This window comes from Emydura macquarii, unplaced genomic scaffold (assembly GCF_026122565.2).
Source record: "Emydura macquarii macquarii isolate MOO-44397 ecotype Brisbane River unplaced genomic scaffold, CSIRO-AGI_Emac_v2 contig_1313, whole genome shotgun sequence".
In the NCBI taxonomy this organism is placed as follows: domain Eukaryota; kingdom Metazoa; phylum Chordata; order Testudines; family Chelidae; genus Emydura; species Emydura macquarii.
The window spans coordinates 28,048-99,024 of NW_027131450.1; the positions used below are offsets into that span (position 1 = coordinate 28,048).

At 48.3% G+C, this 70,977-nt stretch overlaps 2 protein-coding genes and 1 long non-coding RNA gene across 3 annotated transcripts in view; 1 reads left to right on the plus strand and 2 right to left on the minus strand.

The window, feature by feature from the left end:
* The window catches only part of LOC137154913 (uncharacterized), a 22,407-nt gene extending 14,536 nt beyond the window's left edge, over positions 1 to 7,871 (minus strand). The window contains exon 1 of the long non-coding RNA XR_010920302.1: positions 7,697 to 7,871. This is a non-coding gene — a long non-coding RNA (uncharacterized lncRNA). The remainder of the gene's footprint in view (positions 1 to 7,696) is intronic.
* A 1,414-nt stretch (positions 7,872 to 9,285) lies between these two features.
* Positions 9,286 to 18,438, minus strand: EIF4EBP1 (eukaryotic translation initiation factor 4E binding protein 1). Its single transcript, XM_067550762.1, has 3 exons — positions 18,206 to 18,438; positions 12,125 to 12,295; positions 9,286 to 10,462 (listed from the first exon to the last, which is right to left on the minus strand). The coding sequence occupies exons 1-3, from the start codon at positions 18,345 to 18,347 to the stop codon at positions 10,431 to 10,433; spliced, it is 345 nt and encodes a 114-aa protein (XP_067406863.1). The 5' UTR covers positions 18,348 to 18,438; the 3' UTR covers positions 9,286 to 10,430.
* A 28,772-nt stretch (positions 18,439 to 47,210) lies between these two features.
* LOC137154914 (neuropeptide FF receptor 1-like) lies at positions 47,211 to 51,513 on the plus strand. Its single transcript, XM_067550766.1, has 3 exons — positions 47,211 to 47,520; positions 48,289 to 48,388; positions 50,628 to 51,513. The coding sequence occupies exons 1-3, from the start codon at positions 47,211 to 47,213 to the stop codon at positions 51,511 to 51,513; spliced, it is 1,296 nt and encodes a 431-aa protein (XP_067406867.1).
* The last annotated feature ends 19,464 nt before the right edge of the window (positions 51,514 to 70,977 follow it).

The window sequence follows — 70,977 nt, forward strand, 5'->3', positions numbered from 1 at the left end:
ATGGGACCCAGGTCTTGCCTGGGACCTCGTGGTGCTACAGTGACACAACTAAGCATCTGAGCGAAGGATCAGGGCCTGACAGGAATGAACAAACCAACCAACATGTGCTGAGGTTGAGGGGATGGGGAACGACTCCTTTAAAGGATCTTCGCCAGCGCGATGAAATCTGCCTTAAGCCACCACCTAGGGGCCTGCAGAAAGTGCCAGTGGGTCTTTAGCCCGAGGAGGAACAAAACTGCACTGGAAACCACTTGGTTGCTGCAGACGGGGGTTTGAGCCGTGGGGATGTGCGTAGCACAGCTTGCCCGGCGTTCGATTCCACAAGGTGGAGCAAGCCCCTGCTCGGCGCTATACCCCACTGTGCGTGGGCGGCTCTGGCTCAGGCTGGATCGCACCCGTGTGGAAGTCTGACCCTTCGCTCTTCACCGGCAGTTCTCCATCCTGACCACGACGCAGGTGCCGCAGAGGCTCAGGCTGCTGGCCTTGGGTGCGCGTGGTCAGTGCTCATGAAAGATTCTGCTATTAAATCACACAAGCAGAGGGACATGGAACTTGCTTTCCACCTAACCCATTCCTAATCCAGCTCTGGTGCCAGCACAACAGGGCATCTCTAATTTACCTCTGTGAGGTCGCCTGTGCTTGCAGAATGTGAGTGGGGAGAGGGACGGGGGAACCTCAGTGTTTTCCCATTTAAAAAGAAAGAACCATAACCCCGGCAGGCGGTACCAGTTTATATTAAGTTGGCTGGAATCAGGAAGCAAGTCTCGTGGAGAAACACATTCTTACCATATTTGCAAAGGAGAGAAGTAGCCAATACTTTGGTTGCTAATCTACACTAGTTGATAAACTGGAGAGGGTTCAGAGAAGAGCCCTGAGAATAATTAAAGGATTGGAAAAGGATTGGAAAACCTGCCTTATAATGAGAGAGTCAAGGAGCTCCATCTAGTTAGCTTAACAAAGAGAAGGTGAAGGGGTGACTTGATCCCAGTCTGATCGCGATGATAATGGCCTCTTCCATGTAGCAGACAAAGAGAGAACATGATCCAGTGGCTGGAAGTGGAAGCTAGACAAACCCAGCCTAGAAATAAGATGCCCATTTTTAGCAGTGAGTGTCATTAAGCACTGGAACAATTTACCAAGGTTTGCGGTGGAGGTCTCCATTACTGACAACTTTTACAACGATTGGATTTTTTTTTTAAAGCCATGTTCTAGTGGACCAGGAATTATTCCAGGGGAGTTCTCTGGCCTGTGCTATACAGGAGGTCAGACTAGATGATCACAGTGATCCCTTCTGGCCTGGAATCTATAAACACTGAACCTCCGAATCTTTTTAGCTTCCTCTCTCAGGGCATGTAACTAGATTCCTGAGACACAGTCTGAGTCATTGCTCCCGTCTGCTGTACTTGACCTGACAGTTTGCAGAAAGGATTAGCCTAATCATTCTGCAGTTCATCTTCCAAGGAAGGGCCTGCAAGGGACTCTGCCCGCAATGGAAACCTGTTGGGCTGACCACCTGCCTGTCTGCTTAACAATATCCAGCACTCAGGAAGGAGAGCCTAAGTTCAAGGAGGGGAAGATAAGGGGAGTTTGCTCTGGATCCATATGAAAAGGAGAGAGAGAGTAAACAGTCTGAAGGGCTGTTTATGGGGAAATTGCTTATCAAAGGCACAAGAGTTACGCTAAAGCAAACTGTTGATTACTGCCCTGGCTGGCTGCCCAAAGAGCAGCACCTGGGCCAGAGAACATCGGTTTTACCCGCCCTGCCTGATAGTTTCACTCGCTAGCTGTGCTGTAGATGGCCCCTTTGAACACTCAGAGCGAACCAGTTTGGATAAAGAACTGGTTCAAAGGAAGGGTGGCCCAGCAGGCAGGGCACTGACTAACTGCCTAAGTCTCAGCAAAGTCCTTGGAACGTAGGCTCGTGTGTGCCTACAGGACTCGGGTCCCGACTCATTTAGGAGCTTTTGAAAATTTTGCCCTCGGTTCCCCATCTGTGAAATGGGGCTAACAGCCCTGCCATACCTCCCCGGGGTGGTGAGAATAAATATGTTAAAAAATAGTGTCTGAGCAGCTCACAAATACCTAAGATAAAGAGATCAAGTAAGATCCTCCCTGAACCTTCATGCCAAATTCCAGCCACGTTTACACTTAAATCGCTGCAACCGCACCTCTGTAGTCTGTCAGCATAGACGCTCACTACAGCAACAGGAGGGGTTGTCCCATCATTACAGGGAATCCACCTGGCCCAGAGGTAAGGGTCCCCCTACAGAAGTAGGACTGCAGGATTGAGGGGAGGGGACAGATTCTGCTCTCAGCTTCGTGGGGGGGCAAGAGAAGTAACAGAGAGTTCAGTGGAGTTCCAGGCTGGCGTAATAGAGAGTAAATCTGGCCTTGAGCCATGGGACTTCTGTCTGCTCAGGTGCTCAGCTCAGCGCTGTGAAGAGCTCTGCCCTGTTATGGTTATTACTGGTATTGCAGTAGCCCCGGGAACCCCAATCAGGGACGAGGGCCCACTGTGCTAGGTACTGTACAAACACGGAACAAAACCTGAACCCCTGAGGGGCCAGGCCTCTAGCCATGAGATGGCATCCCGGGCCTGTTCACTCCCCAACAGCTCAGAGACGGCCAGGGCAAGCGACAGAGATGACTGTGGATTCCTGTGCAATAGGAAATGGACCCAGGCCTCCAGAAAGCCCACAAGTGGTAAGGACCGCCAGTCACTGGTTTGGAACCAGAGAATAAAGGTTCTCACCCACCCTACCCCAAGCCAGCCCGGCACCACCACGCAATCTAGAGTAACACCAAAGCTCTCTTTCTTGTCTGGTTTCCAAGACACTGGGGTAGCTAGAGGCACAGTTTAAAAACCAGTTGGTTAAACCACAGCTGCAAACCTCTGTGTGGAGAGCCTGATTTTGGTTTAAACCAGGCTTATTTCAGGGTAGCATCAGTCAGGAACAAGTTGAAGCTAAACCAGATTAAGCCACTATTACCCAGGGGGCTGCGGCAGGTTTGTGTGCAGACAAAACCCAAGAGGCAGGCTCTGCTGACAGGTTTATTACGTTTGCTGGGTGAGCAAAGGGAAGTGAACAGGGAGGAGATTTGCCCTTTGCTTGACATGTCACCCCAACACAAGCAGCTAGAAGACTTCCAAAACTGCAGCATGCGTTTAGTGACATATTTCAGGGAGCTTTGCATTCCAATGCCTGCACTGCGATGGCTCTCGCTGTGATTAAAGATGTGCTAAGGAGAAGGCTGCTAATCATGTGAGGAAGAAGCAAACAGCTGCTGTCAAATGCATTCCTACTTGTTAAACCCCCAGGAGAAGAGCTAATAATATCTGGAAAACTTGGAGACACTGGTGCATTTTCTGCAGTGCAACTTCTCACACAATCCACAGCTTAGCACACCCTTTCTGATTTCACCTTAAAGGCTCCTGAGGAGCTGGTACACACAGCCCTCATTGCCCCCTTCGGGAACATACCTCTAGGGGAGTGACCCCTCTCAGTGAGTTTGAGGCTATCCAGAGGCAAGCTGTTCGAGTTTACATAGCAAATCTAGGATTGCTGGAACTGAACCTACGGCTTGCTTTGGGACAGAGCTACGTTGGTTTCCCTTGAACACAGTAGAACTACGTTTCCTTGTCTTACTGCAGAACTGGAATGGATAAAACTATATGCACTGTCTAGCCATCATGTATTCCCACCAGCCTAGCTCAGGACTGCATGAAAACAAGTGGAGTCATCCTGTCGCTTCAGGGAGTCTCCATTTCTTGATAGTGAAGTGTCATTCACTGACTCTTTGGCCCTGCGCTAGCCATCTCAGCAAAGAGGCCAAGGATTATTCAGGCACTGGACTACCTTCCCAGCCCCAGAGGTGGCCCCTGCAGGCCCTTCGCTGTTAGGAGGTTGGTTCTGCCCCGGCCTGTACTTTACCAAGAAACAGGCTTTCATTTTTTCTTCTTTTTTTGACCACACAAAAAACGAAAACTGCAGCAGCCACCCAGCACTGCTGAGCAACTCGACAACACAAACTAGCTCAGCCAGTGACCTTTCAATAACAAAGCCATGCACACAGAGCCCAGCTCACATGTGATCCCATAACAACAAACCAGTGGGCAAAGCCCAGCACTGAGCAGCAAATCAGTGCATACAGCCCAGTACTAAAGAGTGACCGACCGTACAATAAGAAACCAACATACGCAGCCCAGCATGTATCAGCAAACCTGTGTGCGCTCATGTTATACAATTGCTTGTCCAAGGAATCAATGTATGCATGCAACAAAGAAAATAAAATCTGGGCAAGAAAAGGGGCTTGATTTCTAGGCTTAGAGGAAGTGAGCAGGAAAACAGCCAGCAAGGAAAGAAAGATATTTTTAAATGATGCAAAATACGTGGCAAGTGGGCTTCCAAGTAAAGACGAGGCAAAATGACAAGAGACAGGAAATCTAATGCTAATACTGCCACTCAGACTATTACGTTAAAAAAGCCCAGCTGTGCTATTTCAACCCAATCAACAATCCCACTAATCACCTGCCATTAAATCGGTGGCACGTCTATGAATCCTAATGATGGGGGCAACACTTGCACTATGCTGGCAGCTCAGCCCGTCTTTTAGCACATGGTTTACAGACAAGTAATGAACCCCAGAAAACAGAGATATGTATTGGAAGGGCTGAGCGTCTCGTTGCACATCTTATGCAGAAGAGGGGGAAATTAAGGTTCCTCAATGATGCAGTGTTATCTAGTTAGAGAAAAGAGTGGGAGGCAGAACTCCTACTCCTGTTCCTTGGGAAGGAGTGTTACATAGTGGTCAGAGCAGAGCACTGCAAGGCAGTGGGTTAACCTCCATAGCTCTTTCAGAAACTCTCTGTGTAATCTTTGGACAAGATCCGTGCCACTGTCACTCCATGTGTAAATTACTTACAAACCCATAGGATTGGGGTAAGGATTAATTAATGCAATGGAGAATCATTGTCAGGGGACGAGCCAGTGGAATACACAAAAAATATCAAATTGTATTTTTAAACAACAGGCAGTTCAAATAAATTATTCATGAATATACAGTAGGACCCCTATTAACGAACTAATTGGGGGTTAATAAAATTGAACATCTCAAAGCCATTCAGTGATAATGTACATAACGAATGGTGACAGATGCATATAGGGGTGCCTGATTTTTCTTGGTTCAAGAGAACCGCATCTCTTCTTTGGTTCATATAACAAGTCATTCATAAGATAAATGTATTTGTTAAATTATACACAGTAGTACCCTGATTTTATCAGCCCACTTTTATAGCTGGATGGGGGAGAATAATAAAAATCAAATAGCTTATTTGAAAGATATTGTGGAATTTACCAAAAAATCATTCAGTGATTTATTTGATCACTTGTAGTTTTCTGTGCAAGTTCTGGATGCGACCAAGACACAAAGTATTAACTACATTTGAAAGTATTTGCTATATATTCAGTTTTGCTATTTTAGATGCTGTGGAAAAAAATATCAATGAAAATTAATTTACAGTGATTCTTTCTAGCAAGAGGTAGTACTCATCTGAAAAGCCCAACTGGGAGCACACAAAGATTTTAATGGGAATAAATGTACAGTCACTTTTGCATCAAAAGAAACACCTGCAGTATCAAACTTCCCTTCATATTTGAGCTTTGTTAAAAAAAACCCACAAAAAATGAGATTGTATCTTTCTAGAGGCAAATCAGACAGGCATGCCTTTTTATTTTTGTAGCAGTATATTGCAGGGTGTCCTATAAATTGTGCAACTCATCTCTTACAAGACATCTATTGTCACCCTTTGGAAAGGGACATCATGTGTGACTGCTGTAACCAGTTTTCTTAAAACAAAGCTGCCTTTGACCATTCAGGTCAGATACATTAAGACTGCATGAGATCCTTAATAACCATGCTCCTTATTGTAACCTGATGCAGTATAAACATCACAGCATGCTCCCTAATAGAGAAAAATCTGCTTTGAATGGGCTTACCCAGCAGTCTATGCAAAACTCTAAAGTGTCAAAGATGTAACAGAGTTTTTTTGTAAATGGCTCACCTTATCATTTGTCTGCCAGTGTCCCTCAACTGCTTGAAAAACCCCGTTTTTAAAATGTGATCTCATGTTATCCAGTTCTCTGCAGAGACAACTTGACTGGCCTCCCAAGCACAGTACGGGCTTGTCTACAAACGGAAGTTGTATTGCTTTAACTATACCAGTAGTTAAAACAGTACAAGCTCCCCTCCCATGGATGCAGTTATACCGTTATAAAGGTGGTTTAGACCAGTATAGTTTTGGGAAGGGGAAAAAGCTATACCGCTCTAAGATACCTTTGTACAGATATAACTGTGTCCATTCTGGTTGTGCCAGTATAACTATTTCAGTTTAAAAAATAAGTCACCCCACCCTTACCAAAATAGTTACAAATTGCATGGAGAAGGCCTGAAAGATAAACGACAACAGTGACTAACGACAGGGTGATATTTAGAGCAAATAGTCCATGTCATGAGTTAAACCCTCTATGTTCTCATTCTACAACATCCACAGGTTTGATAGGCTAGTTTAAATGTTAAGTTCTGCTCTGGTGGCTCAGATATTTGTGCTAGTATCTTTAATGCCCAGTCTGGATAGTGCTCCAGAAAAACCATCTCAGCACAGACACAGAGAGCCTAAACTGTCACTCCCAGTCCTCTGCTGGTTGTATCAGTGGTCAGATTGCACTCCTTTTGGAAAATGCGAATACGATCAACTCTCTTGTACATAGCTACCAACACTTTAACAAAGGAAAGCAAGCTCACCCAAGTGCTAGGCATATGGATTTACCAATTAAGAAGGAAAGGCAGTAAGTTCTAGTCATAACTGGCTCTATCGTACACATTCTGCTAATGGTAGGAAAAGTGCCCTAGACACAGATCACAGTAAAACCCTAGGGATGGAATGGCTGCTGAAAACAACAGCTCCAAATACCTGTTCCTGTCAGATTTTGATCTTCGATGCAGTTTTAGCTGTGTCATTTCTTTTGTCTTAGCTTCCTTTGTATTTCTTGGAGTAACAGAGTAATTTAATGTGATGTGTCCTTTGTACTTCATTAGCAGACTTTTCAATAGTAAAAAGCGGAGAGAGACACATGAACTGCCCTCTCCCCCACATACTGTCTTGGTGAAAGGCCCACTTCCAATCCACATCCCAATGCTTTAGTCTGTGTTCACTGCCTCGTGGAGCATCTCATCAGACATCAGCAGCTCATTGTGCCTTCAGTAGCATTGAAAACTAAACCTCAGGTCAAAGCTAGTATTTATCATCAGGCTGTAAACAATCCCTAACCACTTATAAAGGAAAGCCAGAATTTAACAACAGTATCTAGCTAGCAAAACACTACGGAGCCTTCTGCAACCTACCACCAGGTACTGCACCACTTCCGTAGTCTTGATTCTAGCAAAACTATTGATTTCAATTAGCAGCTTTGCCAGAACGGAAAGGCAGGACTGGGCCTGGTGCCCTGAACCAATGTGATCTAGTGCAAGACGAGCTGTAAGCACGAATGTTAACATAGGTCAGAGAGAAGAGACACGCAAGAGGCAACTGGGGCTAAGCAGTAATTTATATGCTAAAAGGATTTAGTGGTTTGGCTGAACAGGGATTGCAGGGAGTCCCTAATCAATACACTTGTACCAGAGGCTCAGAGTTTCTTACCTGGAAGATAGATGCTAAGTGTAGTGGGGAACAAGGGTGGGGAGTCCTCTCTAGTGCATGTGGGAGACTTGCTGCATGGTTCAGTTTGAGAGCAGAGTGCAGCTGAATTCCTCCTTGGAGGCAGGCATAGCTGCAGGTAACTCCTTTCAAGACTAATTGGGTTAGACGGAGCTTCCACCTGTGGCTTGCTGAGGCTTGCCCTGCAACAGAAGGAAGCTATTAAACCCCTCTTTTGAGGGAGGCAATTGTATGGGAGAGGGGTTTTGGGGTGCTTGCAAAAGGATGAACTAGCAGAGGAGCTGGCTATAGAGCCTCTATTGACACAGGGCTTGAGAACTAATTCTAGAAGCCTGCTAGGAAGACTTATTTCACCCTCTTGGAAATGACTAGACACTGTGTTGTGGTGGATTTCTAGGAGTCCTGGGAGGTATGAAAAGTGACCCCACTCTTCAAAGGCTATCTGGACTTTGGGGTATTCTAGTTTTGTAATGCAGATTATCCACGTGTGCTATTTGCAGGAGTGGGGCAGGCGGCTCTAGGCCTGCCCCCTCAGCCAAGGGGGAGGAACCACTAAGGCCAGGGCACCGCTGTATACATGGCACAAGGAAGGAGAAACCAGGAACAGGAATGAGGGATCCAGAGGAGGGCACTGGGCAGAGACCCCCAGCAGCACCCATCGCTCCTGATAGTGTATGCTGCCCACAGGCACGCTGCCCAGCGATGTGATTGGACAAGGGACTGGAAATAAGTCCCCCAGCTGCAGAACACCCTCCCATCCAGCTGCCTCCTCCCAGTGTGGTAGACGGCTATCTTGGCCAGTGCCAGGAGAAGGTTGGCAAGGTGGGTCTGCAACACTGGGGCACCCGTCCGGGGTTCTCTGCTCAGTGGCCCCTTCAGGTTCCCTCGGTTTAGCCCTTTGACCTTCACGCCTGTTCCTCTTTTTTCATTTGTTGTCCCCTGTAACCAGTTGAGGCCCAGGCTCAGTTGCTCCTGCCTTTAGGCTGGGGGAGTTTAGCGCCAGGTGGGGGCCCACCCACTAACACTAGGGGCACTGGATGGGGTGTGCATAAGTCAGGAGGTCTGAGAGGCAGGCAGAGGTTCTGGAGGAGCTGGAAAAGGGGCTGCAAGCTGACATGGATGTAGAGCAGGGTCTCCCTCTCACCACAGAAGGGACAGGTGTCAGATAAATTTGTGAACCACACCACATATATGAGGAGCTGCCAGTATCACCAGCAGGCCATGGAACCACAGCAGAGTAGTTCCTTGCCCTGTGCATGCGGCAGCAGGTCCTTCCACAGCGTGTCGGCCTGGGATGAGGGCAAGGAAGTGGATGCCATGGGCCATGAGCGTGGACAGGTGTGCTCTGGACCTAGTTTGGGGCCAGACCAGCTGGACAGCATTCATTTGGCTGAGGTGGCATTAGGGGTAGCTGGGCAGGGTCCCACGGCAGAGACCCAATGATGCATTACAGAAGGGGGGGGGGGGGGAGAGCACCCTCCCCCACGACCAGCTCAAAGAAAGCAAGAGGAACAGCAGACAAGGCTTCCCTCACCTCCTGGAGCACACAACAGGGGATATGCAGGGTGGGCAGCCCCATACGCTGCCCAGGTGCTGCAGAGTCCACCCAGCCCCTCTGATCATAGCCCAGCTGGTCTCTGATTCTGAGGGCACCAGCCACCATCCTCTAGCATGCCCCAGGGGGACTCCCCCACCTCCACATTAAGATAGATCAGTGCGTGCGGCCCTGTGAGACTTTTTGGAGCACTTCCGCCCAGGCCTTTGTATGGAAGACTCTGGTCTCAATCTAGTTTGTGGGATGGCCCTAGTACAGCAGTTCTCAAACTAGGGGGTGGGCCTCCCCAGGGAGGCATGAGCTGTGTGCTTTTCTTGTTGTGTTTTGAAGAGCTCTGGCTGTCAGCCCTGCATGCATAGGGCTCCTGAAGAAGGGCTGTGCACATCTGGGTGGTGGGGATAAAGGGGAGAGACAGAGTCCACCACCATCTCTCCTTTCTCTCTCCCCCCACTTCCACCCTAAAAGGCAGCCCAGCCTCAGGCTCTCTTCCCCCTCTCCCCACATCACTCACCTGGAGGCAGCAGGGCTTCAGGTGGCAGCAGCAGCGCAGAAGCAATGGGGCACTAAGTCTGCTGTGAAAAGTGATATTGACTTTTCACAGTCACCCTTATTTCTGGGCTGCTACTGCACTCTGTGTGGGGGGGGGGGAGAGCGGGGGGGGGGCCCCCGATCAAGTAAGTTTGAAAACCACTGCCCCAGTATATCTTTCTGGCAAAGTAATAGGCGGCCCTTTGCTTGTTATAATCAGTAAAGACCAAATACCCACATTATTGCATTAATCCCCAAACCTGGAAACCCCAAATGATTTTATTTCTCCCCTCATATTACATGTCTGTCACCTTTACAGTACTGATATACACCAATTAACAAAGGCATAGAAACTTGAAACAAAACAAAAAATCTTTGAGTGCTTTCTTTCTCTCACTCTGTTGCCCATTGCCAGCAGGGGCCATGTTCATAGATTTACATCAATTGAATCAGTTGATACTTTCAGTCCTCATGTAACAGGATGGTTCTGTTCTCGGTCAAAGTGAACGGACTGCCCTTCATAAGAAAGAGCAAGTCACTCAGAAAATCATGGCTATTCTAAAAGCCTCGCTGGTGGGTGGCCTCATACTGAGGTCCCAGTCTTCACCGACAAACACTCTCAGGAAACGTACGTTAGATGTCCATGTCAAACTGAGCTTCCTCGCCTGTTGAAAAGAAATGACGAAAATGTAGGTGAGTACTTGAAGTCCTATGTCAAATATTAAACACTACATGGATGCGACACGGAGATGGGCAGCCTCACAAGCACAGACGTTTGGACGTGACAGTGAAGAGTGGGGAAATTCTCAGCCTGCTGTGTTCAGAGATTGAATCTTGAAGGAGAACACGTGTCTGAGAAGGTGGCTTGCTCTGTTCTTAGGGGAAAACAATTCCTCGTTGGTCTGATGTTCCTCTCTCCTTGAATACACAGAATGTTTACTCGGCCAACAGGCACTCTGCCAGCGTAGAGTGTGCAGAACCTCAGAGATGTGATGCATCCCGGGGATCTGACAACAGAATTCCACCCTTCATCTGATACTACTCAAAAAATCCACAAAAACAGCAGTATTTATATTTTTCATTTTTTCTGTGACACGTTTGACCACAAATATGGATTTCTGTTTGCAACAAGAGGCAAATGTAATTTTTAGTCAGCATGGCGTGATGCAATTACTGTTGCATATATGATTGCTATTGATAGGAAGCCACTGTAAGCAATGACAATTACTCAGCTGACCTATCCATGAGGTCAGGGGCTCTTTTTGGGAAAAAACGAGAAAGAAAAAAAAGGGTCAAAACCCAGCTGGTAGCCACCATGCAATCCACATTTCAGCCTGGCACACTGAGAATCAAGTGAGCTGTTAAGCCCTAACCCCAAGGTTCAATCAACGTGCAGTAAAAACATGAAGCAAGGTTGTTTCTGAAAAGATCTTTTCCTTGGTCCGAAGAAGAGCTCAGTGTAAACTCAAAAGCCGTCTCTCTCACCAACAGAAGTTGGTCCATAAAAGATATGGTCTCACCCACCCTCTCCCTCTAGCGTCTTTGAACCAACACCGCCACAACACCACCGCAAGCTGCATATTTGTCAGCTCTGTTACACTCCTTATAGTCAGTGATGCAGAAGGAATTTTCCAGGTACTGAACGGAGCCAGAAGAGGAACACATCTCATTCTGACGTGCTGGCTGATCAACTTTGATATGAGAAGCCATGGAGCGCGAGAATGACCAAAAGTTACCAGTCAAATGTTGCTCAGTGTTTGCTATGAGCTAAGTTGAGAAACTCAAACTAGTTTTCAATGGACACATGCCCACATCACAATACTGACAGTGCAATTTACAGTAATTGGCCCTTGAGACTAGACATCTCAGCAGAGGACTGTATGGACACAAACTCAATTCTCCTTTCATCCCCTATATCCTTCTGCTGCAAGGAAGAAGAACATTAGCAAAGGATGTAACATGCAGAGCTGGGCTGCCCCTGCTGTATAGACAAAGAATTCAGTCTCCAGGGCCATTAATTCAGCAGCATGTTTCACTAGTGCTAAATTAATATGAATGAGACAGAGGGAGAGAAAGAATGAACCACACATGACAGATGTTAATCACATCACTTAATACATTACTGGAAGGTACTCATACTATGGTGATGAGATCAGTATAAGAACAATATCTAACCCCAGAGATATCTTGATTTAGCCAGTATCCACACACAGCATCAATTCCTCCCTCGCTGTTACAACAATATTCTGGCTCTTGTGTATTTTCCAAGGAAAAAAAAAGTGAAGCATGTAAATTATTTTCAGGATTCGCCAGGAAGTGCCACTCACCTACGCCCACCTTCTCCTCGTAATTGTGGACATGATTGTTTTCAATCTTCAGCTCCTCCACATTTGGACTGGTAACACCTGGAATGTCTGGAAGGTCACAAGGTGAGGTTTTGGCAACGGGGGAATTGCGGCATTCCATCAAAAACTTCCGGTCATAAATAATTCTTGTACCTAGAGAAAAAAATAGTGAAATACTGTCAGCTTTTAGAATTACCATGTGTGGAAAGATGCTTACGTCCACTGTATATCTAGCATTGTATGTATTGATGATAGTAGCTACAGAAATTTAAATTACTGGCAGGTCTTGCATAGCATTTTTCATCCAGACATCTCAAAGTACTTTACAAGGAAAGCAAGTATCATTGGTCTTAATTTACATAAAACTGAGGCACAGAGAGGTCATTTGCCCAAGATTACTCTGCAGGCCAGGGGCAGAGCTGGGAACAGACGGCAGGACCCAGTCTAGTGCTCTACCCGGGGGGGGGGGGGGGGGGGGGGGGGAAACACACTGCTTCCCACTGAACACACAGTTATAAAAATCTACATGAAAATAATTCCAGCTCCAGAAAAACCAAGAAAAATTAGTCAAATTAGGATCTAAACTGCTTCGGTTAGTTTCATCCCATCTCCCCTGTGGCTGCAGCATATACATTTCACATGCTTTTCTGAGATTACCAACAATTCTGAAACCCCACAAGTTTAAGCAGATAGGGGTCAGGAAATTTGAAGTGGAAATTGCCTCTCTTTTTAAGTCAGATTTTGAATGTTATTAGAGCAGAGTTTTCTGCATAGAGATACTGCCTTTGTGTGGCCTGGGCTGGTTGTCCAGTTTAGAAAACTGAGTTTACATTTGTCAGGATTATATAACAATCAATTAAAGTCAGCTGACTCCAATTTTATTTGCTGCCTATTTTAGTGATGAATTGTTCTCCACCCTATTGTTGCTAGTTTGTTAGAGCGGAATAAATGTACATCTTTAGTAATGGGCAGCAAGCAAACCTTGAGGTGACGGCAGACGTACGGCTCCCTATGAGATTTAAAAGGAATATTGTGTAGGCTGAGCAGCCCATTCCCTACAAAGGCATCCGATGTTGGAAAAATATCAAATCATAGTGAAAAGATCCCTCCAAAGATACAACACTCATAACATAACATAACATAGAAAAACCAAAACATCATTCCAAGAAGAGGGCTGCAACATCTCATTTCAGGATTGGACATTTAATACACTATCCCATCCAACCAAATAGGATAAAGGACTCCCGCCCACCCCCTCAACCCCCATGTTCTCAGCTGGTGGTATGAATGCATACAAGGAAGAAATCCGAGTTAACTTCTCTCCTGGAATGCTAGGCACACTTGTTTATTCCATAGCACGGCTGTACAGTCATGTAACTAGATATTAAGTTTTGAGGAAATTATGCTAATGGTTTTCCAAGACACTGGAACCTTTTCAAAATTGAAGATAATTGTGACTAGTTTCTACAAATCAAGGAAGTAGAATTACACTATCAATGTCTCCTGTTCAGATCTATGCTCCAGTACAAGCGCAGTTAATCAGGATTTGGGTAAAGAAATAATCCTAGCCTGCAGTTATAGCCTTTGATAGCTGGAAGACTTACAAAATAAGGACTGCAGTTCTAGGAACTCTGTTAGCATACTAGGTATTAGGAGTACATTTCTAAGAGGCTTGCAAGAACTGCACATTCCTGGTTTACATTCATTCGTGCACAGTCACATGCCCTGAGCATTGCTCATGAAACTAAATAACCTATATACTCTGCTTTGACTTGTTACAACAGTTGTCAACACAAAAAGATGGATGGATGTTCAAGGTTCATAAATAGGGCCCCTTCCACCAAGAGAAACATGTAAAGCTGATCTGTTTAAAACAATCAGTTTCAATTCTCCCTATTGTAAGAATTATTTGGTAAAACAACCTGCATCAGCTTCTGCTGAGCAAGCTTTACTCCCTGCTCCAGGAGAGCTGATTCGTGGCTTTGCCCCTCATTTCCAACAGAGCTCCAGCCACGCACTGGGGTTCTGAATAGCACAAGCTGCTCTTTTTTAAGCTTCTGGTTGGCATTCCTCTCTATTAAGGTCTGGTACTGGCATCCTAGAGTGCAGTATCCTAGCACATCAATGCATTGTGTAATTGGAAAGGGGGGGCATCTGGCCCTTGTTGTTCATGTTCCCATCAAAACTAAGTTAATTCGAAGTATGAAGTGTACCAGTAATAGTTGTGAGCCAAGATCTTTGATCGAAGTGACAGGAGGAACAAAGAAACCTCCTAGAAACCCTAAGAAACAGACTAATGCACTTCAGACTTCTAACAAACACAATCTGGCATCCTGACATTTTTTTGCTAGGTTCCTTCTTAAGGACACTTATAATTCTTGGAAGCGATGCACAAGTTAGCACTTTCTAGGATTTAGTAACAAGGTTCTGGCTCAGCAATTATTGTCTTCAAAATGTTAATTGCTCTTCTAACCTGCTAACTGTATGGTCCCTGGGCCCAATCTCATATTCCGTGTGCGCTCAGGCTCCCAATGATTCCAGCGGGTGAATAAGAAATGCAGGCTCAGGCCCTTATAGTGATAACCTGCTGTGGCTACCCAGCTGTTGAACTCATTAAAAAGCCATTCGTGATTTCAGCTGCTGCCTTTGGTTTGTTTTAGGGGCCATTAAAGTATGCTTTGGCATGCAGTGAGAAGCTTAGTCTCTCAACTGCCTCCTGGTCAAGATGGACAAGGTAACCAGCTTCCCTCCAGCCACAAAAACTGTATATGTGCTGTGGGCATATTGAGTTGGAAGCATACACTGCAAAGACAGGCCTTCCTAACCCAGCGCACTACACACTCCCCATAAAGCAATGGAACATTCACTGGCATATCTTGCTGCCAGCAATCACAGTGTTTTAATTTATTTAGTCTCCTGAATGCTGCAAATGCAAACAGCTTTTCACCTCCTGTGCTGCGACAGGGTAATGGGTCCTTTTCCCTGCCCTGTGACACCCTTCTGCTGGGGCTCTTGGATCACAGGAGGCTCATGTAACAATTCCAAGAAGGTGCATTTGAATCCAGAGCTCTTTTTGGTGGCACCAAGCCTGAGCCTGGACCCACAGTGAACCGCAATTCAGGGTTTTTAAAATCTACTTCAGCAGCTGAGTTGGGAATTACTCCAGCCCAACGTGAACATCTCTGCCCACATGCTCCTGCGAATGGAGGATCCAGGCTTTCCAGAGGTCTAAAGAAGTGATCAGATGTTCTCCCAGAGGGAACACTTACCTGCACTAAGTACATTCGGGGGACTCACTAACTCCTTTGGATGTCGGGAGAGTGTGTTCCTGATGCCATCCAGGACAGCAAGTTAGATAAAGGAAACTCCACCTCCAACAATGTACGGAGGGACACCAGAGGTGCATCTCAGGGTTACAGCTTTCCCAGGTCACCTCAGGATAAATTAGTCATCTTTCTGCATGCAGTGCAGACATCCTATAGCTAGAACTAGGCTTCAGGTAAGAAATGAGCTAACTCCCAAGCATCCAGTGACTGAAACAGCAAATGATTCCTCTTTCTTGCTGCAGAATGAAATTTAGCCTATTGCCACAGAGCCTGCAGAAGCTGGTAGCTGTGAAGTGTTTCCTAACCAATGGCATTAAATAAATAATTCAAAAGCTAAAAGCTCACTCATTCTGTAATAGTATTGACATGAGACTAAAGTGACGGGGTATTTCAGGAACACAAAATATCAGAAATGGAGACCATAAATAATCAAACCAATTTTAAATCTCAGGGTAATACTCCACAAAAGTCACAGGGAACATACATGCCCTTCCAAACTTCCTGTTAAGCGTATGTCTATCCTACAAGCACTATAGCACAACTGTGGCGTTGCAGCTATGTCGCTCCAGTGTGGACACTTGCTAAAGAGACGCAAGGGGTTTTTGTCTCTGTAGTAAATCCACCCCCTCATTCCTTCAACCTAGCAGTGTGCTTATACCTGTGCTTAGGTCAGCTTAACTATGTCTCTCAATCTGAGTGACACTGCTAGGGCAACCTAAGTTTTAGGTGTAGACTGGGCCTCTAACATACCAACAAACAGAACAGAACTGTAATAATTTTCACCCCTGACCAGGAGGACTACCAGGGATTTCTGATTTTGGCACTAAAAAATCCTGTTTGCTTCACTTAGGCACACAATTCCATTGAAACCAATGGGAGATCAATGGGCATAACATTTCACTTTGTAAAATTAATCATGGGTGTTGAATGACAAACTTAGTTTGCTCCTTTATTCTGAATAGTGCAACTTGATGTATTTTTTGCAATACTTCACAGTACACCTGTAAATGGATTGTAACATTTTGTTAAAGGTTTTCAACTGAACCTTCCAAGGGAACAGGTGTTTATGTAACACTGGACTGCACTTGAGAACTGTCTCTGCTACTGAAAGCTTACTGAACAGTGAAGTAAAATGGTCTTTTCTTAATAATTATTGGATTTATAGATCAGCACCCATTAAGATCAGTGAGGCTCTTCTCTACTAAAAACTATTAATATTCTGTTAATTCAAGATGGTCTACAGATTGGTATATTTAAAGTGAGGCTTGGAGGAATTTTATTGTAGACTCTGTTGACAGTAGTTTTGGAAAAGAGAGATAAAACTCCATTGTTAATGATTACAGGGGAGCAGGCATGAGAACATAACCATATGGCAACTACCAGCAGCAATAAAATGCAAGTTAGCAGATAACAAGCAGAACCAAAGTGCATTATTACATGGAGCTTTTTAACTCAACCTATATTTTTCAATCCAAAAGAGAGGCACACATTAAAATATGAATTCTCTGAATTATCCAAATCATTGAGAAATTAAACAGAATTCTCGAAAACAAAGGGTACCACTAATGACTAGAAGTTTCAAAAAACTTCCCCATTTCTTGGCTGTGTTGGAAGCATGCCCTATTAATTCTGTACTGATTAGCTTTCAGTCTTTCCTGGGTATTTAGCTTCTTCTTCTAGTCCAGGGGTTCTCAAACTTGTTTTGCCAGGACCCCCTCTGGAAATATTTCAGGCTGTGACAAGCCCCCCCCCCCAAAGTGATGACTCCCCCCTCCCCATGCCACCCTTATCAGCATACACAGGGGCGGACAGCTTGCAAACCCCCCCATAATAACCTCACGACCCCCAGTTTGAGAACCCCCGTTCTAGTCAAACCTGTAGTTTCATCTAAGAATTCATTCCATGTTTCGTGCCTCCACTACACACTTTACGCCTCATTCATGATCCCCCATCAGTGGAGTGAAACCTGTGTGACGGTGACACCTTTACCTCATCCCAACATATACTGAGAAGCACTTAGCTGCTCCTAATGCCCAGTCGTTGCAGCAGACACCTACGGTTTCAGAATCCCTACTGCTTGCGCTTTCAGAGAACAGAACGGATACCCTGGACAAGCCACAGCAAGGCCGTCGGTTTCTGTGTCCACACTGCCTCAGACTAGCCCAGACCTTTTTTTTTTTTTCCCTTTGAGAGACACCAGTTTAAGCTTCACACTTGTCTCCGTGTTTTTAAACCACTCCTGTCACCGGCAACTCCTCTAGAGATGTAAGAAGAGGGGGGAAAAACACTCCCTCCCTCCCACCCACCCGCGTATTACTCCGTGCATGTGAGCGCACCGGGAACACCGCCAGTGTCACCTCCCCCGTGTGTGCTCCTCGCCTACAGCAGCGGGGACGGGGGGAAGCGGTTTTAAAGCACGGGAAAGGGACGGCAAAGCCGCTCGCGGGCAGCGGTGCAGCCACACTCCGGCGCCAGCCTCCCCCGAGACACAGGGTCTGGCGCCAGACCCACGTCAGCGGTGTGTGGACATGACCTGCCTGCACCGGACTGGGCGGCAAAGGGCCGGGCCGTGAGCAGCCCGACAGCTGCACGGGGGGGGGAACGACAGCTGTACACAGCCGCGGGCCAGGCCGCAGCGCACGCCGCTCGCAGGGCCCGTCTTGTCACACCCACGGACCCACGGACACGACCCACCGCCCGCCCCCCAGGGAGCGCTCCCGGGGCGCCGGCCGCTCACCGCCCGGCGTGGTGCCGAACACCGTGCCCCCCGGCGTGGTGCTGTAGTCGCCGGGCGGCAGCGGCGCCCCGTCGGGCAGGCTGAGCCGCTTGGCGGGGATGGCCCGGCTCGCCGTGGGGCCCTGGCGGCAGCGGCCGGACATGGCGAGCGACTGGGGCGGCCTCGGCCTGGCGCCTGCCTGCCCGTCCGCCCGCCCAGCCGGAAGCAAGCGGCCCGCGGACCACGCCCCTTCCGCCCCGCGCACGGCACGACGGGAAGGGGGCTCGCTCCACCAGGCCCCTCTCTATGCACTGGCCCCGCCCACTGCCCCGCCCCTCCTCCATCAGGCCCCTCCCACTGCACTGACCCCCGCCCCTTCTCCATCAGGCCCCTCCCGCTTCACTGACCCCGCCCCTTCTCCATCAGGCCCCGCCCCCTTCTCCATCAGGCCCCTCCCCATGCACTGGCCCCCTCCTCATGCCCTGACCTCTCCCCGGCCCTCCCACTTTACCCAGCATCCCCCTCCCCGCACCCAGTTCCCCCTTCACTCACCCCACTGCTCCCACAACCCCTGGCCCTGTGCGAGAGGGCTGGACCGCAGCAGCCCTTTCCCACCCTGTGCACACGCAGGCCCCGCCTCCAGGAGCCTCCTCACCCCGCGGGACAAAGCGGACACACGGGGGGAAGGAAAGAAGTACCTTTACACAATAGCCTCGGAGAGCAACTGACAGCAGCTCAGTCATTCCCATGGCCAGTGGCTGGCTTGGTGGCAGGGGGGTTAATAAAGTATTTCTAAGGGCCGGGGTTCTCCTCCGGTCCCCTATCCTGCTCTCCTGCAACAAAGGACATGTGTTTTGGGGCAACCGTCCCATCTAGCCCTAAGGAAAGGGAGGCAGTTGTGCCCCTCACCCCGTATTCAGCCTCTTGCTACCCAGATTCTCCCAGCCTCTTTGTGCAGCTAGACTCTTCAGGTCCTACTCCGCACCCGAGAAGGCAGCCAGTGCCAGGGTGGCCCTGCTGGGTGGTCTTCAGCGGCACTTGTGAAACTTGTGCAGTGACACATTTCACAGCCTGCTCTTCCTCCGGGCGCCTGGCTAGTAATGAGGGTCACCACCGAGCGACCCAGCCTTCATGCTGAATGCTCACCTGTAGAGGTGACAGGGGAGAGAGAGGCTGAAACAAAGCATCACAAATGGCCCTTTCTGGAGTCCCTGGTTCAATATCAGGATCATATGGAGCCAAGCAAATGCCCCAACAAACAGAAGACAGCCCCAGGGTGGCACACAAGAGATCTAATCTCTCTGTCTGCCTAGACATTTTACACAGCACTCACCCCCTCGGTGTATGACTGCTCAGCTTCCAAGTCTAAACATCTTTGATTCTAGAGATGGGCTTGTATCGAGTAAGAGCAGAGAGGTTATTTTACCTCTGTATTTGGCACGGGTGCAATGGCTGCTGGAATACTGTGTCTAGTTCTGGTACCCCCAGTTCAACAAGGATGTTGATAAACTGAAGAGGGGTCAGAGAATAGCCATGAGAACGATTAAAGGATTAGAAAGCATGCCTTATAGTTACAGACTCAAGGAGCTCCATCTATTTGCTTTTAACAAAGAGAAGGTTAAGGGATAACTTTACTATGGTCTATAAGTACCTACATGAGGAACAAAGATTTCAGAGAAGATATAATACGATCCAATGGCTGGAAGTTGAAGCTAGACACATGCAGACTGGAAATAAGGCATACATTTTTAATAGTGAGAGTAATTAATCATTGGAACAATCTGCCAAGGGTTGTGGTGGATTCTTCATCACTGACAATATTTAAATCAAGACTGGATGGTTTTCTAAGTGACATGCTCTAGGAGTTAATTTGGGGAGGATCTCGGGCCTGTGCTATACAGGAGCTCAATCACGATGGTCCCTTCTAGCCTTAGCATCCAGGAATCAAAAGCAGGGATCCAGACACTCCTGAACATTCCCTTTAGATTGGACCTGGATCAGAATCACATTACGTCCCACGAGTTAGATGCCCGACAGGCCTGTTATTGATCTGATGGTTGCTTGTTTTAAAATAAATGCTGACTGTGGCTTAAAGCTTTCTTGGAGCCACCCCTGTGACTAAGATGAGCAGCGTTTGTCCTTTGGAGCAAAGTCACCCATCGTTGTGGCAAGTTATTTGGCAACACGCAGTCTGCAAGACCACCCTGTCTCTTCAATTCCAGTGCAGTCCATTCTCACCAAGCAGTGTCACCATCTGCATGCCCCTGCTGGGCTGCTGGCACGTTAGCAGGCTGATTAAAGGTTGGCCACATGTTTGCATTCATGCAAATGAGGTAATTTGTTAAATCTATGAGACACAGCTGGCCTGGCACCCCATTATGACTCTTCCTGCTGGCTTTGTGGAAGACAGCTGTAGGGGTACAAATGCCATTAAGAAATATGGAGATGAAGATGCCCAAAATGATGGGCTGACCTATGACAGGGGCGCGATGTCAGCTACTGTCTGTCACCATTGGAAATGGCTTTGCATTTATGGCCTGACTGAGATTGTTTGAAAGGAATGGACAGAAATAGCAGTAGAGCCATCCAAAAGCTATAAAATGCATTTGCCAAAAATAAAATAAAATAATAATAATAATAGGCAAACTGAACTACAGAAGAAATCTGGAAAGAAACGAATGAAAGTTCTTTCTTTCTTTGGCTTTGTCTACCCTACAAAGTTGTGCAGCTTTATTTAGAGCAGTAGAGTTAAAGCGATACAAGCCCCTCCTGTACACAGAGTTGTGTTGGTATAAAGGTGTTTTTTACTTGCATAGGTAATTCTGTACACAGGAAGGGGAATAATTATACCAGTATAAGCCACCTTTGTATCTGTATCACTTGGGGCTTTCTGTGGTATAACTGATTTGGTTAAAAGCACTCCCTAATGGACATAATTGTATCAGTGGAACTTTCAAGTGTAGCTCAGGTCTAAAAGGGAACAGAGTTAGGGGTCTGATTTTAAATCAGGGCCCGAGACTCATTCTTGCCTACATGGAGATGACCTGAGAAGTGTCTCCACAACGTAGCACGTTTGTGTGTTTTGGCCATGATACACAACATGCAAGAATGTGGGCCAATCTAACACTGGCTGGGCGGCAGTGTTTATCTAAGGCAGGTGTGGTTTTTAAACAAAAACCTTTTAAAAAGGAAAAAAAAAAAAAAAGGTTTAAAAGAAATAATCTGAACCTGCAGCATCTTCCGCGCCACAGCCAGGTAGAACACAAACCCATTATGGCGCAGCACTAAAATTAATGGTCTACAGTGTAGCCCTATTACTGGTTGGACTTCTTGCTCTCACAAATGATGGAAGGGCAAGATCACCCTTGCACGCTCTTCTCAGCTTGGTTGTTTTCTGTGCCCGTGGTTGTCACAGACCCAGTGTCCCTATAAGCACGAGGAAGGAGGGTAGTTGTACCCAGAGGTATCGGTGTACCCTCTTGTACAGTGGTACTGGTAGACTCATTATTGCAAAGCAACAGGAGATTGCAAGAACATTTTTATTTATAATGCACCCACAGTGTGCCAGCTGCTTTATAAACAAGCAAGGCAAGGCCCTGTGCCAAAGAGCTTACGGTGTAAGGGCCCACTCCTGCAAACCCTTGCTCATTTTGGGCAGATTCTCTGCTGCCCTGCAGCTTGTTGAATCATCTAAAGCAATGGAATGTGGGTGTAAATGCTCCCGAATGAGACCGGCAGCATTTTGTCCCACTCTGAACTGGTGGCCCTGGCTGCAGTGGTGCAGCAGGCCCTTTGGGTGACATTCACCCTAAGGCAGAGGGCCAGCGTGAAGTCCAGGCACCATGTCAGCCCTACTTGGAGAACTGGCGGGGTGGGGAGGGTGTTAAGAGTTCCATGGGCCTCACATGGAGAGTGATTATTTTGTTGATTGCAATGGGGCTCCCATGCATCTGCAATGTGAACATTGGCTCAGCAAGGAACAGTTCCCTTTGTGTAATGCAAGAGTGCCCCCCACTGACCACCCAGCTGAATGGCCTCTGCATACTCACCTTCTGCATCACAGCAAGGGAAACGTCAAAGATGAAATTCATCAACCTCTTCCTCTGCAGAGGCAAATACCTCATCCTACCTCAGTGCCTATGAAATGCCATGACAGACCATGCAGCTTCAGAAAGTCCCACTCCTCCCCTTCACACCTGAGTAGCAGGGACTGGTGATCAACCTGCAAGCACCAGGGCTGCTCCAATGGGTAAACTGGGGGAGGGTGGCAGTGAGTACACTGCATTTTTTTCTAGAGAAAGAAGAGGCTTTTCTTTTTCCACCGCCCTCCCACACTTCAGCCGAGAGTCGTTCTGTGCTCAAACTGCTCTGCTCTGCATAACGGACAAGAGATGGTGCTGGAGAGTCGGCAGAAGCCTGTTCTAATCCAGTCTCTCCCTCCAGCAGAGCCCCAGCTGGCATAAACCAGCACAGCTACTCAGAAGTCAATGGAACTACGCTCATTTGCGCCAGCGGGGAATCTGGCTCAGCAGGGATGGCAAAGTATGCAGGAGGCTCTGGAAATGAACTTGCCTGAAGGTGGCGTGTTTGATGATGGTTTGTTTTTACAGCCGAACAGGCAGGCCCCCTGTGAGATCCAAGGCTTGCTGTGCTATTCACAGAGTAAGAAACTCACCAGACGGACATATGGAGGAAGGAAGCATCATTATCCCCATATTACAGATGGGAAACCAAGGCACAGAGAGTTCAAGTGACTTGCCCGAGGTCACAAAAAGTCTGTGTGTCAGTCAAGGACTTACCACAGGTCTTCTGAGTCCCAGGCTCTTGTCTTCATCACAAGCCTATCCTTCTCCTCTTGGGCAGTGCATCACACAGGTTGCTAGGTATGTTTCAGAGATGGCAGCTCAAAGACACCTGCCTTGCACTTGGCATGGAAGGTAGGGAGAGTTGGGATGGTCCTTAGTTCCTGGGGGATTTTGTTCCACAGTCTAGGGCCAGCCCCATAGAAAGTTCTGTCTCCTGCACAGATGAGCCATACCCTTATTGTTGAGATGTCCATTGGGACAACTCCAGAGCAGTGGGGTGGTCGACAACAATCCTCATCCCAGAGCTGCAGGCTCTTTCAGATACCCTGGGCTCAGGTCACGGAGAGCTTTGGAGATCGTGACAGACTTTGGACTTGACTCCATGGTCTATGGAAAGCCAGTGCAGGGAGCGGAGGACAAGTGTGATGTGCTTGTGGTAGCCAGTGCTGTTGAGGAGATGCACAGCTGCTGGAACTGGAGCCCACGGGGGGTGGCTCGAAGCGGTTTCCATCATATCCAGGGTTTTCAGTTTGGTTCAATGGCTCTCAGCGCCCCCACTGTACAAACTGTTCCAGCCCCTCGAGGAGATTTGCTGCAGTGCTCTGTCCCAGTCTGTGCCCACATATGCAGGTGCTCTGCTCGGTCTTTGCCGGGGAATTCGGTCAGGTGTTCAGTCGGCACAGGAAGGAACCTTCACTTGGCCCAGCAGGGGGGATCGCTATTTGCAGCATGTGGTAGGTGAAATCCAGGTCCTTGGGTGCTGGCACAGATGATATTCTGGTACATGAACGTCTCAGCCCTGCACATGCCCCCCCTTGCGGCTCTGTGGCCTGGAGGAATTTGGGAGTGCACAGTGAGTGCTTAAGAGGAATACAGGCCAATAGAGAGTGTGGGTGGCTTGTGTTCCAGGTGGGAATTTGCAGCGCGTCTCTTTGCTGATACTGGTACCTGCTGGGCTCATTGATTCAGTACCCAGAAGTTCAAATTCCATTGAATTCGAGGGCCCTGGGTCGCCATGGCCTGGTACGTTGCGCTGTCTCTGGCAGCAGTCCAGTGTGGATGTAAAATGCTACGAAATCAGACTTCGCCACTCACACTGGAGGCAGCCGTTTACTCTCCCATTGCGCAGATGCAAAGGATGACATAAGGGGGATGAATCAGGCCCGAAGGCTGAAAAAGCAAAGCAACAGGCTAGAACTCCCCTCCGTCCCCCATCTCCTCACCAAACTAAACAGATTCAGGGATGGAAAAGGGCAAGTCCAGTGGGTCAGAAAGCAACTTTCCCAGGGGCAGGTTATCCCATCACTGCTACTGCAGGGGTCTATCACCTTCCTCCCAGGCATCTGGTGCTGCCCACTGAGAGAGACAGGGTACTGACTAGCCAGACTGCTTTGATCCCATCTGGCAATTCCTCTCTTCTTGTAATTTTGATACGGATTTGATCCTTTAGATGAAACGGGTTTTAAAAAAAAACCCTTGGAATGTCTTTTAGGTTTCTGTGCTTTGAAACATAACAGTGACTTTCATTCCTATTGCCAATTCAGTGCTAAGAGTCTTTACATAAAACAAGCCTATTCCGTGGTGGAGTCTGTGCACTGCATCTGAAGCAGGGAAATTCCACCTGGGGCATTGAGAAGCCATCTACGGCTTACTGCAGCGTTCTGTTTGCATTAGATCAAACGCAGCAAATTCCTGATTGCATCAAACCTGTCGTGCGGTATGTAAACTACTCCTGTGCTTCCATGTGGCAGAAAAATCATAAGCCAATAAGAACCAGTTCTCTTGAAAGAGAGAATGCCGCAGAAGATAAAGCATACGGTACAGAGCATCTCTCTGCCCTGAACTGTAAGGGTCGAGTCATGGCTAAGTAGAGAACAAATCCCACAGCAATCACCTCTTCTAGCAGTTTTAGGTACCATTCTTAACCAGATACGGGTCTAACCCTTTTTCTTAATCTTCTTAAGCTATTTAGTAATATCCTGTGTCAGTGAATTGCACAGGTTAACTATGTACCATGCATAAAGAAGCTTTTCCTTTTAGTGCTCTAAATTGGTTAGCTTTTAATTTCATCTAATGCCCTCTGGGGCTTGCATCAAGAATCACACTTTGCCCTTGTCTAGCACTTTTTGTCTGGGGATATCAAGGTGTTTTGCAATTTACGGTAGAATTAATACTTGACAATCCACTCCTCCTGCAAAGTAGGTGAGCATCATCCTCTTTTTACACATGGGGAGAACTGAAGCCCAGAGAAGTGAAGTGCCTTGCTCATGATGACACAGAGATTTGCTCAGGGAGACCAGGAAAAGAATCCAGGAGTCTGAGTTCGCTTCCACCACTGCACCACCCCATGGGGTGAAGTGAACGGAAGCAGCTGACTGGCTTTCTCTGTCCCATTCGTTAACTCAGATGTTTTTATTCCCTTTTATTCTTTTCATTTCCAGACTAAACGTTCTTCATTTTGGCTTCCTTTCCCACAAACATTCCTCTCCTCCATCCGGTTGGCTGCCTATTCCTGGATTTTCTTTTACACAAATACTGTAGACTGATCAAGCATCCAAAAATACTCATTGACAGTAGGCTATAATCACAAGACATTATCTATGAGGGTGGCTTAATCAGCCATCTATTTCCACACAAGAGAAAGCCAGGCCAAGCTCTAACAAATCACCATTTACTTAGCTTTCTGCTTCTAATTAGATCACATTTGTCATTAGGAAATGATGCCAGTTCATACAAATCGACTCTGTTATCAGAGCCACCCAATCCCAATTTTATAAAAGGTTCCATGCCCCCGACAGTCAAACAAGCATATTTCCTTGGGAGCATTAACACGCCACTGATTCCATATATTGGGATTAGCGAGTACAAGGAACAAGAAAACACGGGCGCAAATGACAATTAGCCAGTAATTAACAGATATATATTTAGCCTGACTCTGTCACTCTGGCAACTAAGCCTACAAAATCGTAAATTGTGAAATGAAAGCCTTGCCAGCTAACCGTCTCCGACAGTCCCACATAACCCAGATAGACGATCAAAATGCATATGCAGCCAGGCAAACTTTATATATGGGTTAAAGCTGCAATGTATTTTGCCCACATAAAGCCCAAGGAATCAGCTTTCAGTGGGGTGAAATTTGGTGGGATCCTAGTGAAGCAAAAACCAGATATAATATCATGAGATATATAATCACTGTCCATTTTAATCAGGCGGCATTTATTAAAAACAACCACAAAGTACAGACCCAGGTAAGCAGGCTTCTCCCACCCCTGCCAAAACAAGGCACTTCTCCAAACTCCGACTGTTTTCGCACAAAATGATCCTAACTCCCTGTCTGTAACGTAATGCAAAAGCCCTGAATTGCGAGCAGTTTTGGATTTTACCATGAAGAGTTTGCACCTCTCGAGTACATACCCACAGAGCCTGGGGCAAGCGGAGACTGGCCAGAAGCAGAACTATGTTATAATCAAGGATGTAGCAGCAGATCTGGTTCCTTACTCAGGCAGACCAGACTCTGACAGTATGTTAGCTGCGGTAGGGGGAGAACTTATGGACGTTCATTCTCATCATTCCTTGAAGGTGCTCTTAGAATGACTGAGTGGATGGGTTTCGTTTAACTGGAGGTCTTTAAGATCAGTTTGGCTTTGTGGCTGATTGCTTAAGTTTCCATAAAAGGCTGAATGGTCAACCACAGAAATGCTATACGACTGGTGCAATGTGCCGTGCACCGGAACGCTTCCTGCCTCGTTCTGGCTTTGCATGGCATTCATTTATTTCCTCTGACCTCCTTTCCCCGAGGATATAAAGTAACCAGGGTAACCATACCTTTCACTTAACAAGAAACTCGCTGGGATGCTTGATTACTAGGAAAATAAGCCCCTTGAAATGACAGGTTGAAAAGGCTGGAGGTATTGCAGCAATTTAGGTGAGGGAAGTTGTCAGGCCTGATGAAGGGAATGATAAACGCTAAATGATACTGTTGCAGAGGCACTCATAATTAAGGTGAGAGATGTAGTCAGCAAGGAAATTATAGATCAGCGCTCTGCATCCCTGAGAAATAGCTAGGAGGAGGAGGAGAGAGGAGGAGAAAAGTTCATCAGGAGGGATTTTGCCATGCCTGGAAACAGAACTGCCCATTGGAACAGACTCTCATCATCCGTGTGCTACGTAGAACAATCAGGAGCACAGAACTGGAATCAACAACAGATGGTTGGAAGGAAATGGTATTTGTCTTCAGGCTTAGTGGGTATTGCTGCTCCAGGAAGGTCTGTCGGCTGTGGGGGTCCTACATCTGACCTGGCAGAGACAGGCACACAGGGAAACGAATCCAGCCCCAAGACTGGATTTCTTCTTCTTTGGACTCTCCGTGGGAACGTTTTGCAAGCTGCTGTCACTTGAACTCGGCAGCGCTCCTGTGAGGGCAGTGCCGTAGCATGGAGCACGTTCCCACAGGCCTTTCACATTTTTAATGATGCACAGTCCGCGCTGATGTGATTCGAAAGGTTTTGTTCCCTAGCTCAGCCTGGCAGAACTTCTCTCGCCCACCTGCCTGGGTGAGGCTCAGCAGTTTGACACGGAGCGTATGGGTTGCATTTCTGTTCTTGTCATGGTCGGGGGCAGAGGGAGTGAAGAGGTTTGGTACTTAGGCTCAGACACTTGCATGACAGTTGCAGAGTTACAAAACTACCTCATCATATAGAACCAGGGGCCAATATTATCATCGGACAGCTGTGCCTAGAAGCCCCAACTGATATCAGGGCTCCGTTGTGCTGGGTGCTGCACCGACTCACACTGGGAAACAGGCCCCATCACAAAGAGCTTACGCTCTAAATAGAGCAGGCACAGAGGGAAAGAAGGAAAGTGACTTGCCCAAGGTCACGCTGCAGGTCAGTCGGCTGAATCAGACCCTAAGTCTCCCCAGCCCCAGTCCAGCAGCCTACCCACTGGACCCCACCAGCCTCTCATAAGTGCTTGAGGGACATGGGCACTTTATGACTGAAACAGTCTCACGAGGACTCTGCCGTCTTTCACTTGCATATTTCAAAGCCCATGCCGTAAGGGGCACGAGACAGAGTGAGCAGGACACACCACGGTCACCAGCTCCGCTGCTCTGCTGCCAGGATGGAGCCGCAGCCTTCATTCTGGTTTCCCTGTGATCTTCCTGGATTTATCTGGCAGAGCTGTTTGCTGTCTGAACTTCAACCAGGGCTCAGGAGGGAGATAACTTACAGGGCGACGACCGTAGCTTCAGGGAATTGAAGCTGGTGAGCCACATGCATGTGCGCGCGTGCAACCGCTCAGCCACTTTGCACGTGCATGCTCCAGTTGGCCATTTACACTTGCAATGGGTATGTGGCTCCGCTTGCGTGTGCAAAGGCCGAACGGGCGACAGTTCTGCTGCTTCTCACCTGCTGTGATGTACCTGGCGTCCTGCAGCTGATCTGGAAAAGCCGCAGTAGGGACGGTTCCGCCTTCCCTTCTCTGAGCTGTCATTAACTTCGGGTATGTCTGCACTGCAGCTGGGAGGGTGCCTCCCCACGTGGGCAGACAGACACGCTGCTCGAGCTGGGGCCGCCCGCGTATGTACACGGGGGGCTTTTACTTGGGTGGCTAGCCCCAGCTGCTGCCCGTGCTCCAGTGGCCCAGCCACCACACTGCCAGTTTTAGCATGCCGGAGCTAGTGCATGCAGCTCTACCTGTGCGGTAGCAGGGTCCCAGCTGCAGCGTAGACATCCCTAAAAGGGTTCGTGCGGAGGTCATAAAGCTCCAGACCGTAAGGGGCCTCCCATCCCTGTGTACCTCTTCCTCCGCTTCTGATCCCAGCCGGGCACCTCCCCTATGCTCTGAGCTAGATGGGGCAACACCCCACACGTGCTTCATGGACTGCATCTCCCCTATGCTCTGACATACCAGCCCCGCAGCTCTCTGCTAAAGAAATGCCCCTGGACCACACAAAGCAGCACAGACAGAGCACATAGACAGGGGAGAGGTGCCTCTGCAATGGTGCGCAGCTCCTTTCCTTGGGAGCAGTGCCAGCCCACCAATACAGGACCCCCTGAACAATTTAAAGGGATGTGTGTGTATATTTGGAGAGGCTATACAAGTGAGGATCAGTGTTTAGTCCCTTTAAGTATAGCACAGATGGTCCTATTCAAATTCAAACCTGAAGAAACCCTCTAAGAGCTGGCAATCAGAAGGCCAGATGGTCGACCTTCCCTCTTTGTGCAAGAAAGAGCGCGAGAGTCCATCATTTCCCCATGTTTGCTGCCTCCTCCCCAGACACCCCGTCTCCCACCAGCTCTCACGACACTCCAGATGATTTGGCTGCTGGGATTGTGCGGGTGGTTAATTCACTCCGACTGATCACCGGGGTCGGTGCTGTTCAACACGTAGCAGCCTTTCCCTGAAAACTGGGGTATGAGCTCATGGCTACCCCCGGGACAGCGTGCCTGCCCCGTGGCAATAGGCAACGCTGTGCTTGATGGAAGGGAGGTTGCAGAGTCTGTGGTGCTGGCTCAGGGAGGAGATGTTAAAATAAATCCTTTATTCCCACTTTATCCTGCCAGAGTGGCGGACAGGGGCTTTGGGGCGACGCTGAGCCAGGCCAAAGGTCTCCCCTGGCTGTGCAGGTGGAAGTTTAGGAGTCCTGTACTTTGGAAATGGGGGGCTGGGACCTGCTCTTTCACTCTGCAGGATGTAACTGCCACAGATTTTTTGGTGTAGTGGTCGGAGCACAAGCCTGGAAGTCAGAACACCCGAGTCCTAATCTCAGCTCGGCCACTGGCTCCTCTTATATAATTTTGAGCAAGTCAGGTCTCCTCTCTGCCTCAGGTTCCCCCTCTAGAACATGGAGATAATTCTATTGACCTACCTCATAGGTGAGCTGTCCGGATTCATTACTTGGCATTTTATCCTCCACTGAGGCCCGCTGGACTCTGAAGATGTCCCACTGTCCAGTTCAAAGAGCAGGTGCAGCTCGGCATATGTGGAGTACGTGTGTCCCGTGGTGCAGCTGGGCATCCGTTCTGCTTCGGCAACATCCGAAGTGCCTTGCTGCCTTTGTTTATCTAAAATGCAAAATACCACACTCAACCCTGGCACCAGTTTTTAGTTATAGCCATTAACAGGAGAAGTGTGTGTAGACCCCCGAGTTCATTAACATTTCCAATGCATTCTTAATAGCATCCGATTAGTCTGGCTGCCCTGAAACTGGGAGATAAAATGGTACTGAGACTATCCATTGGATTTGCTGCGTCCTAAATCCCACTCCCCCCACTGCACTGTGCATGCTTAAATGAACACAGGTGCCAGAGGAAAATACCAACATGGTAAGAGACGAGTGAAGTGCTTTAGGGCGCCTACAATAAAACTGAGATCTTATGTGACTTTCTCTTTTGATGTCTGTGCACAAGACCTCAGGAGAAATTGCTTTTCACGATGTTTACCGGGTTTTGCAAAATGCAACACACCAGTGGAAAAAGTGCACCCTGCAATACAGATATGTACTAATGATACAGATAGCAATCCTACCTTGCAGAATACTGGGCCTTCCATTGGAGGATCTCAAAGCACTTTACAAACCCTGGCCCTGACCCTGCAGTCAGATTCATTAGTGCTCTGCACAAGGACAAGGGCCTGGTTGCAGGATGAGGGCCACTGATGGTAAGTTCTTTGGGACAGGCACTGTATGTCCTTAGCAGGAATTCAGGAGCACAAGCAATAAGTAGAACAAATAATGAATTAATTTAGATTCCATCCTGACACCCCTGGGAAGTAGGCCAAAATTTTCCCCGTTTTACAGATAAGGCAATCGAGGCACAGAGAAGTAAAATGACTTGTCCAAGGCCACGCAATGAGTCAGCCATTAGAACAGTACCCAGTTCTCCTGATTCGCAGTCCCGTACGTTAGTCACAATGTCCTCTTCTCCCCACTTTTCCACATGGGAAAACCTGAACTCTATGGAACTGGCAACCTTTTCACATGCAGTTGAGGTACTCAGACCAAAACCCAATGTCATGCAACCTCTTAAACAAGCAGAAATTTAGCAAGGCATCATAAAATCCACAGTCTCATTCCCAAAATCCAGGGCTTCCATCTGAGAGATTTTCTACTAAATACATATATATAGATTGCTCACAAAGATTTGTTCATGTAATTCTTTGCCCAAATCCTGACATGAAAAAAAAAATATGGAAAAGCTCTTTTAACGATCACTAAGGGGTCCTTAAAGAAAAGGAAAAAGATGTCAGTCTGAGACCAAGCGAGTGAATTCGGCCTTACGTGTCCCAGGGGAGCAAAATCTGAAGCAACTACCTTCCAGACTGGAAATAACTTCTTATTTTCCAAGTGGAAATTCCTTGTGTAATCCATCTCTATATGCTGGAAATGTCACCCAAACACTTATTTTATTCCTGTCAGACAGCAGACATGGGGAAGATGCATCAGCTGAAGAGAATTAGTGTGATGAGAGAAGATTGGAAATTATGCAAATTCCAAGCCAACCCCTTACACTCTGCAATCAGGGAGCTGTTTTAATTGGTTTGGTGAGATTTTTCAGGCTTGATATGTTTAAGAAAATATTGAATGCACCCTCTCACTGGTCCATGGAGGTGGATTCTGGAACAGTATCAATGAGGATCCATCTTGATCCATGATGCAGAGACTGAGCAATGGAAGTGGAAACAGAGATGCACAATCTGTTGGCAGACTTGGGGGACCCAATTTAAAGCCACTGGGCAAAATCTCCCCAGGGTGCTGTAGCTTTTCTAATGGTCAGAACCCATTCTTAGCATCCATCCCTGTGAGCATCTGCACGTTTGTCTGGCTCTTTTTTATCTCCCTCTCTCTTCCCCCCTTGACTTTCTCGAACACTGAGCTCAGGGAAGCTGGAAGGTCAAAACTTATAACTTCATTTCCCAGGTTGACACTGAAGAACACCCCAAACTCTGTCTCCCACTGGAGGTGATCCAGAAAAGCTCTTTTGCCTGTGCTTCAGGCGATTACAGGGCTCTTCTTTGGAAAGTATAGCTAGAAATCAAGGCCATGAATCTACTGAGAAGAATCACTGCTGGCAAGTGTGATGGAAGGAAGGAGTTTTTAAGTCTTTGTTAGGCTGGTATTGTGTCTTACTGACACAAGGAAAATGGTCCTCAGATACAAATGCCCCATCTGAAAGTAACCATTAACTGCCTTGGTTGTTGTTTATGGTACCACTTGAGCGTGCCCAGATGAGGAGGGCTTGTGCTTTCGGGTAAAGCAAAGGGTAATCCTCCGGCAGCAATTTCTTAGCTGAGATAGTATTAGCCAGCTGGAATCACTGCTCTGTGAGTGTGTATATCTGCAGCTATCAGAAATACAGTTAGGGATTCTGCTCTCTTGAAAAGTCCCTGAGTCACATATTAATTATTCTTTATTAACATTAATTACTCTGTTTCATGCAATAGTGCTATCCTGCTGTTGTCCATTTAGTGCAAAGTGTGAACTCTTGCGTTACCTGAACCAAAGGGTTGAGCAAGGGAGACAGAAGTAGTAAAGTCACTGTGAGCTCGGCTGTTGCGCTGGGAATTTTCCACCCTGCCTTATTTATTTTCTCACTACGCACAAGAGCATTTTCTGCTTTTAACATAATGCAACAAGCACAACACTTAAAAGGAAATTAGAGTATCAAATGGAGCCACCTTTTCCATCCTTCACAGCTTTGCCCTATGAGGACAGCTTGCACTTCCAACTCGTTTAAGTGGTGTATTTGTCTCATTGCTCAAAGCAATGAAATTTAACTCAGCCCTTTCAGTGCCTTCAGGTAAGTGCTTGTCCCCAGTTGTGCGATCGTGGAATGTCTCATTGTGTGTGGTTCATGGCGAGGCTGGCTCCATTATACTCTGCACTGAAACACAGCTCAGTAACTAATGCTTTTTATTGGAGCAAATCGAGGTGTTAGTCATTTCTCAGCCGCAGGATTCACATGGCCTTAGGAGGAACAGACGAACAGAATGATGTAGCACAATCTCTGAAATACAGTGGGGTTAGAAGTTATTCTCACTAACACGACTAGGTTTTTGCACAGAGCGGGGTGCCTTCGAAGATAATAAAAGAATAGTAATTTCCTGCTTATTGCACCTTTCACCCAAGTACCTCAAAGCACGTTAAAAACTTTAATTCCTGGAACCGCACAGCCACCCTTGGAGACAGGCATGTGTCATTATCCTCGGCTGACAAAGAGGTAAACATGGCAGAGCCAGGAATAAAAAGCAAGCATCTTGACTTCCAGGGCCGTGCTCTAACCACCAGACAACGCAGTCTCTTCTACGCCTAGCTCTGACTCAGGCGCTCAAGAGGTCTAGACTCTGCACTCTCCCAGGGCGGGCAGCTCTCCCTGGGTGTATCTACGCTGCGGCTGAGAAGTGCAATTCCCGGCAGCGGCTGATGCACACATGCTAGTTCTGCACGAGCTAGCACCTAAAAATGGCAGCAGAGGCTGCGTCTTGGGCTAGCCCCCAAGTGTGTACCTAGAGGGTCAGGCGGGATTGGACGCAGACGCTGGGCCACACTGCTATTTTTAGGCACTAGCTCGTCAGTACATCTACCTGAGCTGGGACGCACCCTCCCGGCTTCTGTGTAGACGTATCCTCTCTGCCTATACTCTGCACACTCCCCCAGGGCAGACAGCTCCCTCCCTCTGCCTACATGCATCTCCCGCTCACTCCTTGTCAGCCTGCACATAGTCAGTAGAGGGATTTTTGACTCTTTTAAAGGGGGCCATGGCTTCCTCTGTTGCAGTATCATAGCACAGATGGCACTCTGGGCAGATAATCATCTGCCATTGGTACCCAGATGACCTGATGCTAGGTGCTAGCAGGGCCCTAGGCTGCTGGGATTATATAGTTGGGTTAAATTCTCTTGCAGCTGCAGCATTTTTTGGACCCTATGGGCCTGATTCCCCCTTGCCCTGTGCTTTGTGCTGTTATTTACACCAGAGCAGAGTCTGTGCCAAATGCTATACTCGAGTGCATGCTCATCTTGCATCGGTGGAAGTGATGACGGAAGGTGCAGGGACAGGGAGAATCAGGTCCCAGAAATGTCAGTGAGGACTCTCAAAACAAAGCAGTTACCCCAGACGCAGCATGGAGATAATGGAACCTGGCTGGGGCGAGGGAGCTGTTTGTGAGGTGCTGTGTACTCTGCTGATGGGAGGAGCTATAGATCTAGATAAATACCTAGACATAATAATACAGTAAAACAGGCTGGCATTTCCGCTATTCTATAGTAACACTTTGATAGGAGGGTGTTTAATATTAAGCACAGGTTTGTCAATTGTTTTGAAATCTTGTAGGCGTTCGGCAGCTTTGAAATGTGAAATTATTAATGACTATTTACTGCAATCTTTTTATTATGGAGCTTCAGCACACCCGAGGAGCTGGCTGAAAATTTCAGATTACAGAGAGAAAAACATCAAGAAAAATATCGACTCAAATCCCAATGACTTAGAGAATGGAATGAGCTCTCCCCCACTCGCGTGGGGTGGGGAATGAAAGAACTGCCATTAGTACCTGAGCAACAGCCTGGCCAGCAAAACACAGCCCGAACTTCCTTTGGGAAGCGGGTTACTGCCCTGTTCTGCGAGGGTGGCCCTTCAAAACATTTGCAGTCTTGTTTCCATCACATAGGAGAGAGAAAATGCACTGGGGCGAATATCAAGCACATCCATCAGGTCAGATTCTCCCGTCTTACTGTTATTACTACTTGTTACTTGCATTGTGGTAGCACGGAGGGGACCCAGGCATGGATCAGAGCCCCATCGTGGCAGGCACAGCACAACCCCAGAACAAAGGGGCGTTCTCTGCCCCAAGGAGCCTGCAGTCCGAGTGTAAGACCATGGACATCAGGAGCATACAGCAAACAGATCTGAAAGGGAGCACAAAGTACCAATGAGCTGATACTAGTCAGCATGGTGAGCACCAGCTTTCATAGACACCACCGCGGAGAAGAATTTTGAGGAGCTGGCGGCGTTGCAGGTAGCCTGCCGCCTTGCACCTTGGGCTGGCCTTGCAGGTGAGCGTGGACAGCTGTGCATAGCAGGCACAAACCGGAATGGGAGCGTTTACACCCCTTCTGCACCAGGGCAAAGAACGGCAGCAAGGTGTAGGGCAGCGGAGGGCCGGCCCCTGGTGCTGTTATTAACGTCGGTGCACAGTGAAGGTGGAACATTCCCACGTAAGCCTGAGAGCATTTTACATTTTGCCCCATGTTGCAGAAGCCCATGATGCCCAAGGTGTAAGGCCATGAGGAACCAGGCCCATCCTTAAGGCAAACCTTGCATTGGTGGCGAAGTAGCAACACTTAGGCAGGGCTTTGCCGTGTGAGCCAGAAGAGATTGTGTCTGTTCTTTCCCAGCTAAACCCACAATTAAGACACAGCCGTGACCCCCCCCCCCCACCACCACCACCACCAAGAGACATGGTCAAATCCCTTTGATTCAGGGCACGTTTGCCCCTCACATACAGAATCAGGTTTTTATAAGGGAGAAATGGCCATTTATATTCTTTTCCTGCTCCCCCAAAGGACATTACATGCTCTGGGACCCAGGCCATGCAGACGGGGGGTGTAGTGACCCCCTCCCAAGAACCTGCACGAGATGCTGGGAACCAGCTGCTCCCAGTGGTGAAGGCCAAAGCCTGATACTGTGGGAGTCAGTGGCAGAGTGTGCGTGGGCTGGGACCAGATCTGGGGTCTGAAGACTTACACTGGACTCATGGGCCTTGAGCAGACTTTTTGCACCAGGCTGAAATTCATCCTTGGTGGTTTAAGGCATACCACGTCCTGCCCACCATCAGCAGCATCGTGAGCCTGCTGGAAAAGATAAGTGAGCCCGGCTCCAGTTAGACAACCGCTCCACTCATACCAATTACGTGCAAATGGCACCTGCCAACAGGACATCTCCCTGCTTCATCTCCCACACCTCCCTGGCACCACACGTCTCCTCTGAATCCGCTTTGCATTCTTCTCACAAACACATCTGAGTGCAAGCCCCCGTCCCCTTTGCACAATGTGACGGTACAGCAAGTAGTAAAGCAAGCGGGGGCAGTGTGGTTTGGTGCAGCCATGCAGACTGAGGGCCACGTGCTGCAGAGTTGGGGGATCCCCCCACCCCATTACATTCTTTATTTGTGCTAGGCCTTTCCCAACCATCAGAGGACACTTCGGTTCTAGGAACAAACCATTTAATGTAAAATCCATTGATATCCATGGGTTAAAGCAGCCATTAGCAGCCAGCGACAGGGGAACTGCGCAGATCAGTACACTTGGGGTTTGGTTTGGAGAAGCCCCGAGGGAGAGGTGAGAAGGAGAGAGAGAGAGAGATATCTTGTGGCACTCTGGAAATATTTGGCAGCAGGGACTGTCTCTCCCGAAGGGTATATACAGCACTTAGCACAACGGGGCCTGATCTGTGCTAAGGACTCTAATTGCTACCATCGTTACAAATTCTAGTAACACCGAATGAGAACAGTCCCTCGCAGAGCAGTAACGACACCTGTCCGGTCACACAGAGCATAGAACCGAGGTAAAGACCAGGCCGAGTACAAGGAGGGAATAGGGAAGGCGTGGAATAAAGATAATGTGGCTACGTAGGAGGCCAGTGCATCCGCCTTTCAGGAAGAGAGCCCCGGGGCATGACGCCGTTAAAGCCGGTGATTCTAGCAATCCAGAGGCATCAGGCCGAGAGTGAATGCTGCCAGTCTCCGAGCATCTGACCTGCCTAAACTGAAGGCTGTTGCGATTTGCATTCTGACTTGGTAACCCCTCCTCGCAGGCAGACAGATCTCAGCTGAAGCTAACAAACTGACAGTGCTGCCACTGGTCTAAGTGAAAAATCCTGGGACACTGGGGTGATTTGCATTTGCGATGCAGTATGCAGACGCGTTCTTTCATTATTTAGGGCTTCCTTTGATGTCTGGCTCTTTCAGCACAAGCTCTGCCGGATGTGAAGGCTGGCAAGCATGCGCTTTCCTTATGAAAGCATCAGTCACTAGCTACCCATGGCTCAGACCCCAGCTTAGACATGGCCTGGAGGGGAGAGGAGCTCACAATAGAATTTCATGCAGAGTCAGGGGCATGTGTAAAAGGGGCAGAATCCAGCCTGCCTGCATGTGTGTGACCAGCCGTTGAGGGGTCCACTCACAGGACTCAGATGGAGGAACTCCTGGAGTTCTAATCCTGACTCCGAATGACCCCTTTGTAGCTCTGGGCAACCCACTTAACCATTTAGTGCCTCACTTTCCCCATCTGTACAATGCCCAATTTACAGGGACACATGAAAATGACGAGGTGAGTTAAGGTTTGTGCCATGCATTATCCTGATGGGGGAATTATACATATATGGCAAGGTTTCCAAAAATGCTTAGCACCCAGCAGCTCCCATTGCTCGCAGAAGCCGAGTGTGTGGGCGTGCACATGTGTGTGTGTGTTCTCAGTGGGGGCTGTGGGATGCTGAGCTCTTTTGAAAGTCTGGCCCCTTGTTTTGATGATCAGCATGTTTTCAGAATGAAGTATACTTCACGGCAAAACTGAACACCCAGAGTCAGCACTGAGACTGTTAGTGATCGATACTGCCAAGACAATCGGTTCGGTAAGATTCAAGAAAGATGTGGACACAGATGAATAAGAATAGCACAGAATCATAGGGCTGGAAGGGACCTCAAGGTCAAGTCCAGCCCCCAGTGCTGAGACAGGACCAAGTAAACCTAGACCATCCCTGACAGGTGTTTGTCCAGCTTTGTTCTTTAACACCTCCAACGATGGGAATTCTTCCTTTGGAAACCCATTCCACAGCTCAACTACCCTTCGAGTCAGAAAGTTTTTCCTAATGTCTAACCTCAGTCTCCCTTGCTGCAGATTAAGCCCATTACTTCTTGTCCTCTCTTCAGCGGGCATGGAGAACAATTGATCCCTGTCCTCTGTAGAACAGCCCTTGAGATATTTGAAGACTGTTACCAGGTCCCCCCTTTGCCTTCTTTTCTGAAAGCTAAACATGCCCAGGTTTTTTAACCTCTCCTCAAAGGTCCGGTTTCTAATCCTTGTGTTGAAGGGGGCCGTTTTCGTTTTCCCCTCCCCGCAGTTATCGATGGGACCTTCCCATCCGCACTGCTGGTGAAATGGCATCTTCTTACGTAAACAGGTCTGATAGTGCCGTGTGCATAGCGTGGTGCCGTGTGCAGCGTGCAAACCGTTTTAGGTACCGTGTGCAAAAGCACGAAATCTCTGTCCTCTGGTTGGACACTCTGGGATTATTTTAAGACTGAGAGTCCCGTTAGCGGGGCTATCTGCCCTAGAGGCAGCAGTGAGCAGCGCGGCCGAGAGAGTAGCTGTGCCATCCTGGTCTATTGGCGCTCTTGGATTCTATGGGTAGCCCGTCCTTACCCTTATCACCAGCCCTACCTAGAGGAGGAAGCTGCTCTGGACTTCTGACATGGACATTTACTCACCTGTTCCTCATCCTGACGGACTCGTTCTCGATCGGTGACCCGCTCCTGAGCCTGTCCGGTTGAGCCAACATCCGTGGTCCCCGCCCCTGGGGTGAAGAAATACCATAACGTTAAAGACATTCCCTTCTCCCTTTCCACGCTGGCTTGTGTTGTGGGAAGGGTCGTTGGTTTAATAAGCCCCTCGCACCTTATCTCCCACACTGATTGTTTCTTCCCTAAGCATCACTGTTTTGGTTTACACAATACTGCCTCACTGATAGATGCGGGTAAGCAGTGTCCGAATCAGTAACTCATTAGCACAAGTTCCCCTTCTTTTGCTAACAGTGTCATTCTTGCAGCCCTCCTCTGAGCTCTCTCTAATTCATTCACAACTTTCCTAAAGTGCGGCACCCGGCATGGGACACAGTTCTCCAGCGGAGGTCTCTCCAGTGCTGCCAAACTCGGACAATTATCTAGTTTCCCCAGTTTGCTTATAAGAATGTCATGTGGCACTGCGTCAAAAGCCTTACTAAAATCATCCCGTCTACTGCTTCCCTCCTCTCCACTAGTCCAGTAACTCTGTCAGAGAAGGAAAGAACATTGGTTTGCATGATTTGTTCTTGACAAATCCATGCTGGCTATTCCTTATAACCCTGTTATCCTTTAGGTGCTTACAAATTGATTGTTTGATAATTTGCTCTAGTATCTGTCCAAGTATTGAAATTAGGCTGACTGGTCTACAATTTCCCAGGTCCTCTTTGTTCCCCCTTTTAAAGAGATGTACTTCATTTTCCCTCCCCCCAGCCCTCTGGGACCTCAGTTGTCCTCCAGCAGTTCTCAGAGATAATTGCTGATGGTTCTGAGATTGCTTCAGCTAGTTCCATAAATAGCCCCGGATGACTTTCATCATCTAACTTATCTAAATATTCTTTCATCTGTTCTTTCCCTTGCATTCCCTGCCCTTTGTTAATAGTGTGTTGAGTATCAGCTCCCCATTACCTTTTTAGTGAAGACTGAAGCAAAATAGGCATTAACACACCTCAGCCTTCTTCACAATCAATTATGAACTCTCCTTTCCCACGAAGTAGAGACCCTCTACTGCCCTTTGTCTCTCTCTTGCTCCTAATGTAGGTAGAGTCTCTTCTTAATTCTTTTTATGTCTCTTCATATGCATGACTCATTTTGTGCCTTCACATTTCTGCTCTTGCCCGCACAAACACATGCTACTCTTTTGTACACCTCCTTAGCAATTCATCCATGTTTACACTTTTTGCAGGGTTCCTTTTTCAATTTCCAGTAATTAAAAAGCTCCTGATAGGAAGAATAGTCAGAGGCCGGTTTGGCTCTATCTTTCTTTTGCATTGGAACAATTTGCAGTTGTGCCTTTAATATTGTCTCCTTGAGAAATGGCCAGTTCTTCTGAACTACTTTATCCCTTATATTTTCTTCCCAGGGGATCTTGCATACCAGTTCTCCAAGTGTGTTAAAGTCTGTTTTTTTTTAAGTCCAGTATCGTTATTCCGCTGCTCTCACGCCCTCCTTTCCTTAGAAACATGAAATCTCTCATTTCACTCAAATTGCCTTCCGCATTCAGATTTGCAACCAGTTCCTCCTTGCTGGTCAGAATCAGCTCTAAAATGGCTGCCCCCTGGGTTATTTCCTCCACCTTCTGCAACAAGAAGTTGTCTCCCATACATTCCAAGAATTTATCGGATGTTCTGTATTTTGCCATATTACTTTTCCAACAGCTGTCTGGGTAGTTAAAGTCCCCCATTACTACCAGGTCTTGTGTTTTGGATATTTCTGCTATTTGTTCTACAAATGCCTCATCTACCCTTCTTCTTGATTCAGCAGTTTATAGTAGACCTCTACCAGGATGTCACCCTCTTGTTTCCCCATTTTATCTTTAACCAGAGACTTCCTCTCACCTCCTTCTGAACCTCATAACAAGTATATATATTCCTGATGTATAATGAAACACCGCCTCCCTCTTTTCCCCGTCTGTCCTTTCTGAATAAGCTATATCCCAGTGTATCTATATTACAGTCATGAGATGTATCCCACCACGTCACAGGAATGTCAATTAAGTCATAGTTTTTCTTATGTACCAATACTTCCAGTTCATCATCATACGTCTTGCATTTGTTTATAGAAAAATAGCATCTCTCTAGCCTTGATATTTCACTTTAGTAGACAGGCCTTTGCTGTTAAAACAGCCAGGACAAAAATGAGCACCTCAGATTTATCTGCTATATTTCATTCCAGTCTATTCTGAGGTTAAGAGGACAGATCTGGCTATAATTTCCTCTGGGAAGTGTCTAGATGACCAGCCAAAGCATCAGCGTGCATTGCCAATGCTGGCAGAACCTAATTAAACAACACACAGTGGTATGATTATCCGAAGTGCTGCTCCTTAGGTGAAAGTGAAGTAGGTCCTTAATTGACTCCACTGCAAGGAACAGAAGGCTGGGCAGAAAACTATGCGGAGTCTGAGAGGTAGCAAGGAAAAGAAGTCATGCAATGTATTTGTTTTCTTTGTAAATATTCTAGAGGACTTTGAATGTGTACATTTTAAATGTGCCTTTTCCCCATCCCAGCTACCTCCACCGAACCTGCATTCCTCTTCGGCATGTTCCTGGCGAAAGGAACTTTTGGAGCTGCACATCCCGTTTTGTGTGAATGTGTAAGGGCTGAGGCCTTGTTGGGTTTTTTTTTGGCGGGGGGGTGGAGAGGGCTAAGCAGTAGCAGCCATATTAGGAGAGAGAGCAGCCATAAGCTAAGAAGCCTGTAGTCACATCTTCACATTCCTGAAATTACACCAAGACAATGTAATATCAGCCTGTTAAGAAGGTGCTACTGTCCTAATAGTACCTACCACCACCAGATAGAGAGACAGATCTTAAGAAAACTTTGTTTGGTAGCATTCTGTCTGGGAAGGATTCACTTATCAACAGTTCTGGTTGTAAAATCTACACTTATTGTTTTGTCTGATGATTCCACTTCTCTATTGCTTATCTGAATGATTTCTGTTGGATTCTTTTATTGTTTCGGTCTGTTGCATAACTAATCGTGCAATATTTAAATCAACTGAGGGGGTGGGATAGGATAGGTTAAAGAACAGTTTTGTAATGGGGTAGGATTGGTGTTTTGTAGTATTTTTGTTTAAAATGATTGGTTAAGGCATAGCTAAACAGGACCCAAGTTTTAACTATATAAACTGAGATCCAAAAGGAAGTTGTTTGGAACTTAACTCCTGGTTACAGCCCCACATCAGAGCTGCCAGACCTCAGCACTCTGCCAACGGTATTTACAGAAGTTAAAGTTCCCAGATGATCTAATTCTGATTGGCAACCAGGAGAAGTTTGTCTGCCTTATTGGGAGTGGCACTGGATGCTTAGCATGTGTGTAATTGTTAATAAATAGAGATTAAGGATATTACTGTGCAAGTCTCCTTCACTGGTAAAAGACCCCGCAAGCCTGCAGAAAATTACTCCCAGAGCCCTATGAATCGGGAAAGGGTAGATTCTTAAAGTAACCAGGTTATGCCCAGAGCCCTATGGACTGGGATTGGGTGACTGAGTCCTGGAGTGTGAATTGGGTATGGGTCGGTGCCTTTCCCCTGGAGCCCTACGGATTGGGAAAGGGTGAGGGGGCCTTAAGTGGGCTTTGCCTTGAGCTGTACGGATTGGGTAAACACGGGGTACCCTAGTGCGGGGGTCACAAATGAGAGAGTTGCATCTGCCCAGGCAGCATCCAAAATTGCAGGGAACAACCTGCTGTGACTGTGTGCGCTAGACAAGCTCCAGGAGGCTGCGGAGCTCCGCAACATTTAAACAAACACCTTTGAACCTACAGCAGATTTCAGTCAAACTCTAATGGTGTTGAAACCCTCCTGGGGGGCGGAGGGGGGATGGAGGAGGAAAGATGGGGGGTATTTGCATTTATCAGGGAGTGAAAATACTGGACTTGCACCTTGCACAGGGTGCAGGGAGCTGTGCAGCCCATCACTGAGCTCAGTCATTCAGTGCTGTGCTGCACTTAGAGCAGTGGGCTGGGAGACAATGAGTTTGCTTTCTACTGGGCAAGGCACTTTCCTGTGCCCCGGTGCCGCTCTGTAATTTAGGGGATAATGCTCACATCCCAGAGGTGCTGTGGAGCCCGATGAGCGTTCCTAACGTGCTTTGGAAGGCTGAGACAAAGAGACCAGCAAGGGGCTGTTATTCAAAAGAATAAATCACATCCCCACGCTTTCCATGTATGCAAAAATAAAAGTGTCAGCATGACAGAGCCAGGCTTGAGCTTTTTAAATCCAGGGTGATTTGATGCAACGCTTTGATTTAGATCATCATGCCTCTGGAAGGAGGAATGTTTAAAAAAAGTGTTGTTAGACCAAAACGTCTGAACAACTGCAGAGTGATAATGAGAGGAGGAGGAGGAGAAGCAAGAGGGGCAGAGGCACTCACAGCGAGAGGTACTTCCAACTGTTCTCTTTGCACGTTGAAACCTTTTCAGTGACATCACGGGTCTTGTCTTTATAATAAAGGGGACTTCGGAGTCTGCATTCAGTCTGCGCGCAGGCAGATAAGCATATTAGAAACAACTGCACCTCTCATCTATCGCCACAGAAGAGGCATGCAGTTCCACCTCACATCCACGCATTGAAGGCTTAAGATTAAATACTTTAGAGATCAGACTTTTTTTTTTTAAACTAGCCATTCTTCTTGTGCTGGAAATGTAAGATATTAAACAGGAAGTTGACAGCTTCTTCTGCCAGCCTGCAAGAAAAGAGGATGCCCTCAGCTCCTGAAGGACACAGGTAAGAAACTAAATAATTCCCAATATTTTGCAGAGCTGCCATACGGAGAAGTGGCGCTATTCTCCTGGCAGCTGAAATGGATGCGAAATATCTTCCCCCCACCCCAAATATCAAGAACAATGAAGAAATGGATATTGTAGGTATTTTACGTTTCCCAGTAAGTGATGGGTCATTGATCAACAGAGCAGAGAGAGGCTCAGTGAAAGAACAAACCGCACCACGGGTCAGCTAAACACATGTACTAAATGGGGAAAGAAACTTGAAAGCTGTTTCACATGTGCATGGTCTATTTCTACTTCCTTAATGGTCAAAATCGAGTCTCTATATCAAACTGTTGGCTACAGGGCTCAGCATCGTTCAGTCTGTGCTTAGAATTAAAGCAGCGGTGTTTGGGACTTGCTGGGTGAGTTGAGCTATAGACACAGGCATGGAAAACGCATGACGGGAATTGATTGAACCCTTGTACGGATGAATAGGGCTCTGAAGGAAGAGACAATGACAGCTCTATATTTAGCTATTAGGCTTATGTCAGCACAATATATTTGTCTTCAAATGGTTGAATAAGAACAAGCATGTCTTTATCTCCAGGACCCCTTTAACCTTATTCTTTGGTGCTGATTGTAGCTGTTCTGCTCCCAATGGGAAGGAAGCATGTGTGTGTGCTTGTGATACTTCAACAATGGGTGTCGCTTGGCCAGGCTAGATTAACTCCTAATTGCCGTAGAACCAGGCAGCAGGAGGAGCCAGTAAAACCAAGACCAAGAGGCTCCTGCCTGGATGGTTTTGCCCTGCAGAGTGGGGTGCATGACATTCCCCATGGAAAACCATTGCAGCTCCAGGGAGTGGGGGAGAATTACGCACTGACAGACAACGAGGGGCAGACAGGGACAGTCCATGCCAGGAATCCGTCCATTTGGATCAGGCGCTGAGCGGACAATTCCCAGCACACAGGCAACACCGGGATGGCCAAGAAAGTTCAGGAGCTTGATCATGCCAGGGCTTTCTGCCCAAGGCTGTAGGAGGCGGTAGGGACTACCACGCCCTCCTTACCTGGCCCACATTAGAGTCACGTGAATCGGGGCCCCGGAAACCTGGGGATGCTTCCCTGGGAGTAATTGGATAGAGAGCGGCAAGATAGGTGAAGCTACGGGTCCATGGGGAGGCCCTAGGAACGGGCTGGTTGCATGGGGAGCATGCTGCGTACTGGAAAGGGCTGTAGCGTACTACTCCCTGGCTGGCACGGGTGGGGACCGGGCCTCGTGTACTTCCACACTGACCCCTCCTCAGAGCTGTGCCCGAAAGCACGCCCATGCCCTGGCTTTTCGGGATGGGTGGGGGCGGGCAAGCGTCCGGAAATCTCCCTGGCATGAGCCTGGGAGCTTAAAAATGGACACTCAGACCTGACTGAGTCACAGCACCAGACGGCACCGAAATGCCCCTTTGTCCAGCCACAGCTTTCATTGCTTCCCTCGGCCCAGAGCTGTCCGCGAGTACCCCTCGCTGGCTGCTCATAGAGCTCCCCCGTAACACAGGGCTTTGCCTAGGGAGCAACTCAGCTGCCAGCGGGAGAATAATAGAAATGAAGGAGGACAAAGGCCTCTTATGTCCCATGTAGTCCATCTGGAGGGCTGGGGAGGGAGCAGCAGAGGACTCTTCATCTCCTCCCCTGCATATTTTCTCCGACTGTAAAGCCTAAAGCTCCCTTGCTGCAGACTAAACCGATTCCTTCTTGTCCTGCCCTGGGTGCACACAGAGAACAATTGATCACCAGCCTCTTGAGAACAACCTCTTACAGAGTTGGAGACTTCTCAGGTCCCCTCCTCAGCCTTCTCTTCTCTAGCTAAACATTCCCAGTTCTTTCAACCTTCCCTCAGATGGGGCAGGTTTTCTAACCCTTTTATCGTTTTTGTTACTAGCCTCGGGCCTCTCTCCCCTTTGTTCACATCTTTCCTGAAGTGTCGCACCCCAGCTGGACACAGTACTCCAGCTGATGCCTCACCAGTGCCACGTACACTGGGATACTTACCGCCCTTGTGGTGCACGCAGGTACAATGGACTGCCACCAAATTGACTTGTTCTACCTGAAACCCCCTACACTGTTCTCTGCGGTACTGCTGCCTAGCCAATTATTCCTCATTTTGTAGCTGTGCATTTGATTTTTCCTTCCTCAGTGTAGTACTTGGCTCTTCTCGTTACTGTATTTCATCTTATTGATTTTAGACCAATTCTTCAAAAAGAGCTTGATAAATTGAATTCTAATCCTGTCCTCCAAAAACGCTTGCACTCTCTCCACCTTCCTCTAAGTCATTAATGAAAATATTGACTAGCACTGGACCCAGCTCAGACCCCATTAGGACCCCACTTGAGAAGTCCTCCCACCTCAAGCCATTGAGATGTACTCTGTGAGTATGGTTTGTCAGCCAGTTGTGTAAAGTCCTTCCTAAAAATCAAGATATACCACAGATCTTTCTTCCTCCCTATCTTGCAGGCTGGTTCCCCTGGGAGGGAGGGCAGTGATGTTGGTTTGACACGATTTACTCTTGACAAATCCATGTTGGCTATTCTAGATAACCCTATCACCCGCCACACTTGAACAAACGGATTATGTAATAATTTGTTCCACTATCGATCTAGCCTCCCTGCTTCCCCATACAGCTTGGTCTGTCTTTCTAGATTGTATGCCCTTTGGGTCAGGGACTGTCCGTGCCTAGTGCAATGGAGTCCTGATCACTGGGTGAGGTCTATGTATGCCATACAGATATCATCTACCTACCTCGTCTGTAATTCATCTCACTGTAGTATCTAGGCCCTCTCTCCTTGTACAAATGAGTAGAAGAGGATGCTTGCATTCCTTTCTTCCTTACATACCTATTATTAAAAGTCCTTTGCTCTTTAAAATGCAGCAGCAATAAAAGTGGGACAAATCATGGAGAAAGGCCAGGCCAGGCCAGATCTTCAGCCTAAGCCTGCATGCCCACCCAGCCATCTGATAGCCCTGCAGTCCGAGGCAGCTGACCTGGCCAGCCACAGCCTGGCTGCAGGTCTTTTATTGCAGTGGAAGCAATGCTCTTCTTAGCTGCCACGAAACCAAGGCCCTTTGCTCCTCCACAGTTTGCCTGCCCCCTTGTAAGGTTGGACACCCCTGGAGGGAGCCTTGCGGCTGGGTGCTGTGGAGAAGATATTGTGATGCTGTGAGGGTCTGACTCTTCCCATTGTTGAGCAAAGAGTTCACCTGCTGTTGCGAAGGCATGGAGAGCCAATCTGCATGCAAATGTCACAGCTCAAGGGATGGAATTAGTCTGAAAACAGAAGGGCAGCTCTTCAGCGGGTGAACGCCGTTACAGCTTTCTTGGTTTCAGTGGTGCTCTGTCCGGCAAGTCACACCAGCTAAGGAGCTGCCTTATGGTGGCACCTGCTCATTAAAATGCATAAAAACAACACAGCAAAACTGCACCTCCCGCTCCCCCGGTGTCATTGTGCTCGCTCTCATTATGTACAGAAACTAATTACACAAATGCAACAATGGAATGCCAATTACACAGACGTCTTTTCTGCTGTGCGGATTTTCCCTTTGGCCTCTTCTCTCACATGAATGTTCTGCCTATCAGTTAATAAGCTGTTTACTTCCCTCGATACATTCCAAGACAGTTTGTACATATCCTGGCCCAGTCTCTTACAAATATCCTCTCTCATTTCTCTCTCCTTCCCCTATCTTCACTGACCCACCTATGCCCCCGTTTCTGCATCTGTCTACCTCTCCGTCCATGCACATGCATCTCTCAGTTTCTATATCTGCCTCCCTGCACGCACCACACTGATACTCAGGGTTTCTGAGTGTCTTGTCACAAACCTTCATCCAACCTGAAACGTCTCACTTGTCAAAAACACTGAAATTCCCATAATTCTCCTATGGTCTTTCACAGCTGAGCTAAATTCCTGCCACGCCATGGCCGGCCCCGGGATGGAGTCAGAAGGCAGAATCAACAAGACCATCTCTTCTTTAATGAGCCATAAAAGGAACTTGACTTATTCACCCTACTACCAGCACTCCCCACCTGTTGCTGCCCTCTATATCGTCTCCTACTTGTTCATCTTTGCCTTGTGCATGGTTGGGAACAGTCTGGTTTGCTTCATCGTGCTGAAGAACAGCCGGATGCGGACGGTCACCAACCTCTTCATCCTGAACCTGGCCATCAGCGACCTGCTGGTTGGGATTTTTTGTGTGCCCACCACACTGGTGGACAATTTAATCACAGGTAAGGCGTGAGGGTGAGCCTAAGTGCTCTCTGTGCTGGGCCAGCCGTGTCCCACCTACAAGAACGAACGAGAAGAGAGGCATTGCTGAGTGATCTGAGGAAGGACTGACCCAAATCCAGTTTCCCCTGGGTTCTCAGGGACAGCCTTTCACTGCGCCAGACCATTTACATACCCAGCTGCCTCAGAGGGGAGGTGTCGGCTGGTACTTACTAATAGCATTTATAAGGTGATTTCCTTCTTCAAAGCAAAGTGTAAGGAGACCACTAAGACCTAACGCAGCCTTCGGAACACAGGCAATGCAGTTCCATTAACGAGCACCTGAAGGTGTAAACACCCGACAGAGAGGAGGACCATTTAGGGCTGTACAAGTGGTGCAAAGCTGGGTGCCTCACAGTAAAGAAATAAACGCTGCCTCGTTTGCAAAGCTGCCGAGCGCCTGTAGTTCCCACGGAAGTCCGTGGGCTCAGCAGCCGCTCAGCACCTTTGGAAAAATGGGGCCCCTTGCCCTGGTCCATGCTGTTGGCGAGATGAGGGGAGCTGTGCAGTGGGTTGTGAGCGCCACAGGCTTGATCCAAAGCCCGTGGAAGTCAACTGTTGGCTCCAGAGATCTATGGATCAGGCCCTGGGACCCTAAGGAAAGCTGTGGAGCAGCTGTGCTAAGTGCCCCTTACACAGGGCGCAGCAACGGACTTGAAACTGCACCTCTTGGTCTCAGGGAGCTTCTGCTTCCCATGGACTCACACTGACCCTTGTCTGTTTTCTGCCAGGCTGGCCCTTCAGCAACGGAGTCTGCAAGATGAGTGGGCTGGTTCAAGGCATGTCTGTTTCCTCGTCCGTTTTCACGCTGGTGGCGATTGCGGTGGACAGGTGAGAAAGGGCGGCAGGAGGGAAAGCAGATCTGCAACAGCAGAAACAGAAGCTCCCCTGCCCCGACTTTAAATAAAACAAATTTGGTGCCAGGTTCAAAGCACAGAGCTCTGAAGCTCCTTCCAACTCCCATGAAGAGCAACAGGGAAAAATTCCCATCGATTTACACTGGGATTGGAGCAGGCCATTTATCCACAGTGCTGCCAGTCCCAGCTTCCCCACATCGTCCTGCCAATGTGCCCAGGCGAACCCTTCTCAGTGCGAGAAGGTTACTCAGGCCTCCAGGCCCATTCAGCCCCTTCGGCCAGGTCAGCACCACAAGCTTTTGCTTGCAGAGCTCTGTTGGTCAGGGGTGAGATTTGGGACTGAGACAGCTGTGCTGGCAAAAGCCAGTGTGGTGTGTAGGGGGGTGGGGGAGAGGCAGGCATAAGCTCTACCAGCGAAAGCGCAGCGTCCATGTCTGCTGCGTCTGCACTGGGAGCGCTGGGCTGCACTGGCAAAGCCTTCCAAGCGGCTTTAGGCTCTATGCTGCCACAACGAGGGCCAGTCTAGCCAGCTGCGGAGGGGATGCCTGCCCATATGGAAGTCCCAAACTCCTTCCACAGAAAAGGGCCCTGAGTAGCCATCAGCGAGCAACTGCTACCAAGAGGGACAGGACTGAGAGCAGTGCAGCTCCTCCGTCCCTTTATCAGTCTCTGAGCTGTCCCGTTCCCTCACTCCAAACCTTTCAGGTCTGAAATTTGCGGCACTGAAGCCGTTCAGGCTCAGCGTAAAGACTGATGGTTTTGCAAGACAACTACATTTAATTAAAAAGTCAATTACCTGGAGAACAGTTATGAAGCTCTGACCTAATAACTCTGGAATTATTTCGAAGAACCACCACCAGAATCAAAAGGTTATTTCCATTCCCACACGTTTTTATCATTAACTGCTCTCTGCCCCCTCCCAGCCAGCCATTCAGAGCAGGACAATGTGGCAAAGGCAGACAATTACCACAATCAAATGCAGGCTTCCTTGGTTTGTAAATTTTATGCTGCAGGGTAAGTTGGGGAGTTTGACTTTGAGGGAACGTGCAAACTCCAGATAAGACTGGAATGGATGGGTATCTTCCCGCTTCCAGGCACATGCCAGCCTCTAAATGATCAGAGTTAGGGAGAAAATTGTCTCCTGGGCAGGTTCTTCCATGAATGCCCACTGCAGATTTTCTTCAACCTTCCTCTAAAGCAGCTAGTACTATGCACTGTCAGACATGAGATACTGGGCAAAAGGGACCCCTGGCCAGAGCGAATCTGGCAAGAAAAGCTATCTGAGAGCTGGATGAAAGTTTTCCTCTGAAAGGAGGGTGGTGCTGGAGGGTGGCGTGTTGTTGTTTGGTTTTGTTTATGATGATCAAAATTGGATTTTTTACCAAAGACATTTTCATGAAAAATGTCCATTTTTGTCAAAAATTGTTGGACAGAATGGGAAAAACCTTTTAAATGAAAACCCCTCGTGCTTGGAACGAGTGCCCCATAAACAGAAGCAAACCTTCCGCCTCCGCAAAACTCCTTTGCCATGCAGCCTACACGAAGCTCGATAAGTTATGTTGCTGGTGTACTGAGACCACTGCCTATCATCCTGACCAGAACTGTCTCATTGTCTCCTTGTGCTCCTGTCTGTCTCCACCTGCTGTACTTGTCTTGTACTTGGCTCCAGCCCCAAAGAGCTGATGACCCATCTCTTTGTTCTGTGTTTGTACAGCACCTAGCACAAACAGGGGCCTTGTTCGTGACGAGGGCTCCTTGCCGCTATGGTAATACAAGCAGTCAGTAATGAGAACAGGTATCTCCACTACAGAACATAGGCACAGTGTCAAGACACAAGCAGTGAAATCCTGGCTCTGCTGAAGTTGATGGTAATTTTACAAGTGAACCAGGATTTCACCCCTTCTCTCTTTCCATGGAAGTTTTGCCACGACTTCAATGGAAGCAGCATTAGGCCAATATTAAGAGCCTTTGAAAAAATCCAGCAAACGGTTGGATTAGATAATGCGGAGCCCTGCCCCTTTCCACCTCTGTGGGCATGAGACCCACAGAGACAGGATATGGGAGTTACCTACCTGTCTTCCAGGCCCAAGGGAATTGTGCACCATGGCCTAAGGGAACCTGGTACTGTTTTGTGCTTAGATGGCCTTTGGCGTCTTGCTCTGCGGCAGCTGCCTCGGTAGAACTCACCCATCTGTCTGTTGGTTTTGCACCAGGTTCCGCTGCATCATTTACCCCTTTCACTCCAAGCTCAGCCTGCTCAAAGCCCTGAACACCATCACCATCATCTGGGTCCTGGCCATCACCATCATGTGCCCTTCGGCGGTCATGCTCACTGTAGTGCAGATTGAGGATCACTACATGGTGTACGACGACAACCAGAGCCTGGCTTACCCCTTGTATTCCTGCTACGAGGCCTGGCCCAACAGTGAGATGCGCAAGGTCTACACCACCGTTCTTTTTGCCCACATCTATGTGGCCCCACTGACCCTCATCATGGCCATGTACGGTAGGATTGGGGTCAAGCTCTACAGGTCATCGGGCCCGGTGAGCAAGCACAGGGTGGAGAGCCAGGAGTGCTGCTCTGCTGCCGTCTCCAGGCGGAAGGTCAAGGTAATCAAGATGCTCATTCTGGTGGCCTTGCTCTTCATGCTTTCCTGGCTGCCCCTGTGGACCCTGATGCTGTTCACGGACTACACCAAGCTGGAGGACGACCAGATCGACCTGCTGACAGGCTACATCTTCCCCTTCGCCCACTGGCTGGCCTTCTCCAACAGCAGCATCAATCCCATCATCTATGGCTACTTCAATGAGAACTTCAAGCGGGGCTTCCAGGCAGCCTTCCGCTTCCACGTCTGCTCAGAGGAGATCGGGCACCACGGGGCCTATTCTGAGAAGGTGACAGGCAGCACCAGCGGCTTCAGCGCTCGCAACAAGGTCTGCATGGACAGAGAATCCTCCCCCTCCATTTGCCTCAAGAACTTGCATGCCAAAGCCCCCTGCCCTGTGCAGAATGGACAGGCCCAGACACTGGGGCTTCCCCTGCCGGATGTCGATAAAATCACCCCTTTGAACAAAGTCTGCAAAGCGTGGGATGAGTGAGAAGGCTGGCAAGATGGGAATGCTGTCTCTTTCATTTGTTACTGTGACGTTTGTGCCGTGATGAGTATTTTCCCAGCAGGCCTGGCTACCTAGCTATTTGTACTCTGCTTTGTAAATGCAAAATGAATCACACGGGGCTACTGTTCAATATTCCTATTGCTGCACAAACATCTGCCCATTGCTTTCAGGGTACAGTGGAGACTACCTGGCATATAAAATGTTTATGTAGTAAAGCTATAACTCCATGCTACGTCTCTTGGCTTGCAATCAGAATCTGGTGTTTTGGGGGGTGGAAAAATGCATTTTAAAATGTCAGGATTCAGTTTTTGCATTTGAAAAAAAAAATCTGAGGGAGTTTGTCTTGTGTTAGCAAACTGCTGTGTCTCAAGCTACTACCACTGTGGTGCCAACACACCTGCTATGTGTGGAAAGCTGATCGGGCAGCACAAGCCTCTCTGGATGCTTTTGTAATGTTCCAGGGTCAGTACTTTAACACACAAGCTGAACTATTCCAGCAGCCCTGCAGCATAACACAATAAACTGCAGCTGTATTTAGGGGCAGAGCCACAATAAAGGCTCCACACTTGCGTTACTAAGATCACTTTAAAAGTGAAAGAATTAAAACAATATTTAGGCCCCAATCCAGCAAAGCACTTAAGCAGATGCTTAACTTCAAGCATGTGAGAAGCCAGGTTCCTAATGCTTTTTACCATTCCTGCTCGTTGGCCCTGTCCACACTAAAAATATGCACTGGTTTAACTAAATACATTAAAAAAAAAATCTAGTTCAATTGATGCAACCCTTGATATAGATATACGTAAACCGGTTTAACCTTTATGTAAACTAGTTTAAGTGGAGTCAGCAGGTTGCAGTGAAATAGGCAGGGTTAAAGTAGTTTCACGTGGCTGGATTAGGGGGTTGCCCCAGTATCAGTGGATCAATTTTCTGGTTGCTTTATTTCAACCAATGCACTTATCTAGTATGGACTAGGCCTTTGTTACTGCTTGGCAAAAATTCCTCCTGTGGTCATGATGAGCTACTGAAACAACTGAACAACAGACGGCACCAAAGACCGTGGGCCAAATCCTGTTCTCATTTACACTTGTCTAAATCTAGAGTAACGCCATTTCCCTCAGTGCAGTTACTCTGGATTCACATCGCTGAGAGAGAGAGGACAGTTTACTTCACCGTCGGCCCCAGTTGCCAGTGGCTGCCTGGGGCGAATGCAAAAAAAACCTATGTCCCCAAGGGCTCTGCCATTTCAGAGCCCCTCAGCAGAGCTTGTGACGTGCAATACGCAGTGTGCTTGTTCCAGTGAGTGCCCCTGGGAGGTTTCACGGGGGTGACAGTTGTTCTCAGCCTTAGCAGGCAGCCAGCCACACAGTTCCTCGTAGAGGTCTGCTCGAACACGAGTCTATTATGGTCTTTGATCCATCTGTACTCATTCTTGGAATGCAGAGCAGCTCACACAAATTGCACACACAATAGCATAGCCATTTCCTGTTAGTTACCAAGCCTATGCTAAATCAGCTCCTGTCTATTCATAATCAGACTGTCGGATGAGCTCGGAGAGCCAGTTACTTTGCCTCACTCCTGTCTCTTGCTCCTGCAATCTCCAGGAGGCAGCTGCGTAGGAAAATTAATGACGGTGTTTTAATGGGTTCTGTGTCATTTCCCTGGGTTTCTGGGATTTGCAGTCATGACAAAAGGAAGGATTCCAAAGAACGAAGGGGAGTGGTGGGTTGGACGCAGTGGCAGAAAGAACTGATTATATAGCGGACATAGTCTAAACTGGGCTACCAAACTAGTGCTGCTCCCCAGCACTAAATTAAATCTAACAGGGAGTTCCAATATTTAAGACAAACACTTCTGTGCAGAAACCTAGATCCTGGATGCCAACAGAAATCCCTGCCCTTACGCGTCAAAGACCAAAAGGGACTATTGCATTTTGCCCATGAGTGAGTGGTGGCCATTTCATAGGCTAAATAGGAGCTTTCCAGGACACCAAGCTACCCCGTTTGCCAACAGCATCTTTGCAGCATCCTCCTTTTCCAGGAGGAAGTGAAACCTGCATCAAAAAGAGAGAGGCCTTGAAACCAGTATGTTCTGAACCACACGATCACACCATAAAACATCAGGTGTGATTAGCTTTCCCCACTTATGCCAGAGGAGTCAGGGAAGGGGAGACCAGGAAAACCCTCTCCATGGCTGTTGCTAATGAAACTTGGACAGAATCATCTGTATTTTGTGCAAACCTTGAGGCCATCTGTTTCTGCGACAGGGACTCTCCTGGCTGCTCCATTGTACCAAACTTGGCTGACAGGTTATTGAGTCAGGGAGGATGATGCAAATTTGTTTTTCACCTGCAGTTCAGTAAATTAAACTTGAAACCTAATCCTCATTTGTCCAGTCTTCTGGAAGAAAAGCAAAAGGCACTGTTCTCAATTGAATCCATCACCTGCAGGTATAAATAGCTCTTTTGGCAGACAGAGGAAGGAATGAAACCATCCCTTCAATTGTGCTGGGATGCTGTTTCCTACACGCAGAAATCAATTCAATGCGAAGGCTTCTATGGTCAGGCAATTAGTGCTGGATATATTGCTGGCTTTACTGACTCATCAGCTGGGGGCTTTTAGAAACGCATCCATTAACACATTTGAAAGCACTTTGTCTACAGTAATGAAAACTTGCGTTCCGCATTGTTGCCAGCACATTGTATCAGAGAGTTATTCAATTAACAGAGCAACACACACACACACTGGGCCTCTCGTACACCAAGAAAGGTTTGTTCCCCAAGAGGTTTTCCTTCCATCTTCTTCCCAGTGAATGGAAATGCTACCCTTAATAAGCAGCATTTAGAGAACAACCCCAAGGGTGACCTAGACCCAACTCCTTCAGCCACCAGGTGATGGTTCTGCTCTGCGTTCCTCAAGACCCCCAAATTACTGCTGGTGAGTTGTGTTTGGAGACAGACGGGGGCTGATTCTCATTCCCACGAAGGCCCCTTCACACTGGTCTGGCAGGGGATAGGGGTCTTAAAGCGTGTGTAACTACATGTATTAGTGTAAATCAGCACTAGCTTCCTGGAGAGCGTCTGTTGGTCCAGCGTGAGCTCAAGGAACAACATTTATTTTTCATAATATTATAATAGCATGTAGGAGTCCCAACTGAGACTGGGGCTCCCCTGTGCTGGGGCCCATACAAACACATAGTGAGAGTCTGTCTCTGCCCCGAAGAACTCAGGTCTGAATGGACAAGACAGAGGAGGGGAGGGTGAAAAGATGTCATGCCCATTTTACAGAGGGAGAACGGAACCATAGAGAAGTTAAGTGACTTGCCTGAGGTCACCCAAAAAAAATCAGTGGTGGAGCAAAGAATTAAACCCAGCTCTCCTAAATCCCATTCTATACCTAAGTCCCAAGACCAGCCTTCCTCCACTGCGTACCATGTGCTGATTTCTCCTCCCTCCGAGAGCTCACGTGACACGGCAGAGCAATGAAGACCCATAACAACACTTAACATGTTTATAGAACTTTCCATTTTCAAAGCTCTACACAGACATCAACCCTGTAATCCATACAACGGACTAGGAACGTAGTGTACTGGGGAAACCGAGGCACAGAGTGGTGAAGTAACATACTGAATGGCACAGACAGAGGCAGGATTAGAACTCACAACTAAATTACGCAAGGAGAAGTTACTCGCTGTTCAAACAGCTTCAGGAAAAGAATTAACTGAACATCTTTGTTTATAACTTAGTATCATAGAAACCTGAGTCCACTTGGCCTCCCCTCTAGTCAACGCAGAGCACACCTGCAGTGAAAAACTGGAACAACTGCGGGTCACAGATAGGCCCTGTGGTGTCTCTCCAGTAGTTCAACACACCCCAGTTCTGTCTGAAATCAGAACCGTCGGGAATAACAACATGGCTGCTTACTGACCTGGCTTGTTCCAAGGACTCTTTGGAGACCTGTCAGGGTATGTCTGCGGGAACCTCGCCTGTAGGCTTGGTGCTCCCAGCCCCGCACTCGTGTGTCCTCACGGCATTGTAGACTTGGGTTGACAACTGCAGGACCATGCTGGAGTGACAATACTACACGCAGACCCACACTGCAAAATGACAGGGCTTGAGCTAAGACCTGAGGGCTTATTGTCCTGAGGTAGCCAGCAAAGTCTGTGGGCTCAAAGCGGAGTGTGAGCCCAAGTTTACAATGCAATGTAGACATGCCATGAGCACCCAGCAGCACACGATGGCGCTCATTTTCACTTTACTTGTTTGACGGCTATTACCTCCCTGAAGTCTGCCCTTCAAGTTTCACCCCCAAACCAATGGCAAGGGTGCAAACAGCATCTGACGGGCTGTGATTTACTGGGAAAGGCTCAGGCACATCAGCGGCTATCACGACTTCAAGCTGGGAAGCCAAGTGTACTAGCAAAACTCTGGTTGTTCCGGGCCATGCCGAATTCCGCAGCACTTGTGGGGGTCATCAGGGCAGCCCAGAAAGGTGCTGGGGAGGCAGTCTGAGTGGTTTATTTTTCTGTACCAGTCTCTCAGTGAGTTCAGGGATATTGGTGGAGGGGGAGATGGAGCAGAGGGACATGGTGGGAGGGAAATGGTCCTCTTTCGACAGTTCAGATGGATATTGCAGGTAACGAGCCCCATGCTGGTGAAAAATCAGGAGTAACACTGGGTGTTAGAAGTTTTTGGTCCTGTGGAAAACGTTGTGTCACGGTTTTTCTTCAAAAAACATTTTCCAGGTTTCATTGAAAACCCCAACCCCTCCCACCCAACCCAAAAACAGCTCTGACCAAAACCTGGAAAACATAGCTGGAAAGGGGCATTTCCTGTAGAAATTTACTTTTAGACAAGAAGTAACAAGCTGTTCCAGACGAAAACGGCTAGCAGCTCAGGTCTAAGGGAGAGCACAATCGGCCCCACGTTCCTTGTTACACCTTTCTAGGATTTTAGCACATGCCATTCCCCTGTTGGTGGCTGGAATCTTGCATATGCGCTGGCCAGACCCAGACCTGAACCTTGGCTGCGCTTGACTAGGAGTGGGGCATGTCACTCTGAACAGGTTTGCCCAGTGAATGACATCCCACCACACCACACCAGAGCAAGTGGGAGCAGCCAGCAACTAAGAAATGTGACACCCCAGCCCTGTCTGAAAACGGCAGACTGCATCCCCACGCACCTATGCCTCCTGCTTTCCCACACAGCTGTGGCTGGTATCCAAGCCGGCCTCTGGATTCCACTGGGGTCTAGGGTGAGCACATAGCAAGTGTGAAAATCAGGCCAGGAAGTGGGGGGTAATAGGCGCCTCTATAAGTAAAAGCCCCAAATATCGGGACAGTCCCTATAAAATCAGGACATCTGGTCACCCTACTGGGTTTCGAGGGCAGCGGGGGCTGGCAGAGGAGGGTTCCAGACTCAGACCTTAATGCAGCTCAGGGTTGGAGAGTTTTAGCAGCATGTTTATGCAAGGAAAGCCAGTCCTGCAAACCCAGCCCGGATGGCAGCCAGGGCATATGGGGTAGCCGCCTCCCGATCTGATGATGAATCAGACTCCTGCCTGTTGGCAGTCTGCATCTGTCTGAAGGTTCAAAGGCATAAAATCACCACTGAATGACTTTGATCACGGACGCATCTCAGATGCAAGCAAACTGCCTTTCTCCACTGAGAAGACGAAAGCCAGCACACACACGTGAAGGGCCTGACAGAACGCGTGGCCGAGAAGCACTTAGTGTGTCCTGGACAGCTGCACTCCTCCAGCGAGGGGAACAGCTGGGCTGCAGAGCCGTTCTCGATACAGATGGAGAGGAAGGAACAGCGGGCATATCTCAACAGCTGTCACAACACCACATGCCTTCCTCTTGTGACTAACCCTCAAGGATCGGAGGCGTGACACACAGCTCCAGTGAGCGCTCAAGCTGTATTGCGGTAGGGGTCTGATGAGTTCTCATAGGATGCGTCTGGGCAGCAGGCAGGGTACGCCGTGGTCTGTATCTTGCCCAGGGAGATACAGACACTAGGATCAGTGAGTCACAATGGGGGCAAGTTTCCAGGTGCTGAGAACACAGGACCGGGGCCGGGCTGTCATGAGAGGCAGGCGGAGCGGCCAGTTCATTTGCATTCCAGCCCGTTTCAAACCAGCAATTTCTTTATTTTGAGACCCACATCTAGGGTAACCTCAGGTGTTCCCCAGGGCCGGGGCGGGGGGGGAGGGGACGACTCCACTCCTGGCAATGAAGTCAACACGCCAAACCGTCTCCAGACTGCGTGCAGTTGTGTGGAGGGTGCCAGCCCAGAGAGGCCTCTGCCATCAGCCCAGATCAGGTCAGGATCAGCAGGAAGGGAGCTCATGGCCACATGATGCGCTACAACCAAGAGGTGGACGCACGACAACGGACCAGCTGGCTGGAGCCCGGTGGCTTTTCTTAGAGGAGGGAAACCCGTTGCTCCCTTAGACTAAACAGGGTCAGTGTGGACTGCAAACGCCGTGCTTCCCAGAGCCCCTGCTGCCCTGCCGGAGCTCAAGGCTGCCCTCCTTCCCTGGCTCTCACCGCCTCAGCTGTCCGTTCCCCTTCTTGCCCTGCCCTCAGCCCACTGGCTCCTCTTCCCCGGTACCGCGCTGCCCGAGTGACGGCTTCGGTGGAACACAGGCACTGCCAGCCTGGATCAGACCCCAGGTCCATGTGGCCCCATATCCTGTCGGTGACAGCGGCCAGCACCAGATTCAGCCAGCGGCCAGCATCAGAGGAAGATGTGAGAACTCAGCAGCAGGCATTTGGGGGATAATCTGCCCCTACACAGGTCTCAGCCTAATCCGGAATGGTTAAAAATGGGTTTAAACCCTGCAGGAGGAGACTTTATATCGCCTCCAAAAATTGCATTATGATCGTTACCATAATTAATGCTATTATAGCATTAACTCTGGCTGGTCTTGTGATACAGATAATTATCTAGTCCCTCTTCACAGCTTGCTAAATTCTTTGCCTCTACCGCTTCCTCTGCCATTGAGTTCCACAGTCTAATTATTCACCAAGGAAAAACAGCACTTGCTTTTATCCCTTTTGAATTTGCTGCATTTTCACTTCGCTGGAAGCTCCCGTGTTCCTGTATCACAAGGCACCTCCTGTGCTCGGAGAGACGAAGGTCCCGGAGACAGAGGTCACTGGCAGATGCGACTGGAATCAATGCATTGTCATCAACAGCCCTTTCCATGACTGCTGAGTCCAAGCCAGGAGGACACCTTGTATGGACACACTGGATAACACAAGGCTGTGCTGCTCAGGGGCCAGTGGGAACCACAGCATCTGTCCAGCAGACTAAGTTAAAAAAAACAACCCTTTATATCCATTACAACTGTGCCCCATTTCTTCTCTGTGACAGGCAGCAGTTAGCAGGCCTTTCTGGAGACTCTTACACTGTTTCCACCAGCACCGCCCCCCGAGCCTGTGCTCTGCGCCTGACCCTGCCTAGACACCTGAGAATCAGCATCTAGGCAAGCGGAATGAGAGCAAAGCTTTGCAGCTCCCAAAACCCAAATCAGCCATTCACCGAAGGAAAGATTAAAGTCCATCAAAGTGCCTGCCTGTGCAAACTGGATATTTGCTTGAGGAGACAACACATCTGGCCAGGCAGGTGGTGCGTGGCTATATACTGCTTACACTGCTAGTCTGTGCTAAAGCATCTGCTTATTTTTGTTGCCCTGTCCTCCCTCCTCCTCCTCCACTTGTTTGTTCCATCTGCCTGTTGTGGCTGGTCTTTAAGGCTGCAACTTGCAAAGGCTTATGCATAGGCTTACCTTCCAGCACAGGAGCAGTTCTGCTAACTTCATGGGACTACTGAGGAGATTAAATTTCTGCACAAGTACATCTCTGCAAGGTCACAACCTTGGATTGTCACTCATCGGGGCACGGAGTGACATTTCATGTTTGTGCAGCACCTAGCACAATGGGCTGCGACCTGGTAGAGGAGATTACCTGTTACTGCAATATAAATGATGACTAAGAATGCAGGTGCAGAGCTATGCACACTCCCGCTCTGTGTGTGTAACTGCGGGTGCTCTGTGTAGGTATCGGCCTGTCTAACATTTCTGACAATTAGGCTCTTGCATACATGTATTTTGACAACTAAGGAGTGAGTTGTCTAGAGCCCAAGAGACTAGATTTTAAGATGCTCTGACAGGGGCAATAGCACATTGAACCAGGTCCTTACCGAGAACAAAGGAAGACAAAGTGAGGATGACAATAGGCTCTTAAAGCAATGAGTCAGAGGAGGGGGGCCCAGGAGACTCTACTCGTAGGCTGGGATGTGATCGGATCCAAGGAGAAGGACGATGTTGCTTCTTACACGAGTGTGGGGGAGAGCTCCTGAGCACATCCCAGCAGTGGGGAGAGGTCAGGCAGCAGTCTTTCAGACAGTAACAGGTGTCAGCGGCTGCACTCTCTTTATGGAGATGAATGCATTAAGTTTTTATAGCAGAGGCACAGGGGAGTCATTGACCTAAACCCACATGCATTGTTTGGTCCTTCCATTCATTCCAGCACCAGGAGCAGCTCTGTTGACTGTGCTCTGCCCGTGCCCCCTGCGGCGTAAACACGCAGCAACAGCTGTGTTGTGTGCACTTAATTACGCCCAATTACTCCATTTTATGATGGATTAAAGAACTTGGTAGCTGGCATGTACTGAGCCAGCACATATTTCTGCAGGTGAGAAGCCCTCCCTGACTTTGAGGAAGGATGCGTCATGTGAGCAAGGCTTGTAGATTTGGGCCCCTGGCACCCCATTTTTATCATGCTGCTCTAGCTTCCTGCTGGTCCTCTTTCTATTTTCAACTCAAACTTAATTCAAGAGCAAACCCTACAGCAAGCCAATTTCTGCAGGATTTCCTGACTTGTATGGAGGGAGAATTTTCCGGTGAAAAATGGTGTACCAGGGGTTTCAGGGAAACTTACCTGTCCCCCTTGATGTGGAAAACCCTGCTGAAGATCCTGCTAGCAAAAGCAGTGTTTAAGCGACAGCGTGAGCAGGGCTTGAGTGTAATGGAGGAAAGCAAGGGAGTAATAAACTCAGAGCAAATGAATGCAAGAGGAAGTCAAAGAGAAGGTGCAAGAATGACATGAAAGGCTCACGTGCTGATTTGGGAGTTTAGGTAACCAAGAGTGCCTTCCTTGGCTCCTTTACTATGTATTTATCACCCTGAAATTGGACTTCATTTTGAACAAACAGAGCAGCAGGCAAGCTGTGGCAGATGAGCAAGCCTGTAAAACCATGCCCCATGAAAGCGTGCTGTTACGGGCTTGTTATTCATGGCTAAATCAACTGCAATGCTAATAACCCCCCTCCCAGGCAACGTCTTTGCTATAGGCCTGCTCCTCTCTGCCCAGCTGTGCTGAATACACATCACACAGCAGTCCTTTCTGACCAGCGCCCGGGTTTTTGTTCAAAATGGTAAAAGCTTGGGTTCAAGGGAATGAGAGTGAGAAGCAAGGATGCTGCTCACTGGTTTTGTGGAATTGACCAGCTGGCAGAGATGTAGGTACCTCTGCTCAAGGGGGTCCCTGCTAGGGTTGCATGGGCAGAGCTGCTGCATGGGGAGGCGTGGCTCCAGTCTGGCTCTGAGCATGCTGGTACACAGTGGGGTAGGCCTGGGGTGAGAATGGGGGGTTTCTGCACAGGGCATGCCGAGAAGCAGTACGTGCCTTTCAGCCCGTAAGCTAATGCCATGGGTGGGCCCAGGGGGCCTGCCGTGAAGCTCTCAGCCTGCCTCCAGGCTCGTGAATAGATCCTGTCCATGAACCTCACAGCACAGCGGCACAGCTGCGGGATTTGTAAGTCCTGAGTGCACGCTCAGTTCTACCCCATTTCCAAGGTGTGGCTTTAGCTCCGCCAAGAACACTCTTCACGCGCCAGCAGCCCTACAATAATGCATCGGCCGCCCGGCGGGAGCCAACCGGCCCACTGGCCGCCCGGCCTCAGAGCAGAAAGCAGTGTGGATACGAAAACAGTTTTCGGGAAGCCTGCAATCAGTCAAACTCTGAACAAGAATACCGTCATAGATTCCAAGTCCAGAAGGGAGCCGTGGGGCCATCTCGTCTGACCTCCTGCATAACCCTGCCCTTGAACTCTCCCCAAGTAATTCCTAGATTAGATCTTTTAGAAAAACCATGCAATGGAAAGGCCTTGGAAATTGTGTTGTAGTCGTTGACACCCTCCATCTCACAGCGAAGTGGGGACGCGGTTGTGAGGGCAGACAGAGGAAGCTGCTGTCAGGGGACAGAGCTGGTGCTGAATACATACAGCAAAGACCACTTCACCACAGCTATGAGAGGATGCGACTCCATTTACATCAGTGAGCGGAACGACTTACCCCAGGGCAGGATTTGGCCAATAAGACCTAAAGAACAAACATACCTTCATAGTGTGATCTGAATGAGCCATGCCCAATTAAACTGACTCATTCAGAGCCCCCATAGGGAAATAAGCAGTTGCACAAGGATAGCCACTGTGGACTAATGAACACACAGATCCAGGAAGAGAGCATGTCTCCCTCGGACACGGCAGGAGGTCACGCCTCCCCAGCAGGTTCCCTCCCTGTAAGAACGGGGGCTTCTTCTGATCGCCAGGAGCAGGTTTGCATAGGTAGCCAGGGAAGCACATTCCCCAGGAGGCGTGACACACCAGGCGTGCTCCTGGTGTCTGGCCGTGGTCAGAGCACGTCTGCCTGGTTTAACAAAATGGCTAACCCGGGAATTTCCAGAAAGCCACTAACTTAGTGGTCGAGAGGGCAAGTGCATGTTTCCAGGAACTCGACGCAGTGAAGCTCTGTGAAAAGCCCAGTGACGGGGCACTGAACAGCTGTGCCTTCCCCGGACGTGCAGTCACCACTGGACAGAGGCGAGGCTCTGTTGCTAATCCGATGCGGCGCAGAGCAGAGCAGGCTGCGAGCCAATGGCAGGCTGCCTCTTCCTCGCTTTCGCTGCTGTTTTCAGGGTAGCTGTAGAGAACAGCTGCTACGGTGGCTTTGAAGATGCAGCTGTCCAATAGGACTGAAACAGGGTCTGCAGCCAGTTTACGGCCCCTTTACACTATCAGCGCATAACAGAGAACTGAGCCCTGAATATTTCATTATTTGGCCAGAGCAGAGGTAATGGGAGACATGAAACCTGTTTTTCCTACTATGCCTTAAATAATTCCCAGGAGTGCTGGAGGGGAGGTTGGGGGGGGGGGGGGGGGGGGGGGGGGAGAAGAAGAGTGGGTCTCCCATCACTGCAGTTGGTCCACTGCTTTAAGTGAGTGGGATCTGGGTGCCAGGGCTCGCTGAGTAGGGCAGGGGACATACAGGCAGCAGGGCAGGGTTTCATTCCAAGGTGTCAGGGACAGTCAGGCAGGTTAATCCAAATTAATTTTTAAAGTGGAGTAGTTAAACTTCATTTCCACATCTTAAAGCGGTGTGGACCCTCCTAAGTCAGCATTAAAATCACCTTAATTCAAAAGTGCATTAAACTGAACCAAAAGGAAGGCCACCCATTCTGAATAAGAGCATCCAGACAGGGGCTTAATGTGGTTTAACTCATGTAGCCTCACGGACTAGCCTGCTTGCTTGTTTGTAGGGAAAAGTGTGTATATATGTAAATATTTGTTGTAGAATACTAAAGTCATCGATTCATGTCCAAGTCTTATCGCTAGAACGCAAGACACCTACAGGCCATATCCTGTATGAAAGCTAAGGCCATTCACACACATAGGTTTGGGACTTTTGGCCCAGATAAGTAATAAGCTACATATATGGTTATAACCTTCATCCTAGGTAAGTCAGGAGACATCAAACGACTAAACAACCAAAACCAGGCAACACTAATCCGCCCTTTGGTTGTTAATTCAGATTAATTTTTCTGACTGTAGACAAGCCGTTAGCCTCTCTGTGCCTTAGACTACCCCCCTCTCTGGAAATGGAGAGGGCCATTCACCTTTTTAATGTCCTCACCGAGATCCCAGGCTGAGACTAGGGCTGGAGAAGTAAGCCTGTGTTAGTGGCAGCAGCGTCAAATTCCCGTTTAGCCACCAGTCAGATTTTGACAGGGAATCAGACCCAGCAGCTCCCATCGTGACACCTACGACCCAACCTCTTATCCTGGGTTTTTCACTTTGGCACCTGGGTGAGGGATAGTAAAGGCATTCGTTATTTACCAACTCTCAACTGCCAACACAAATCCTGCCCCCCTCCGTGCTCGTCAGACAGACAGGGAGCCAGACAGTCCAGTCAATAACATGCCTGTAGTTACTGGGGAGACGTGTGTGCAGCGGCTCTCGCAGCCTGCAGGCAAATTACCAGACGAACGGATTCAATCAGGCAGCAACAGCGAGGCTTAAATAAATAAGCTGCTTGTGTCACTCAGGTTCCATCCATGCAACCCTCCTGTTCACACCGTTTACGCGAGGAGCTGGTTTTTATGTCATGGAGGGTCTTTAGCAGCAGGGCACGAGAATCATGCAAGAAAAGAAATGCGATGAGCCTGGAAACAAACAAGGGAGATGCGTTTCTCTCACACATTGACAGCAAGCAAATTAGAAGAGAGGGAGGCAGCTAATTAAACCTGATCCTCCCGCCCCCACTTCTAATTGCATGTGCCCCATGCCTCTGCAATCTGGTAGCCGAAGCCCAGCATTCTCCCCTGCTCCGGAGTAGAGATCACAGGGGATGAATCATATCCAAAGCGGGACTCAAATTAAGGAAGCGTCGGACCTACCCGGGTTTTCATAGCACGTGGGGTACACAGCGAGGTGGGCTCAACGAGACCTGCTGCCAACCACACAGGGGGATTGGGTCAGGGTGAGAACTTCTGGATGTTTGCTCAGCTCTGGACAAACTGGAGAGGAAAACACATTCTCTGCCCCCAGGCGTTACCAGTCTAAAACAGACGCTGGGGATTTCAAACAGTTGCAGGCGTCAGACCACACAATCCTCGCTGCTGCTTTACCAGCCCCAGGCAAGATTCCTCCTGGAAGCCAAAGACTTGGGTGCGGGTACAGCAGTAAACACCGTGCCTGTGTGTGGTGGGAGCTGTCCATCTTTTGCATAGGTGCTGCTCACCTGCAGGGATGCACACCCCATGCAGATGTTTAGGTAAGAGGCGGCGAATCCCAGCTAGCTAGCAGGTTTGGCGGGGTGGGCGAAGTTAGAATTCTTGTCCATCCAACCTCTGCAGGGGCCAGTGGGGCTGGACCAGCACAAAGCACAGGGCCTGCTGCCCTTTTTCAAAGGGAGGCAATGCTGCTTTGGCATGACAGGGCCGGGAAGAGTTCTGGCAGAGAGCAGAGCAGAGCCGAGCTAGGGCATGTGTGTGTACACATACACAAGAGGTTGCGTGGCTGCGCTATAAATTCAAGCCTGCTCAATGCCTCCCCCTTAAATTCTCCTACCATCCCCTGTTGGGCTTCTGCCAGCTACATTATACTGCCCTGCCATGCTGCCCCAGAGGCAGGGGGAGCCCTGGAGAAGTGCCCTCTCCACAAGCTGGGAGGGTGCAGGTCATTCGTTGGAGGATGAAGTTGAATCCCTGAGTTACAAAGGGACCGCTCAGCCACACCCCGCATCTGGAACCGGACAGACACAATCAGGCAGCAGCGGAGACGAAAAAGCCTATCCCCACATGTGTGTGTTCAACGTAAACTATGAAAAAAGATAAAGGGAAAGTTTAAAAAAAAATCGAGAAGGTAAGAAAACTGTCTGTGCTAGTTTCATTTCAATTAGGATGGCTAAAAACAGCATTTCTCTTCTGTGCGGTAAAGTTTCAAAGCGGTGTTAAGTCAACGTTAGGTTGTAAGCTTTTGAAAGAACCATCATACCCTTGTTCAGGGTTAGGAACAGCCTCCGTTCCTGATGTGCTCCTAACGGAGCCTCTGCTGTACTAGAATCATACCTGGCTCAGCTCCTGTGTTCACAGGGCGGAAATCTGTCCCAAGAGGGCAGCAGGTGGGAATCAGAGACTATTTTACCTCTTTAAACATCTGAGTGTCCCCAACAGTGTCTACAGCTGAACAAGAGGCGTTGCTCTTTCTACCCATCCAGCAGAGCTTCGGATTTCCAAACCCACCTGAGCCAATGGTAGCAGCCTCTGGGAGAGGACAGGAAACAGTTCTGCAGGTGGCCGCATGAACAGACAACCCTGGGACCCTCCAATCCGCATCCACCCCCAATCTCTTTGCAACAGGCCTAGACGATCTCAGAGTCTAGATATTTTGGATCAAAGGGAGCAGTGAATCCCAAACGCACGTTACCCCCTTCCCTCCCCCCAAACAGCCAGCAGCTCTCATGTTGATACTCCTAGGACTCCAGCTTGAGCGTCTCTGCTGATCTCAGCCTGTAGCCACTGAGTCGCTTTTGGAAATGAATAGGAGTTTTTAAAACAAAGCCCCAGCTCAGCAGCAGAATCTGAGCAGGCGAACATCCACAAAGACGTTTATATTCAGAGACGGTAATATCAGCCAGGCACCGCATTCAGCTGTCATTAGGAAAGACTGCAGAACCTTCCTCTTCAGAAAACCCTTTTCCCCCATTGAAGAGTGATGCTGACAACACCGACGCCCAGCTGCCCAAACATTGCCCCTTAGAAAATAAAAAATTCCCATAACAAATCAAACAGTACAAGAGGGAGAAGAGACCATGAGTTGCACTAAGGAGCTGTTATTATTGATTTACAAAAAGTGCTTCCTTATCACAGCAATGGGAGGGAAAAACCACTTAGGCCGACAGGCAGGGTTTGAAAGAAGGCCACAGGGGTTTGCTGCCCCAGCTCAGCATGCAGAGTGCTTTTCCTCTTGATATCGCAAATACAGGATTGACCAGCTTGCAGCCCCACCTCTGAAAGCAGGAAGATGTGAGCAACGTTGCTGCACCACCTCGTTCACCCACCCCATTGACTAATGGGATTTAACTTTGCCAGACCCTTCAGAAAATGTGAAGTCTGTTTCAGGGGCTTGAAATGCGCTTGTGAGTGTGTCTGGATCCGTGGGGGTCAGGGGTCCTTTTAAGGGCCAAGCAGATGCAGAGAGAGAGCAGTGGAGTTTAGATTCTGGGGTTTGCTCAGCAGGAATACGACCTGCAGAGGCTCCAGAAGGAGGCGAGCACACACCAGAGTGCTACGTGGGGGATTTGCAGAGAGGATATGGATGCACAGGCCAGATTTTTGAAGATAGGCTCTCATATTTCAGCACCGAAACAAAAGCAGTCATTTTCAGATGCCTGGAGAGCCCAGCAGTTCCCACAGAACTCAGTGGGATTTGGGGTGCTCAGCTTGTTGGAAGGGAGGGCTCCTATTTAGATGGTAGCATTTCCACAAGGCCCTAATAGGACTTACATTTCCCAAGGTTATGTGGGCACATAAATCCCATTCCAAGTGACTGTATTTGGGAATTTATGTTCAGGCACCCAGGTGTGGGAATTTTGGTCTCTTAGTGGTGGCACTTTACATTAATGATCCATTTATAAATAGTTCAAAGAGAGTCTAATTTCATAACCATGAAACAGAGGAGTTATGGTGATTGTTATAAGCAATAGGATTGCTCTGTTGGACTCAGACACTGAATGGCCATTTATTAACAGACCTAGCAATCTCTTCATCCTTTCACTCCATACGATGTATCCTTAATACAAGAGCCACACTTCTATTAACAGAAGTCCTAAAATGTTTCCCCAGCATTAATTAGAATTCAGTAAAGACCCATGAAGATCTGGGCCTGATTTCAATGCCAGAAAGGCAGGTTCTCTCTTTTATAATGAGATTTCAGGCAAGTACTTTGAAGACTTTTCAAATCCCGTTCTGCTCTGTACCTTGCCACAAAGCAGAGTCCATCTCTTACACAGACATGTTTACCAAGGCTTCTCACCCTGGAATGCCGGCTCATTAAAATTGCTATCTATTAAACTGAGCTTCTCAGGGACACAACTCTCACCTCCCTCCTTTTCTGCCGCACCAAAACCTGTGAGCTGCAGAGAACAAAGTGGTGCTTTTGCAAAGAATGCCTTCAGAAATGCCTTACTGCTTATAAATATAAAAAGCAAACCACACAACTCCAGGCTTCTCAACTAATCACCAACAACAGGCCAAGAGAGGGGCTTTCTGTAGAAATGTAGACATTAGGAGGATGATTTTTCAAAGCATAGGTTCTCTTTGCATTGGGTGTGCAGATCACTCATGCATGACCTTTTCCACCTACTTGTGTATGCATGCAAACAAGATCTTGTGGGAAAAAAAGATTATGTTCATGTATATGCAAGCCTAGGGTACACAAAGGGTGTGTGCATTTGATTATGTGCAGAAACAGAACAGACTGAGAAACAACCAAGGATAAACTTTCAAAGGTAAAAACTGAAGGCCTCTAACACATCCAATCTATTCCCAAGTTACTTGCTGCAGGCAGTTCTTGGTCTGTTTTTATTTGTATTGCTTGCAGACCCAATAATCAACACCCCATCGTGCTAGGCATTGACCCCATATAACAGATGGTTATCCATAAAATGCTTACAGTCCAGCTGAAAGTCTCTGCAAGTATGACAAGGTCTAAAACACCTGTGCTAATGCCATTGGGGTTCTGTCTCTGCCATGTACAAATCCAGTTCTAATGACAATCATTTACTAGGATTAATATTCTAGAGTTAGACAGCACATGGGAGAACATTGCATTAGTTACTCATGACACAATCACACAAGGCATCTGTGAACACCCGGCAGTGAAAAAATAAGTGATTTGCTGGAAGAAACAGCAGATGTCAGATCACACTTTCTCCTCTTGCTGGGTGTGCTTGACATTTCAAGAGATGGTGCAAGAAGCTCTCAACCTGCAAAGGCAAATAGAGGTGACAAAAGACACCACCTTGGTACTGAAGAAAGAATGAAGTGCAATGGCTGTAGAAAATCAGAGTGACAAGGAGCTTGACATGTGGAATGCAAAAGAGATCCAAACCCAAAAAGAGATACAGAGATGAACATTAAAGGGAAACAGAGGTTTTGAAAGGCAATATGATTTTGATCCCAGCCTTAGTAAACCAGCCAAGAATAATGGCTCATCTCCATTGGAAGATTATATTGCACCAAGGTAAGCCTAGTGGAAGATCACAAGCAGGCCACATTGCTTTAGTTAACAATTCCCAGCAAGGGCTGGGGTGTCATTAAAACAAAGCAATTTAAAGCATTAATAGAGAAAGGAGGCTGAGGCTTTCCAAAGGGGGCAAGGTCCCTCTTGTCCCAGCACTTGGGTTCTGAGCACTCGCATCTCCCCGTTATTTCAACGGGCGTTCGGGTGCTTGGCACCTCTGAAGGCAGGCTGATGGAGCAAGTAAGGGGGAAAACTCATTTGTCATCTAAAAATGGATTCTAGATAAAGAATTTGAACCTTTGGAAGCGTGAGTTCTGCTTAGCTCTGACAAATGTACATCTGGGTCTGCTATAGTCAGAGTCTATACCTACAAACAAAGCAAGCAGTCGCCTTCATCTCTGGGCTAGGATGTGCTTTTGGATGCATGCACCTGACAGCCACCAACATAAAGAAGGTGAATATGGACCCTCTATTGACTTGCCATTAGAAACATTTTTGATGTAATTTTCCCTTGGGGAACGCTCCCCCCCCAGGGATCTAAAGAGGGCAAAACAAGGGCTGGAAAATAGTCCACCAAACCTAGCATTAAAAAGTTTTTATGACACCCCAAAGTTTGCCCAGTGTTTCCCAGCCTTCCAGGAAGCCCCACCTGATACAGCTTTCAAGGAGTCCATTACAGTTCGGTTCCAGAGGGGTAGCCATGTTAGTCTGTATATAGCAAGAACAACGAGAGTCCTGTAGCACTTTAAAGACTAACTAAATTAATTTGTTAGTCTTTAAAGTGCTACAGGATTCTCGGTATTATTACAGTTACGGAGGGACCTGAAGAAACCCCCCCCCCCTCAGTTCTGAACTTTTCCAAGCTATGGGTGTTGAAAATCCAGATCCAAGAGCTGTGCCTTGGCCCCCATCGCTCATGACAAGCTTTGCCTTTGTTCAGGAGTTCTGTTGTGAAGCTGGAATTTTGAATCAGATGCAAGAAGAGGAGCATAATTGTATTACACCTGTTATCTTGGATCGAACAAAGCTACTGTTGTGTGCAATGCGAGAGCCATGTTTACCACGTCTGGCACCTGCAGAGAGAAGGTGCTGATCAGGGCCTGGTGATTTGCTAATGCACGGCCATGGAGACAGCGGGCGCTGAGCAATAAACGCAGACTGCCCTTTAAATGCCTTCTCCAGACATCCTCCCCCTTGCTTCTGACAGCTGCGCTCACAGGAACACAGCAACGTTCAAATGCCTCCTATGTAACTTTTGGAAAGTTAAGTTTGTTTGCTTAATTAACTGCTGGAACCGGATCCCAGACAACTAGCAACAACATGCTCTGTAGTGAATATTCTCTTCACAGCAGTCAAAGCAGGTGTCTCTCCATGAAGCATGGATGTGTGTGCAGTGGATGATAGATGCACATGGGGAGTTGGCTTGGTACACAGCTCAGCAATGCAAGAAGCCATGCACAGCCAGACAGAGAAAAAAAAAAAAAAAAAAGTGTCTTAAGGCTCACAATTGCTCCTCAAGTTTTGAAAGCAAGGAATGCTGGAAGTTCAGAAGGGCCATGCGGGCTCTCTGAGCAGTGAGATGTCATGGCTCATTCCTGAAAAAGGAATGAGTCAACTTCCTCAGAACCTTGGGACTTCCTTGAGAGTAACCCAGGAAAGGATAGCAGTAAAAACAAAACAAAACACCAGGTGAATTTTCTCATCTCTTAGCTGTGAGAACTATGACTAATATGCCCTGAAAAAAATCACCTGGTGAATTCTCAAAACAAGCCTTCTTTTCCTTTTCTACCTGAAGCTTGAGCATCTCAGTCCTCGCCTCCAAGGCTCTTGTAGAGGGAGTGTTCTGCAAACATTAACAGCTCGGAGGGTGGGGATTTCAAAAGTGCTGGAGCAAGTCCTTTTGGAAATCAAGAGGAACTGGCTCTTAAATCTTAGATTTTCAGAAGGGCCCATGTGGTCACCGAGGGGGGAAAACCTACTTGAAAATGAAGCATATAAATGCTTTTTGTACTGCAGCCTCAAGTTCGCTAATCCGGGGCTCTGGTGATCCCCCAGGGGCAGTCAGTTCTGGGAGCTCTGTATATACACCTCCAAGCTAGAGATCTCCAAGGTCAGTCCCAGGATCTGACAGCAAGAACCTCCCAGCTGAGCGGAAATGCCTTGAAAAGGGAAGGGGAGAGGCACCTGCCAGGTGACTGGTTTCCAGGTCATTCAACATTTTCAGTATTGTCACCAACTACTCCAGCTGCATCTAGAAGCAAACAGGCAATGCAGAGACCCAACCACAGGATGATGTGCTAGGAGCCAAGTCAGCTGCCCAACCCAGCTGATATTCAGAATGATGCTCAGCAAATTAAAAT

What these genes read in the sequence shown, in the direction of transcription:
- EIF4EBP1 (XM_067550762.1), bottom strand. Translation starts at nt 18,347, where the DNA reads ATGTCCGGCCGCTGCCGCCAGGGCCCCACGGCGAGCCGGGCCATCCCC. An exon ending in GTTCGGCACCACGCCGGGCG is followed by an intron (nt 12,296 to 18,205) that starts GTGAGCGGCCGG and finishes TTTTTTCTCTAG; the next exon opens with GTACAAGAATTATTTATGAC. An exon ending in CGAGGAGAAGGTGGGCGTAG is followed by an intron (nt 10,463 to 12,124) that starts GTGAGTGGCACT and finishes TCTTTTCAACAG; the next exon opens with GCGAGGAAGCTCAGTTTGAC.
- LOC137154914 (XM_067550766.1), top strand. Translation starts at nt 47,211, where the DNA reads ATGGCCGGCCCCGGGATGGAGTCAGAAGGCAGAATCAACAAGACCATC. An exon ending in GGTGGACAATTTAATCACAG is followed by an intron (nt 47,521 to 48,288) that starts GTAAGGCGTGAG and finishes GTTTTCTGCCAG; the next exon opens with GCTGGCCCTTCAGCAACGGA. An exon ending in GTGGCGATTGCGGTGGACAG is followed by an intron (nt 48,389 to 50,627) that starts GTGAGAAAGGGC and finishes GTTTTGCACCAG; the next exon opens with GTTCCGCTGCATCATTTACC.